The following is a 72,089-nucleotide window of genomic DNA, read 5'->3' as shown; positions in this document are numbered from 1 at the left end:
CAAGGCCCCTGTTCAGCATAGCAGGTGAGGCCGCCTGGGCGAGGTACTAAGGTTATAAGTCCGAGGGAAAAATCGAACCTGGAGGGTAAACAGATGATGATGATGATGATGATGAAGATGAGTGTCTAAAATTTACAAGACGTGATGAATGAAGTAGGTAATATATACAAAATATTGAAAGATAAAGCGAGTTAAATTTAACTTCACAATGTCTGTCAAAATGTCTATAATCTTCAAAGTAATTTTAACGAACGAAGCATATTTTCCCTTTAGCTGTTCTTAGTTCTTTGGATCTCTTATATTCAGGCAGAAGTTTCCCCATGAGAAGGATATCAGTGAAGAACCATGTTAATCAGTGTTTCTTGTTCTTCTGAAATGTATAAGCCAGGCTGAGTGGCTCAGACGGTTGAGGCGCTGGCCTTCTGACCCCAATTTGAAAGGTTCGATCCTGTCTCAGTCCGGTGGTATTTTAAGGTGCTCGAATACGTCAGCCTCGTGTCGGTAGATTTACTGGCACGTAGAAGAACTCCTGCAGGACTAAATTCCGGCACGTCGGAGTCTCCGAAAACCGTAAAAAAGTAGTTAGTGGGAAGTAAAGCAAATACAATTATTGAAATGTATGAAATCTAGATGTATACCAACACACGCTAGTGCTTCCTTTGCTCTGAATTTAATATCAACAGTTGCTCCATGAGGTGCCACCTTACAACCCAGTTAGCCTATTACTCCTTATTAGACCTGGTTGTATCTAAAGTTATACCAGATACACACATTTCCTGTCGTCTTGAAGGTCATCCGGCCATAAAACAGGGCCAAACTCACATGTGCGACGCAGTTCGCACCCGCGACCCCACAGGTGCGGGAAAGAGTGGTAGCAAAAGAAGAATGAGAAGACACTCATTTCAAGTTATACTTTCTTTTTCTGGTATTGGCTTTACGTCGCACCGACACGGATAGGTCTTATGGCAACGATGAGAGAGGAAAGGGCTAGGAGTAGGAAGGAAGCGGTCGTGGCCTTAATTAAGGTACGGCCCCAGCATTTGCCTGGTATGAACATGGGAAGCCACGGAAAACCGTCTTCAGGACTGCCGACAGTGGGGTTCGAACCCACTTTCTCCCAGATGCAAGCTCACAGCCGCGATCCTCTAACCGCATGGCCAACTCGCCCCGTCCCAGTTATACTGAATATGGTGCCACTGAAATAGACTACAAAGCTTTGTAAGACAGACAGTAGTTACGATGAAAGCAAGTTGATTGTATTTTAGTAAAGTAAGATTTTAGTATCTGCTTCCAGAAATAGTCATAAGACGACACTGGTCTTCTGTTAGTACTTCTTCAACCAGTTGAAAGACTTGTGCCTGGCAGCTAAAACAAGATCATCAGCGCACCTGAACTTGTTTCTGGAACACCTGATGTGCAGCAGGTTTGCAGAAACTAGCCCTATGGGAATCCATTGTTAAGATTTCTCGGCCGTGCGGTTAGGGGCGCTCAGCTGTGAGCTTGCATCCGGGAGAAAGTGGGTTCGAACCCCACTGTCGGCAGTCCTGAAGACGGTTTTCCGTGGCTTCCCATTTTCACACCAGGCAAATGCTTGGGCTGTACATTAATTAAGGCCACGTCCGCTTCCTTCCCACTCCTAGCCTTTTCCTATCCCATCGTCGCTATATGACCTATCTATGTCGGTGCGACGTAAAGCAACTAGCAAAAAAAAAAAAAGATTTCTCGACTTGTTAATGTTGTTACGGCCACTCATCATATTGGTTAAAAGTTAGACAGTTGTTTAGCACAATTATATAAAGTTCGTGGATTATACCTTGTCTCCAGGTTTCATATGGGGGTTAAGGTACGTCGAGCTTTCTAGGCCTTTTTTTTTGTAAACCTGTTTCAATATAATCAAAGCAAGTTGATTTGTTGATGGCATTATTTCAGCAGCTAAGAAGGCATGTCGTGGGGCAACCAGTGCACTCAGTCGAAAATTTCTTGAATTAAGTTTTACAGAAACAGGTGATGAAATAATCCAGGGACTAGATGAGTACAGAAGGAAGAAATGATGACAATAGATAGTGGAGATTTCAAGCACTCTAGTTGAAAAGTCACGGAGCACTTTACAGAAACTTGGGTTGAGTACTTCAGTACTTTGTGAGCAACCGATCACATTGGCTCAGACTCAAATTATCATTAGCTGTCACACTTTACAGCGTAAAGGAATAGTCAAAAATAACTTATAGCACTGAAAGGCACCATCTCACTACTAATTCAATCAAGATTTCAATATTATATTCATTTCATTCATCAACTTGAAACTGGACATACGTGGATGTTGGAAGAAATCAGTACTCATTCTAAAGTTAGGGAGACGTTAATTTTCTTCGAAAGATCTTAATTTACACGTAAAAAGTCCTACTGCGTGAATTTATGATACTAGTCTACATGTAGCTGATATTATATCCCAGTGGACATATGCCTCTCTTTAGCCTCCGATTACATACCATGTTATTTCCAATAGGATGGGCAACTTTTTACAAACAAATGAACGGAGGCAGAGTACGACTGCTCTCCAGTGTACCCGTCGTTGCTAATTTGTATGTGGAGGTCGTCATGTGACTCACACTGGTGGTAACACAACACTAAACTGGCAGATTACTTATCTGAGTAAATATAATTCAGCCATCTTCTGTCTTTCTTTCTTAATATGTTTACCCTCCGGTGTTGATTTTTCTCCCGGACTCGGCCAGCAGCGAGGGATCCCACCTCTACTGCCTCAAGGACAGTGTCCTGCAGCGTGAGATTTTAGGTCGGGGATACAACTGGGGAGAATGACCGGTACCTCGCCCAGGCGGCCTCACCTGCTGGGCTGAACAGGGGCCTTGTGGGGGGGATGGGAAGATTGGAATGGATAGACAAGGAAGAGGGAATGAAGCGGCCGTGGCATTAAGTTAGGTACCATCCCAGTATTTGCCTGGAGGAGAAGTGGAAAACCGCGTTAAACCACCTGCAGGATGGCTGAGGTGGGAATCGAACCCACTTCTACTCGGTTGATCTCCCGAGGCTGAGAGGACACCGTTCCAGCCCCCATACCACTTTTCAAATTTTGTGGCAGAGCCGGGAATCGAACCGGGGCCTCCGGGGGTGGCAGCTAACTACGCTAACCACTATACCACAGTCAGCCATCTCCTTTGAAAATGATTCAACAATGTTTGAACGGTTGTTGTGGCAGTACAACTGGGGGTAAAATGCAGAGGGTTTCGAAAATAACTTGTTGATGCTTGTTTAAAGAGGCCTAACATCGAAGGTCATCGGCCCCGAAAATAACTTTGGTGTATTTTTGTACGCTACTGTCTGTTCAATTATATATTCTGATATGTAAGGAATCATAAACCGTGACGCACTGTGTCATCGTCTAATAGATTATTTCGTTAGCGGTTTAACACATACAGGTTTTCGTCGACAGTAGGGCATGTGAAGGTGCTGGCATTGGCCTAAATTAGGCAAATAATACAAAGCTATATTTCAATCATCAGCCGGTGGGTTTTAAAGTCACAATCCCCCAGATCCAAACTTATAGCTGCATGGTCAGTATCACGTAGCCAGCTCCCTCGGTGTATTTTCAAAATAAATTTGGGGGCCATTCATGAGACCTTGTCGTTGCTCTCAAAGCAACCCGTTTAATTAAAATAAGTTAGGATTTATTTTGTTACATGACACGATATAATGTACGGTTCTATAAATAGACTAACAGTTGGGATTTAACATTTTTTAATAACTTCATATTTTCCTTCACGATTCATTTCTCTCAGTTGCCGTGTAATGAAACACTTCATGCAAAGTAAAGTCTTCAACAACACGGTACCTCATATGATCACTCAACCACAGGAGATCAAGCATTAATTTAAAATGATTATTAGCGTTAGGTTATTTGATTATTAGAGTTTTACCTTATATGATTATTCAACCAAAAAGAATAAATTTTCTAATGTAACATGACAATCTTCAGTTGCAACATTTGATAGGGGATTTAATATGCTTTACTCCAGCGCGCGCGCTGTGTTTATCAAATGGGCAAGATCCCCACTCCTTCTCTGGAAGGGGATCGCGCGGTATTCCACCATATGTTTTGTTCCCTGATACCAACACGTGCAATCCAGCTAGCTGACCTTCGATACGAGCCGATGATTCACGATTATTCACATCTTTAATTTACATCATATCAGATTCGCCTGAATCAGCCTGTGATCTCTCATATTTGTGATCCTGTCAACCCTCTGTTCGTCCAAATTTTCAGTCCAGCAGTTGGCTATGGGAGTTCCCCTCTGGCCACTTGTCTTCTTCTCTTTCTAATCCACGCTGAAAACGAGAATGTCTCCGCTGAAGTTTGACGGTTTACACACTGGGACGGCTCTTTAATACACCAAATGCGTGACAAATATAGTCCTGGGATCGCTCCTTGGTACGGTTCAGTACGATACTACTAATCTTCACTCTCGATAGTCACTTACTATTGCCATCATTAATTATTAAATTTATCGTAAACCGAGTACAAGTATTTCCTCAGATCAAGATGAGTACTTGCAGTCTTTGCTTAAAGCCTGTGTCATGACGAAAAATTAATTCAAAAATTCAGGACACTGGATTCTGTAATATATTTAATGGTGAATGTGCAAATTTGAAACAGGACGATGAGAAGAATCAGTTCTGTCGATAAATCGTGTGGCTTTAAAAACTGTACGAAAACTTGTATAGAATGGGGCCCGGGAATGAATCTATGAACATACCATCATTAATCGACGTGTACAGGGTGCTGCAGACTATTATCTAAGAAATGGGACAAGTATATATAGAAGAATCTGATTTAGTCACTTGATCTACTACACAAAAAACTGTATAATACATCAAAAGTTCTTAAAAGTCAAACGGCACGTAGAGCCTATCTGAAGACAAGCGAGGGACTAAAGAACAAAAACTCTACTTTGAACGAACTAATTCGTGGCTTAAGAAGATTTAGACCAAGATGGTAGGTATAACAATTTTGAAGACTTTTGTATTCTCGGAAAAGAAACTGAAGACTTTTTCTGTTATTATGAACGTCGGTCGCCCACTTGGGATTCACATAACTGATGACGTGATTGAAGCCTGCATAGTTTCAAGAAGCCAGCTAACCAAGATAATGGCTTAATTGTAAAATTTTCGAGAGAAACGTAAGGTTAAGAAAAATCTTAATTGTAATGATATTGGCACTGGGGAATCTATTATCAACCCTAGCCTTTCTTTGAAGAAAAGAATTGTATTCAGTGAGGCTAGGAAAATTAAACAAGATCTTAGTATTTTTTTCGATAGATACAGCAGGGGTCTGCCTCTGTGTTGTAGTGGTTAATGTGATTAACTGCCACACACGGAGGCCCTGGTTCGATTCCTGACTCTGCCACGAAATTTAAAAAGTGGTACGATGACTGAAACGGGGTCCAGTCACCCTCGCGGGGTCAACTGAGTAGACGGGGTTTCGATCTCCACCTCATCCATCCTCGGAGTAGTTTTTCTTGGTTTCACACTTCTCCTCCGGTCAAATGCCGGGATGGTACCTAACTTAAGACCACGGACGCTTCGTTCCCTCTTCCTTGTCTATCCCTTCCCATCTTCCATCCCCCCCATAAGGCCTCTCTTCATCAAAGCAGGTGAAGCAGCTTTGGCGAGGTACTTGTCCTCCTCCCCAGTTCCATCCCCAACCCAAAATTTCACGCTCCAGGACACTGCCCATGAGGCGGTAGAGGTGGAATCCCTCGCTGAGTCCATGTGGAAAACCAAACCTGCAGGATAAACGGATTAAGAATTAGGAGAATAAGAATAAGAAGGAGAAAAAGAAGAACATACAGCAGGTAATACCAAATTAAGAATACTGGCAAATTATACTAATCTAATTCGTCACTTCGCCTACGGAAACCGAGTTTTGATAATGTGAGATAAATACTCACCAGCAGCACATTTATCATCAACTGCGATTATTCTTTGTAATTACGGGAACGATATTGAGTGACACAACCTTACCGATGATATAGATGTTGATTCTCATATGGGCCTGAACTATTTGTTCCGAGTGAGTAAATTTGTAATACCAATGTAGTTGGTCCGTTATTGGACATTATACATTTTCCAGCTAACTCATTCCTGGCTGCCAGCGTTTCGCTCCCGTGTGCTAATTTGGGCTCATCAGTTGGTAAAAAGCACACCTACCAAGATGCATGGCTAGTGCATACCGTGGAGGCACCGGCAGTGCCAATGCACTTCGCACACAGGGGTGAAACGCTGGCAGCTAGGAATGCGTTTAGTTGGAAAATGTATAATGTCCAATAGCGGGTCAACTATGTTGGTATTAGAAATTTACCGGACAAAGTTCTAAGCTGATATTTTTCAAATAGAGGTTTACGCAGGCCATATACCTTGACATGGGTCGAGGTTGTTAGACCTTTGGTTTAAGTTGATAGATAATGAAGAAAATACGTTTTTTTATTATAAAAATGTGAGCGGGCTGAATAAAAAGGCAAATGATATACTAAGTGATTCAAGAGCCCCCGTATAATTAATGAAGATACGAAACCTAACACTGATATTATTTAAGGTCAATAGCTCTGCTTGCTAGCACTATATTCAAAACCCCCCCAAACCCCACAGCACTACAGCCCTTGAAGGGCCTTGGCCTACCAAGCGACCGCTGCTCATCCCGAAGGCCTGCAGATTACGAGGTGTCGTGTGGTCAGCACGACGAATCCTCTCTGCCGTTATTCTTGGCTTTCTAGACCGGGGCCGCTATCTCACCGTCAGATAGCTCCTCAATTCTAATCACGTAGGCTGAGTGGACCTCGAACCAGCCCTCAGGTCCGGGTAGAAATCCCTGACCTCGCCGGGAATGGAACCCGGGGCCTCCAGGTAAGGGGCAGGCACGCTACCCCTACACCCCCACGCTGGCCCTAGCACTATATTAGTAACCTAAAATAAGGCAGTGGTGCACAGTAGTGGTTAGTGTGATTAACTGCCACTCACAGAGGCTCGGGTTCGGTTCTCGGCTCTGCCACGAAATTTGAAACGTGGTACGAGAACCGGAACGAGGTCCACTCAGCCACGGGAAGTCAGCCGAATAGAGGAGGGATCGATTCCCACCTTAGCCATCCTCCGAGTAGTTTTCCGTGGTTTCCCCGCTTCTTCTCCAGGCAAATGCTGGAATAGTACCACGACCGCTTCCTTCCCTCTTCCTAGTCTAACCCTTCCAATCTTTGCATCCCTCCCAAGGCCCCTGTTCAGCATAGTAGGTGAGGCTGCCTGGGCCTTCCTAGTTGTATCCCCGACCAAATGTCCATGCTCCAGGACACTGCCTTGGAGGCGGTACAGGTAGGACCCCTCGCTGAGTCCGGGATAAAAACTAACCCTGGAGGGTGGACGGATTAATAAGTAATAATAAATAACAAGGTAGACAGCAGGGAAGTAACTGTATGCTATCCTCGCACCAAGATAAAAGGACTGTCCCACAAGAATACTGTTTATTGCGTGCCTGTACGGCACATATACTGCTAATACGAACTAGCCTATACGTCTTTTCACGAGAGTTAAATCCTGATGTAAATATGGCATGTCCACACCTCCGCCAAAGAAAGAGTGTAGTACCGACCTCCACCCCGTCAACGCCTCGTGTTCTGACGTACAGGGCTGCGCATCGCATACGACAACAGTGCGAAGATCTGAACTTACGAATAAATGACTAAACCTGGATTCTGTTCACTTAGTATCTTGGACACATTCACAATGCACTGCCTATGGTCACTTCTGAGCGGTTTTCCTCTTTTTGTGCCTCACTACACGCGATGGTCTTACCTCTTGCTCCATTTCTCTCACTACGAATACTGTCCGGCTCCATGGCTAAATGGTTAGCGTGGTGGCCTTTGGCCACAGGGGTCCCGGGTTCGATTCCCGGCAGGGTCGGGAATATTAACCTTAATTGGTTAATTTCGCTGGCACAGGGGCTGGGTGTATGTGTAGTCTTCATCATCATTTCATCCTCATCACGACGCGCAGGTCGCCTACGGGAGTCAAATCAAAAGATCTGCATCTAGCGAGCCGAACTTGTCCTCGGACACTCCCGGCACTAAAAGCCATGCGCCATTTCATTTTTACTACGAATACTGACACTGACTGCTGCTGCAAGGTGCAACACCTTATCTCCACGCTGTACAGCTTGGGACTTTACCCACTACGAGAAGACTTCCTGTATTACACCACGCCTTGTGCCTTCATTTCTCGTTATTTAATCACTATTTTACATTTTTTAAACATATATATGTATATACCGGCATATATGACAACCATGTTTGAATTTGATTACGTATTCTTCTAAACTCTCTAAATGTAATAGACTAAAATAAAATAAAAGTAATGTCACCTACTACTTTTCTTCGTGCTCGCATACAGTCGAGTGAATGCGACGGTTGCTTCTCCAATCAACTACGTCTATGCCCACTTGCAAAGGCAACGTGCTCCGCCTATTTGTTTACATCAGGATTAAACTCTCGTGAAAAGACATATAGTTATCAGGTTGTGCGAAGTGATGTATTGTGGCAGAATGCAAAATAAACGCTGTGAAACATAAATCAGAAAAATGAAGAGGGTATGACATTGTAAGCATGGATGGTTGGCCACAAAGTATGTCTTTATTTTTCTGACAAATTTACTTTACGTCGCAGCGATATAGATGTCTTATGGCGACGGTGGGATAGGAAAGGCATAGGAATGGTAAGGAAGCGGTCGTGGCCTTAATTAAGGTACAGACCCAGAATTTTCATGGTCTTAAAATAAGAAAACACAGAAAACCATCTTCAGGGCTGCCAACAGTGGGGTTCGAACCCACTATGCTCCGGATGCAAGCTCATAGCTGCGCACAAGTATGTCTTCTAAGTACCAATCGCTGTATGGCAAACTCGGCTGAAGTGGCAAGGATCTAGTCCCCTTCAGGGCTAATAGTGGATGGACGGTTCGAAACCAGGCGAATGCAAAGATTTTCGTAAGTGTTCACAGCTTCCTTGTACAAATTCAAATTAACTCTTAAAACGATTACAGATGCGAATAACAATTGAATTACAATGAATAATAATATAACATTATTTTATTATTATTAAATATATATGCAGTTCTTCCAAGCATATTAATTGACTGAAAAGTGATCTTGAGTAAAAATGTAGAGAGAAGGAAATATTTAGTATCTGTGCCGTTTAACTTCAGACTTCATAATATCTTTATGTTCTGAAGTCACTCATGGGTTGTGTTGGTAGGACTGCTTTTACACGCAATAAGTTTACTGTAATAGACTTTACATATCATATTAACGAATGATGCAGCACTAGTTGCGAGTTGTTTGTGACAAAGTGTATTTTGGCATATAGCTCGGCCATCCCACTGATCTCCCTTCCTCCCCCGAGCCACGAGTATACTGTACTGTACTCCCGCACTAGGCAGCGAGCTCCCCACTCCGTCCCAAACATTGATCCCCCTTCATACACTAGAATGTTTAACCTTTGACATATACAGTAAATTGTAGCGTCTGCTTACATTAAGGAGAAGTGAGACTGCAAATGATTCCTGCATCTCGTCTGCACAGCATCCGGAGTGCTCTGCAGGGAAGAGTCACTGATAAATTTAACATAGCCCAATTCACCCTATAAGACTAACTGGGTTAGCAGCCAAACGAGAATGTGCATAGTAAGGTGCCATACATTCCTGAACTGTGGTGTACCAACCTGGACAGGAGTGATCAGAAGACGGGTTTCACAAGCTTTGCAAGGACCTTCTTATAGGCATTAGAGAAAGAAGCCGTGTCGAATAAAAACAGGTACAAATCAAAAGCTATTTAAAATAATAATTTGCATTTAATAGTTAAGAAAACTGTCCTGACCTAACATACTGTTAGCAGAAAATTAACCTTTTCTGGTCAAAATACCGTAGGAAGTTTATTCTGGTGATGGAAACTTATTGCTCACATGGATGCTTTACCTATGAAAGGGATGAAATATTAGAGGTAAAATTAATTTGTGATGATATGAAGGATGTGGGAATTATAGGAACATATAGGTCTGGAAGAGAGAAAAGAGACATGGGAATATTTGAGAAAATAATAGATTATACTCATAATAATGATATGGTAATAACTGGGGGAGATCTAAACTTGCCTGAAATTGAATGGAATAGAGCTGCAAGTGAGTCCCATGAACAGAAACTGGCAAATAAGTTAATTTGGGAGGGAGGATTTACACAAGTAGTACAAACACCAACTCGTCTCAATAACTTACTAGATGCATTCTTGGTTAAACCATGGGAAACTGTTGATAAAACTGAGGTAATTGAAGGAATAGGTGATCATAAGGCTGTAATAATGGATGTAGGACTGGTACAAAAAAGGCTTAACAAGAGGGTCAAACAAGACAAGAAATTGTACAGAAAATCTAAAGTTGATGAATTAGGGACTTACCTTAAATCACAATTCAGTTGTTGGATAAGTGAAGGGAGTAATGTAGATACACTTTGGGCAAACATTAAAGGAATCATTTTGAAGGAGAGAAGAGATTTGTACCTGTTAAGAAGGGTAAAATCACCTCAGACCCTACTTATTATACAAGGGAAATAAGAAAATTAAAAAGAATAGAATAGTAAACAGGAAATCAAAGAGGGTAGGAAGAGTAGAGAAACTAGAAAACAGCTAATGAGGGAACTTAATAGACTGTAAAAGGAAGCAAAAGAGAATTACATGAATGGCATACTTCAAGAGCGTAATGACCACAAAGGGAAATTGAAACAGCTGTATTCATATATTAGGAATAAAAAGACAAAATGAATCCACGGGGTAAACACGTTTTAACAGATACTGAGAAAGTAAATCTATTTAGCAAATAATTCAGAGGCTCGGTAAAAGATTGTCAGGAATTTGAAACCTAAACAGAAGATAGAGAGGGCGAGACACATAAGGAAACAAGAAGCTTCTCTTTCACAAATGAAGATACACTGACTGACAGAGCAAATGCAACACCAAGAAGGAGTGGTTCGAAAGGGATGAAAGTTGGGAAAAAAAACAGAGACGGCACGGACGAATAATTGATGTTTATTTCAAACCGATATGCAGGTTACACAATGCGCACGGCATCGACTCAGTAGGATGTAGGACCACCGCGAGCGGCGATGCACTCAGAAACACGTCGAGGTACAGAGTCAATAAGAGTGCGGATGGTGTCCTGAGGGATGGTCTCCATTCTCTGTCAACCATTTGCCACAGTTGGTCGTCCGTACGAGGCTGGGGCAGAGTTTGCAAACGGCGTCCAATGAGATCCCACACGTGTTCGATTGGTGAGAGATCCGGAGAGTACGCTGGCCACGGAAGCATCTGTACACCTCGTAGAGCCTGTTGGGAGATGCGAGCAGTGTGTGGGCGGGCATTATCCTGCTGAAACAGAGCATTGGGCAGCCCCTGAAGGTACGGGAGTGCCACCGGCCGCAGCACATGCTGCACGTAGCGGTGGGCATTTAACGTGCCTTGAGTACGCACTAGAGGTGACGTGGAATCATACGCAATAGCGCCCCAAACCATGATGCCGCGTTGTCTAGCGGTAGGGCGCTCCACAGTTACTGCCGGATTTGACCTTTCTCCACGCCGACGCCACACTCGTCTGCGGTGACTATCACTGACAGAACAGAAGCGTGACTCATCGGAGAACACGACGTTCCGCCATTCCTTCATCCAAGTCGCTCTAGCCCGGCACCATGCCAGGCGTGCACGTTTATGCTGTGGAGTCAATGGTAGTCTTCAGAGCGGACGCCGGGAGTGCAGGCCTCCTTCAACCAATCGACGGGAAATTGTTCTGGTCGATATTGGAACAGCCAGTCTGTCTTGCACATGCTGAAGAATGGCGGTTGACGTGGCGTGCGGGGCTGCCACCGCTTGGCGGTGGATGCGCCGATCCTCGCGTGCTGACGTCACTCGGGCTGCGCCGGGACCCCTCGCACGTGCCACATGTCCCTGCGCCAACCATCTTCGCCACAGGCGCTGCACCGTGGACACATCCCTATGGGTATCGGCTGCGATTTGACGAAGCGACCAACCTGCCCTTCTCAGCCCGATCACCATACCCCTCGTAAAGTCGTCTGTCTGCTGGAAATGCCTCCGTTGACGGCGGCCTGGCATTCTTAGCTATACACGTGTCCTGTGGCACACGACAACACGTTCTACAATGACTGTCGGCTGAGAAATCACGGTACGAAGTGGGCCATTCGCCAACGCCATGTCCCATTTATCGTTCGCTATGTGCGCAGCACAGCGGCGCATTTCACATCATGAGCATACCTCAGTGACGTCAGTCTACCCTGCAATTGGCATAAAGTTCTGACCACTTCTTCTTGGTGTTGCATTTGCTCTGTCAGTCAGTGTATTTTCAGAGAAATCCAACTACTTGAGCAAGGAAAAGCAGCAATAAGTGATCAAATTACTGGGGAGGTATTAAAGACAATGGGGTTATTTAAAATTTCTCTTTGACTATGTCACATATAATAGTGTAATACCGAAGGAATCTATAATAATACCAATTTATAAAGGAAAGGATGATAAAAGGAAACCTGAGAACTACAGACCACTCAGCCTGACCAGTGTAGTTTGTAAAATAATGAAGAATTTAATACCAAAGTACATCAGAGGGGTATGTTATGATAAAAAGTGGTTCAGTAGGAGCCAGTATGGATTTAGAAAGAAATTTTCTTGTGAGGCACAACTGGTTTTGCGTTGTTTCCCATTTTCAGGCCAGGTAATTGCCGGGGCTGTATCTTAACTAAGGTCACTGTCACTTCCTGTGACTGGCCAACCAGACACCAGTGGGATCCGAACCCACAACCTCCCGATTTCGCGTCGGTTGCTCTACCAATTGACTGTGATGGTAGTAGTGCCAGACCTGTAGGTTACATCCTTTCCAACTGAACAAAGATGGTCTAGGCCACCGTAGCTCAATTGGTAGAACAATCGACGCGAAATCGGGAGGTTGTGGGTTCGGATACCACTGGTGTCCGGTTCTGTACTTAACATCTCTTCAATACGTACTAAATGTACGTAACACGACCTAATAGGTTGAAAGTCGGTTTCGATTACAATGCGGTCGTGAAAATTCAATATTCATTCATTAAGATAAATGTATAAATTGTTTTCTTACAATATTACAAGAAACGTTCTAATTAAATCTAAGAATGTTACAGATTTTTAGTTACTTTTAAGCCCTGGATTCTGAACGGTGTTGTATATTTTAGGACGAAAATGCATCTCCTCTTTATTATTTATATTCGTGTTTACCTCATGCTTTTCTCTTTTTCTTTACCACATATTCTTATAATAAAAAAATAGTTTTCTATCTTATCCGGTGAGACTCACTCTTTGTTCACTGGTTTGACATCCGTATGGAATTATTTATTCCCCGCTATTTTTACCTTATATTAACTACCAATATATTCTTCTTAGTGATACTGAGCTCGATAGCTGCAGTCGCTTAAGTGCGGCCAGTATCCAGTAATCGGTAGATAGTGGGTTCGAGCCCCACTGTCGGCAGCCCTGAAGATGGTTTTCCGTGGTTTCCCATTTTCAGACCAGGCAAATGCCCGGGCTGTACCTTAATTAAGGCCACGGCCGCTTCCTTCCACTTCCTAGGCCTTTCCTCTCCCATGGTCGCCGTAAGACCTATCTGTGTCCGTGCGACGTAAAACAAAATAGCAAAAAAAATTTCTTAGTGATCCGCTGTCCATACAGACTTTTAACCGATGTGCCTCTTCCACAGTTTCACCACACACCAAATAATATGGGCGATTATCTTTCTCTATTTGGCCTTTATTCTTCTATATACCCTATAATCAACGCACCATACCTACTATTTCTTACTTTATTTATTGTCATATTCTAATTTCAAAATTCTACTTCTTTTTTCTTTATTTTTACATCCTCGCATGATCATCGATTTCCTAATATCCCTTACTCCTGCTATCACCTGCTTATTCAACATACTTCTTCATTCTGAAATTTGTCCGACTCGTTGGCTGAATGGTCAGCGTACTGGCCTTCGGTTCAGAGGGTCCCGGGTTCGATTCCTGGCCCGCTCGGTGATTTTAACCTTCATTGGTTAATTCCAATCGCCCGGGGGCTGGGTGTTTGTGCTGCCCCCAACATCCCTGCAACATACACACCACACATAACACTATCATCCACCACAGTTACACGCAGTTACGTACACATGGCGGATGCCGCCCACCCTCATCGGAGGGTCTGCCTTACAAGGGCTGCACTTAGCTAGGAATAGCTACACGAAATTACTTGTTCTGAAATTCTTAGTAATAGTAGTCTCCCACTTCTATTCTATCTAGCACACGTTTATACGTGTCATATTTTCCAGAAGCAAATTAAGCACATTTAATCCGTTTGCCGTACTTCGATGGCCTCAGTGCCGCAATCAGGTAAGCACTGCCCTTATGTGCCCAAGACAGCGTATTTGTTCCGGTCCCGGATGAAGTCGGTAATATTTGAGGGTCTTTAAATGCTACAACTCCGTGTAATAAGCTTCCAGTCCATCAAGGAATAACTGCTATGGGCTTTACGTCGCACCGACACAGATAGGTCTTATGGCGACGATGGGATAGGAAAGGCCTAGGAGTTGTAAGGAAGCGGCCGTGGCCTTAATTAACGTACAGCCCCAGAATTTGCCTGGTGTAAAAATGGGAAACCACGGAAAACCATTTTCAGGGCTGCCGATAGTGGGATTCGAACCTACTATCTCCCGGATGCAAGCTCACAGTCGCGCGCCTCTACGCGCACGAGGAATAACTGAGGACGAAATTCTGACAGTCTTAAAATCTGTAGCATTTGGAGGAACATTAAACAAATCATTTCCCCTGTTCTTGCCGTAGTTTCAAAATTTCATTGATACATAGGATAAGTTCATATTCAACAGCTAACTCGCAATTAAACTGATGGTGTTTTTCTCTTTTTTTCTAGGTGAGTATTGGTGCTTCATGGCTAAAGAAGACCCTCTGCTGACAGTGAGTTGTTAACATCCAGCTAGAATATTTTATTTTATTGTGATTTATTTGTTTCTCACATAATGTTTTCTAACCCACATTGTATGGAAATAAATCTTTATGATACCGCGTTCTGCGGCGAATAACTGGGAATTAGTGCAGGTGTTTTCACAACTTTTATAAACGAGCTAAATGCATATTTCTCCTGTTGCCACTACCTAGATATATAAAAATAAAGCAAAGCAATCTCTGTGTGGACTGAAAGATCACTGAAAGAGTGAAAGACGAAGGCTTCCACCATTCATAATCTCGGCACCAAATCAGATAGGCTGGTCAGTCCTATGATCAGACATCTGTACCCCAGGAATTAACCTTGCATTTATTTCTGGTATAGCCAGAGTAAGTCCCATGACCATGCGACAACATTTTTCGACCCCTTGACGAACGTTCTTCCAGGTGAGTCGAACACATCCTACACAACCTTAATAATAATTGAATTCGAGCATTCAAACGGTGCCTGTCATGACACATCCTGCATATTATTGGAGGCGCGAATATGCTTGATTCGATTAGTTCAAAGTAGCAAGGATGGAATGCCTTTGTAAACGACTACTGAACCAGGCACTACAATGTGGCTGTGATTAAGTTTAATCTATAGCTCTGCGCGCTTGAATGACTCAGATGCCACTACGACAGTCAATAGTCTTCCTTTCATTCTCTTCACTTTATCTAGATCCTTGAGGTACGATGTGTGTCGCACATGCTGACTTGACCCAGTCTTATGAACGGATGCTCTTCCTAACGCAAACCTGATGTGGAGGAATGTATTCAACTGCTTTTGTAGTAGCTAGCAATGTAGTGTGTTGTGTGCACCTTATACAGAGAGATTTGGAAGTCGCGACTAAATTCCCCAGCCTGGACGTGAAACGATGCAAATGAACTTATAGTACCTATACAGTAGAGTATATGAATGGAGTTACTCTTTCATTAATAGAGCAGCGGTGGAAAATAACTGAAACATTGATCCGGTCCTGCCTTACCTCTGAGGAACTGGAGGGATTCTCGAAACTTCACGATTAAGATAACTACTGTAATTTGGAGGAAATTAGTCATTGCAAAATTCCACTTATACTCTCCGAAGGCTACACCACCCCAGATCAATGTAGATGTTCCCCTAGAAAATCATGTACCAAATTTCAAAGCGGCCCTGTTAAATTTCGCCATTTCAGACTCATAAACAGGATTACTGAGATTAATTTCCTCTTCACATTAGGATCGCTGTGTGAAGTAGATCATTTCGTTCCAAGAATTAAGTTTAACTGAGGATATCTGACGTTCGATAAGTAATGTTATCAACAAAATAATGAAGGTTCACAATCTCGAGAAATGAAAAATATTTAAGGAAAGATATCGGAACTTACATGTTGGCAGTTGATGGCATTGTTAACAAGATTTTCATGTTATCAAATTTATCGGAAATGTGATTTGTTCAGAGACCTCATGCCGTACGATGAATTACGTCCCACTAATGATGTAAAATCTAATTTCGTCAGATGCTGATGAGAAACGCCAATCCCTGGCGCATTCCAATCCATTGTCTTCTCTCGCGCAGATAATCAACATTCCGTCTCGCTAACTAGCCCGTCTTTCAGGAAGCAAAACCTGCTTCACATTCCCTGAGATCAATCTGACCAATTTTATACATAACTGCTTTTGAATTTGAAGATCCTGTGCTAAATTTTAGTAAGTAACAAGCAGTTTTGTTACTTCATATATAAAAGAAAATGACTGTAGTTTGCTTTCATTTTAACAGTTTCTTGGTAGTGGGTGCCAATTTGAGTGGAAATTTGAATAGGTCCTTTTTGAACGGAATAAACACGATATTTACAATGTCAGGATGCACTCAATGCAAACCTTAACGCTAGATATTTTTCCTGATTTATGAAGAGAAAATTCCACCTCGCAGTCCACAGGATTCGAACTTTAGTCACCAGGATTTATAGCCAGCAGTGACGCCGCCTTGTTTATCAATCCTCATAATTTCTACAACATCATTTAGCCTATTCTTATTTTAACCTCTTCCACTTTCGCCACACTCTGAGAGTCGCGAGCGTGAGCTGTGATTCATATTTGGATTTGGCCCCGTTTTAACACCAGATACTCCTCTTTATGTGCATGGTCCGACTAATTGGCTGAATGGTCAGCGTTGAGACCTTCGGTGCAGAGAGTCTCGGGTTCGATTCCCGGCTGGGCCAAGGATTTTAATCGCCTCTGATTAATTCTTCTGGCTAGGGGACTGGGGGGTATTTGTGTTTGTCCCAACACTTTTCTCTTCATATAACGACAACGCACTACACTACCAACCACCAAAGAAACACGCAGTAGTGTCTGGAAGGGCATCCGGCCGTAAAACAGAGTCAACTCCACATGTGTGACACAGTTCGCACCCGCAACTCCATACATGTGGGAAAAACGGTGTATAAAGAAGAAGATGACCCTTCTTGTGCATGGTTATATTCACTATTGTGTGTTTCTATAGTGGTTGATAGTGTGGCGTGCTGTGTGAATAAGAAGAGGAATGTGTTGCGACGAACACAAAAACCCAGTTCCCGACTTGAAGGATTAACCGAACGCGATTAAAATCCTCCATCTAACCTTGAATTAAATCTGAAGCCCTCTGAACCGAAGACCTCAACGCTGAACATTCATCTGATAATCAGGGCAATTTCTAGAATATCATTGAAGTTGCGAATTTACTTTGATTTGATATCGATTGTACGTTGGAGAATATGTGTTATATAGTAATTCCGTTTTTATGACGGTTATTCTTAATTATTATAATGCCATAGATTTTACGTACCAGGAACTACTTTTACGCTTTCTTCAGAGACACCGAAGTGCAGGAAGTTTTGTCTTTTAGGTGGCCGGCGTATTTGAGCACTTTCAAACACCGCCTAAAGAAGCCGGGATCAAACAAGCCATCTTGGACTCTGCCCTCGAAGGCAGGAAGAAATCATAATACAGCTATCCATACAAGTCATTCACAGTCTAGAAATACAATTTCCGTCACAATAATAATAATAATAATAATAATAATAATAATAATAATAATAATAATAATAATAATAATAATAATAATAATAATAATAATAATAATTGTTACCGTGGTTTGGTGGACCAGCAGAGGTGAAAGAAGGTGCCGGGATGAATGGGTCTAACTACAAAGTCAAAGTTAATTAAAAATTTTAACAAAGGTTATATTTTCAGAGGACACAACAAAATTATAACGACTTTCCACTTGGTGAAATAACAATTTGGAAACAAGACTTAGAAAGATCCACGATTTCAGATTTTTAACTCTCTTGGGCTACAAGCCCTAGTATTATAATTTTGAGCTCCTAGCTCAACTTTTACAGGCGAGCACAAATTGTTCAAAGGGCAGAAAGCCCCTAATCCCTGGAGTACTTGCTCCCAACTTCAAATATTAAGCTTCCCAGAGGCACAGTTACCACACTAGAAAAGAGCTGACACGCTCTCAGTTTTTCAAGCCTATTTAAGGCAATACCAGACACTTACAATTATTTACCATCCAGGCACAACTTACAAAAAGGAAACAGGGGTATCTTGTACCCAATCTATTGGGCCTTAGCAGAAATGGACAGGTAAAGTAAATGGCCCGAAATACCAAATTGAATGGAGGCGTGTACTTGCACTCCTAAAAATGCATTCTTAAAACCAAAAGCACTAGGCCGATGAAACAGGGGCTATTCCCAAACTGTGGGGGTGACTCGTATAAGAATAATTTAATACATTACGGAAAGGAAGAAAACCAGTTACAAAACGTAGTCACCTCAAACCAATATGAAGGGGAGCTCGAGAAGGTAAATTACTCTCTATCCCCGAATTACAGTTACAGATTTTATGAAATTTTCACATTAGCCGGCAGAATTTACATTTTAGAGAAGTTGGTTACATATAAAAGTTTCGGACCTATCCCTCGGGTTAAACTGCGGAGCTAGCAAGAAATAAAGATGTTAAACGGCCATTACCTTGTTGAAGAACCGTTGCCTGCTGAAAGAGGCACCTCCTGCTTCACATACACACACTTAGATGTTGATCAAATGGCCAAGAGACGTGAAAATCCGCAGTTTATAAACTCTTGGGGAAGGTTCTTGACTTTTCATGAATAATCAAGCAACATCTTCTCAATTTTATTGGACCATACCAAATGTACCCTCAAAGTCGAAGAAGAAATCCAGGATTGGTCGGAAATTAATTACAAAAATTAGCGATTGGCTGGATTCAAAACTGGCGGAAAGAAAAGGTAAATATTGCCAATCTGCAAATGAATGAACGAAATTTAGTAAAGAAAAAACTTACAAATACAAAATTTCTTCAAAAAAAGTTCTTTCACTTCGCACCAGGGTGCATGATCATAGTTTTTGTCGTGACATCTGTTGTAGAAAATACAAACTTCTTGATAAATGGTAACCAAAACACGTTGAAATTCACACAGTCCAGGAGACTTCACAATCACAAAATTAAGGTAGTGACATCTTCTAAGTAAAAAAGTTTAAGGAGGTCTAGGTCCAAGTTCACTGTTCCTCTAGTAGAGGAGGTTTTATTGGCGCAAGATTTAAATGTGCGGCGTAGAGGTGTACCTACCGGTACATTATTATTATTATTATTATTATTATTATTATTATTATTATTATTATTATTATTATTATTACTATCATTATTATTATTATTATTATTATTATTATTATTATTATTATTATTATTAATTACAATTTGCTTTACGTCAAACCGACGTCTCATGGCGACGCTGGGGTAGAAATGAATAGGAGTGGGAAGGAAGAATCCGTGGCCTTAATTAAGGTACAACCACAGCATTTGGCTGGTGTGAAAATGGGAAACCACGGAAAACCATCTTCAGGCCTGCCGACAGTTAGTTCGAACCCACTATCTCCCGGATGAAAGCTCACACCTGAGCGCCCTTAACCGCACGGCCAACACGTCCGGTCGTTTACTTACACATCACTCTATCGTCTGGGTTACTCAGACAGGCAGGTAATAACCTGAAATACAACGAGAAAATAATTCCCTCTTTACAATACTTGTCAGAAATAAAAAAAATATGTTCCTTCGAAAAATGTAGATGTCGGCAAAAGAAAGGGAAGAGCCATAAAATGCGTCAATATGAAAGTTTTCCTAGGACTTTCAAACCTGATACCAAGTGTCGGCAGAGATCAAGAGTTTGTCAAGAATGGTTGGATAAGAATGATTAAAGCAAGTCTGTCCTATTCTTCTGGTCTGGTATTACCTAACAAATTTTGAGAGACAGCCCAGCTACTTCAGGGCAGACACTAACCTAATGTTTATCAGAGCCGGGCTGAGTGGCTCAGACGGTTGAGGCGCTGGCTTTCTGACCCTAACTTGGCAGGTTTGTTCCTGGCTCCGTCCGGTGGCATTTGAATGTGCTCAAATACGTCAGCCTCGTGTCGGTAGATAAACAGGCACGTAAAAGAACTCCTGCGGGATTAAATTCCGACACTTCATGGTCTCCGAAACCGTACAAGTAGTTAGTGGGCCGTAAAACAAATAACATTATTATTATTATTATTATTATTATTATTATTATTATTATTATTATTATTATTATTTATGTTTATCAGGGTAACACACCTTCAGTACGGTACTGAACAGACAGTTACTCAGTGAACGGGATGCAAGGCCTAACTTCACAGAAAGGAAGGAAATTATAGGGGATACCAACTGATAAAAGCTCGAAAAAATTTAATTACTGACAACTGTCGAGAAGCAGAGTCCTCTATATGTTACTAGAGAAAACATACATTTGTTAACTCTGTCCTAGAAAGCAGAAGGAAATCATAATACATAATACATAATAAATAATATGTCACTCACGGTCTACAAATGAAATTTCCGCCACAATCATTATTATAATCATTATCATTATTGATTGTTATACCATTCAGTGTCCTGTCTGAAAGCCTCTGTGAGTTAACCACGTGCTCCCACAATCCTCTATTTGCAACTACTGTGGAGTCTCGTTTAGTTACACATCTTCTATCATTAAATTATTAAAAATTGAATCAGTCCGTTGTAGCCGTGGTCTCCCTCTACATTTCTTGTTCTCCATGGAAGAGTCCATTATTACTCTAGGTAACCTATCCTCCTCCATTCGTCTCTCATGACCCCACCACCGAAACTTCATAACGTACATAAAGTGCATTCCTAACCTAGCCTTCCTCCCTTTATCCCTAGTTACCTCCTGTTATTTTTCCCCATCATTTTGTACAAACAGTCATGACTGCTACTTTCATGTCCGTTACTTCCACCTTGTGAATAGTATAGTACGAATGTTTGCTCACTACGCAAGCAGTCAGCAACCTGTTCGCCCGCTCTCACGGTTGACTTGGTGGCAGCAACTCACAACTCTCTAGTGGACTCTGCCGACACTTCTTGTGCTGTTTTCCGCGTGTCTAATCCTCTAGTAAGTAGGCTATGTGTTTAGTCTAGAGATAGAAGTGTTTGTGGTAACTGTGCTGTCAGTAATATGGTTTACTTTCTCAGATGTGATAAACATACTCTGTCTAGGAAGCCAAGAACATCAGCCGAGAGGATCCATCGTGCCGACCACACGACACCTCGTAATCTGTAGGCCTTCGGGATGAGCAGCGATCGCTTGGTAGGCCAAGACTCTTCGGACAGTTGCAGCATAGAATGGGGGTTATAATCTGGATCACTTACATTTTTGTAATGTTTGGCGAACTGCAATAGAGTTTAAGAGATTTACTTTGGAACAGCATACTACCTGCATGCTGGCTTTGCAATACGAAGCTTTGCAGAGTACACAAGAAACATATTAGCGTATAAATTCCTAGGCGTTCGAGTTTCATAATTTATAATCTGATAAAGAAAGTAAAGTGAAACTAGGATGCTATTCTATAAGAAACCAGCTCGTCTGATGGCCATGAAGGCGTCAAGTCTACATGGCGGGATTAGCCGGTTCGAGTCTTCTTGGTGGAATATATTTTTACCATCAGAATGTTGACCGGCAGGGCACTAGATTGAGTTCCAAAAGACTGGATTCAATTTATAAACCTCTCCGAAGTTTTCATACGGAGTGAGGGCATATGGCACTGTTGTTGGTGATTCGTCCGTCGGATATGGGTCGTTGAGTCTTGAGCAGATTCCTTGGTGTTATTCAACAGGAGTAAGCTATGTGCCGACACCTAGTTCTACCCTCTCCCTGCCTCATTATCCAGACGTGCAGGCTGCCCGTGGGCGTCATATAGAAAGTCGTCACCAGATGAGCCAAATATATCACCGGACACTCCCGACATTAAAAACCATACGATAATGAATAAACACAACAAACTGATACTTAAACTTTCAACACTTCCACAGACAGGATTGAATGGTTAAAAGAATGGACAAGAAATTTGCTTTACGTCCCACCTACACAGATAGGTCTTATGGCAGCGATGGGATAGGAAAGCGGCTGTGGTCTTAATTAAGGCACAAACCCAGCATTTACCTAGTATAAAGATGGGAAACCACGGAAAACTATCTCCAGGGCTGCCAACAGTGGGGTTCGAACCCACTACCTCCCGAATGCAAGCTCATAATCACGTACCCCTAACTGCACGGCCAACTACAACGTTCAATTTGAAAATCTATCCAGCTTAGCAGACAGGAGTAAGCACATCGTTTATTCGAACACCCTGGCATTGTTAAACTGAAACCCGAGGTATGGAGTTTGAACATTAACGAAAGAAGTCACATCCAACATAAATATGTAGCGTACACTTATAAAAATTTGCTGTCTTTCATTACTTCTTTCTCTCTTTTCACCTTTCTTTCCCGTCTATCGGCTATCAGTCAAGTTGCGACAAGTAACTGAGTAAATAGGACTTAGACGGTCGATAACTCTCGCACATCATGCTAACATTCACCCGTTATTATAGATTCTCCTAGTGTGTTCCCCAAATTCTGATGTTGTGTATATTTCTAGGTGATTGTATTTAAAAGTACAAAATTAAACCGTGTGAACATAGCCAGAGGTGGAATGAACAGAGGATTGCACACCTTGGAGACAAGCTATGGCCATGAGAAGCAGGTAGCACAAACCCAGAATAGAGGATCATCCTCAAGGTCTCTTAAAGATATATGAAATACAGTAGACCCAGCTCAGGAATAATGGGTAAGCACTTTCGGATTCTGTTCCGATGAACAGTTTCTTCAGTATAAAATTCCTATAGTTCATGAGTCTTCCGTTGTGCGTAAGCTGTATGGTTCGGTTCTTTGACTCGAGAATTCTCAGGCCCCTTCCAGGACAATTATATCTTTGGTTTATCCTTTGCTTACTACCGACAATTGCTGAAGCTTCTATGAATATTCATGACTTCTTCCTGCATTATTAATCAAATGCATACCTACATACAGAGAAATACTGGCCGGCTGTTAAGTGTGGTTGATTAAGCGCTGTCTTCTTTTGCTTGAGAGTGGAGAATAAAATTAAGACACAGTGCGTCAGCTGAATGCGCATTATTATTTAGCACACTATTTCACATAAATATTTGTCATTGGAGCTATTTTAATGATTCTGAGGGAATTTAGGGAACAGAAAAGGCAAAGAGTAGACACAACTATCGTCACTTTGTCAATTAATAGAAGATGTCTGACAGAGTTCCTAAACACTCACGCGTAGTCGTAGATGTTCAATTTAACGAGCACTGGCGCAGCAAACAACTTATACTCCAGTTGTTCTGTGCCGAGGCAGTGTGTCGATTACATGCTCAAGATCAATGTATTGACGAGTTGGTCGGGACAGACTGGAGCGAAACTCAATTTACCTCCCCGACGCAAACTTCGTTCTCGTGGGCAGGCTGCAGGTTATGATTGGTGTTTATATTCACTTTAACGTCTGCCTACATTAGTGCATTGGTTCCAGTTCAATTTAGATAGTTAATTTCTTTGTTGGTATTCCTGCTGAAGGAGATTAATTGATCACAGTTGCTCTCTTCATTTTCAGAGACTGCAGTGTACGATACCAGTTGATAAACCCGAACGTTTAGATAATTTATGTACTTGTCATCATTTTTCTCAAATGCATAACATGTTTACGTGAATTATTAATGGTTTGTGGTATTTAGAAAATGTTAAATACCTAACTTTGCATAGGAATTAAAATACAACTTCTTAACAAATTAATCTCAGTTTCCCACATTATGTACAACACAAGTGAAAAATGAAAATCCACAGCCTGTTTCCAGTCATTCAATCGGGTCAAGGGTAATGCAATGAATGAAGCCACCATCTAGCGGCGAGGATAGGAACTGTGCCGGCTGCCGAAGCCTGTCGCACTCTTCTGCGGCAATGCTTAATGACTGATAGATGAAATGAACTACCACAGGGAATACCGGAGTACACGGAGAAAAACCTGTCCGGCCTCCGCTTTGTCCAGCAAAAACCTCACATGGAGTGACCAGGATTTGACCCACGGAACCCAGCGGTGAGAGGCCGGCGCGCTGCCGCCTGAGCCATGGAGGCGCTGTATGTACAACACAAGTATCCCTAAATATTTACACATTCCGCGTCACAGAAAGGAAGATTTTAATATTAGCGGATATACTGTACGTACTTTGAAACAACATATTGGGACGATTTTTATAAACAAGTATAATTATTCATCCATAACTCTCTAAGGAATCGGACCCGATACCTCCTGCAACTGTATGAAAGACTTTTATTAGCCAAGCTGTGTTTAGTATATAATCGATTATAGCATTACGTAAAAGTATGTCTTCGTATTTCCGATGACGGTACAGCTTTCTTCTTCATGTGCTTCCGGGCTTAGTGACTTAGGCGGTTGAACGCTTGCTTCCCAAGCCCAAATAGGCGAGTTTAATTTCGGCTTATGTTTTTAGTATCTGAAAGTTTTCAATTACGCCAGTCTCGTATCAGTAGACTTTGTAGCACGTAAGGAAACACCTTTGGAACATTATTCAGGCACCTTACCGCCTCCAAGTAAAGTAGTTAGTGGGAAATAAAACCAATGTTATTGTAATGAAGAGTGCAGAGCAAAATAATAATTGGAGAGTGGATCACTTCCAAGCGAATTATATACCTTCATGTACCCCTTCATCCATATACCAGCCCCTCAGTCAATCTAAAATATTCGGAGGGCTGGAAATCGAACCCTGGGCTTCGAGGATGGCAGACTGTTGCATAAAGGAAGTGAAAATTTCTTTCTTCCTTAATCTGCTTATCTCCAGGGTTGGTTTTTCCCTCGGACTTAGCGAGGGATCCCACATCTACCGCCTCAAGGGCAGTGTCCTGGAGCGTGAGACATTGGGTCGGGGATACAACGGGGGAGAATGACCAGTACCTCGCCCAGGCGGCCTCACCTGCTATGCTGAACAGGGGCCTTGCGGGGGTTTGGGATGATTGGAAGGGATAAGCAAGGAAGGGGGAAGGAAGCAGCCGTGGCCTTAAGTTAGGTGCCATCCCGGCATTTGCCTGGAGGAGAAGTTGGAAAGCACGGAAAACCACTTCCAGGATGGCTGAGGTGGGAATGGAACCCAACTCTACTCAGTTGACCTTCCGAGGCTGAGTGGACCCCGTTTCAGCCTTCGTACCAATTTTCAAATTTTGTGGCAGAGCCGGGAAACAAACCCGGCCTCCGGGGGTGCCAGCTAATCACACTATAACCACTACACCACAGAGGCGGACAAGTGAAAATTTAATAATTATTATAATTGATAATTACATTTTGGGTTACTGCCACGTCCGAGATTTTCTTCTGTGGACGTAAAGTTGTCTTCCCAAAATACAAAGAATTCTTTCAGTTTATTTATATGACACGCAAAAGCTGAAAATATTAACATGTTTCTTAACACGGAGCTTGAATGAATGAATGAATGAATGAATGAATGAATGAATGAATGTAAATAATGGCAATTTATTTATTTTGTCAGCGTATGGCTTTTAGTCCCGGGAGTGTCCAAGGACATGTTCGGGTCGCGTGGTGCAAGTCTTTCTATTTGACATCCATGGGCAACCTGCGCGTCTGGTTGTGAGATGATAATGAAAATGATATAGGGGGATGTTGAAACCTGGTGTGGGTAAATAGTCAACTCTTTTCGAATTACACAAAGGGATCTGTTCGAGGTTAACATCTCCATCCGACAGACGAATCACCATCAACAGCTTCATAATCCTCATTTCATATTAATACTGTGGAGGGGTTTGGAATTGAATCCATGCCCGTGACACGCAATCTAGTTATGGGAAATTGTATACTTCCACCTCTCCTGCCGTGCCGGCCAATATTCTGATGGTGAAAATTTTTCCACAAACGGGACTCGAACCTACTAACTATCGTGTCAGACCACAGAGGCTCGTTGCCTTAATGATCACTGCCACCATACGGACTATAATGACACTTTGTAAATTTTTCCTAGGAGACACCGTCCATGACTATTCTTGTTGTGCATGCTTTCTTGCCTCATGCAAATAAATGATGTATTCTACATTAGCTGCATTACCACTCAACACAGAATAACCTAGGAATATTTTAACACCATATATCTGTACCGGGATCCAATATTTCTGCTAGGATCTTTGGACCGATCTTGAACACACAAGTATTCCAATTTCTTTATTGTAACAGGGCAACACTGAAATGTGCCTTGAGTCTGATTACATTTGGTGGTGCATTTGTTTAGATAAACTAGCTGCAGTACTCGTCCTTGACGGGAAAATCATATAGAATGTGCAAAGTTTTCTAACTCCTCAGCTACTTTCCAATATTCAGGCAGGCTGTTTTACTCGGGACGCAGTAGTAATCCATCTATCGGAGGCGAGTGTCAGCAGAAGAGACAAATCACATCACAACAATGGTCAATGTAATGTTATTGCTGATCGGTTTTATGAGCTTTTGTCCGCCTCTCTGGTGTAGTGGTTAGTGTGATCAGCAGCCACCCCCGGAGGCCCGGGTTCGATTCCCGGCTCTGCCGCGAAATTTGGAAAGTGGTATGAGGGTTGGAACGGGGTCCGCTCAGCCTTGGGAGGTCAACTGAGTAGAGGTGGATTCGATTCCCACCTCAGCCGTCCCACTTCTCCTCCAAGCAAACTTAAGACCACGGCCGCTTCCTTCCCTCTTCCTTGTCTATCCCTTCCAATCTTCCCATCCCCCACAAGGACCCTGTTCAGCATAGCAGATGAGGCCACCTGGGCGAGGTACTGGTCATTATCCACAGTTGTATCCCGACCCAGATTCTGAAGCTCCAGGACACTGCCCTTGAAGCGGTGGAGGTGGGATCCATAGCTGAGTCCGAGGGAAAAACCGACCCTGGATGGTAAACAGATCAAGAAGATGTTTTATGAGCTTTCACTTTTGAAGTCCTTCACATTCAGTTATCGACTCTGGTATATCAGAGCATCTAATGTAAAGGCAGTCCTTCCTTCTTTCACGACTTCCTCTTATCTTATTGTTCAAACGATCGTTCCGTTAATATTTTTCTCATTTTGTATAATCATCTTCACATTTTTCCTTGTCGATGTGGACCGATAGCCACGCGGTTTTAGGTTTTAAGACAATCGTGACAAAAACCATCGCGAGTTAACACTATAAAACAATATTTCCATATTAACAATATGATGTTGATAAGGACTGTAACAGAAGTCTAAATTCATTATTCTAATAGCATAGTCAGTACGGTAAAACTATAGCCTATAAGAGGATAGGAAAAGATAGGTGGAACAGGGTCATGGGAGGGAGAATAGGGAGGAGGAAGTAGCTTCTGCAACTATCAGGAACGTGGTGGAGGTGGGTAGGGTTCAGGCTCTCGGCATAGGGAATTCCATTGTTAGACACGTGGGGAAAGTGTGTGGAGGAAAGGGAACCGGGGTTGAGTGTTATCCAGGAATTAGGTTGAGACAGATGCTGAGAGTAGTAGAAGATGAGGAGGAGGGGAAGGAGAAGGTGGTAGTGTTTCACGTTAGTACCAACAACGTAAGGCAAGCAGGTATAAGTGCCAACATAGTTGGGGATGTGTGGGATCTGGTAAATGCAGCACGGGTGAAGTTTAAGAAAGCGGAGATTGTTATCAGTGGAATACTGTGTAGGAGAGATACTGACTGGAGGGTGATTGGGGATTTAAATGAGACTATGGAGTGGGTATGTGGGAAACTGGGAGTGAAATTTCTAGACCCTAATGGGTGGGTAGGAGATAGGGATCTGCGCGCAGATGGCTTTCACTTAAACCGCAGTGCGAGCTCGATGGCTGCAGTCGCTTAAGTACGGCCAGTATCCAGTAGTCGGGAGATAGTGAGTTCGAGCCCCACTGTCGGCACCCTTAAAGATGGTTTTCCGTGGTTTCCTATTTTCACACCAGGCAAATGCCGGGGCTGTACCTTAATTAAGGCCACGGCTGCTTCCTTACACTTCCTCGTCATTTCCTATCCTCTCGTAGCCATAAGACATATGTGTCGGTGCGACGTAAAGCAAATAGCAAAATAAATAAATAAATAAATAAATAAATAAATAAATAAATAAATAAATAAATAAATAAACCGCAGTGGTTACGTATAAGTTAGGAAATTTGTTTAGAAGGGTAATAGGGAGGTACATTCAGGGAAACGGGATTGTCTAGGGACCGGTGATGAGGGTACAGAGATCTGGAAATCAAGTAGGGATGACATAAAAATGTTACTGTTGAACTGTAGAAGTATTGTAAAGAAAAGAATAAATTTATATATATATTCTTACCAGATATTGTAATAGGAGTTGAATCATGGCTGAGAAATTATATAATGGATGCAGAAATTTTCTCACGGAACTGGAGTGTGTATCGTAGATATAGGATAGGAATGGTGGGAGGGGGAGTATTCATTCTGGTGAAAGAAGAATTTGTAAGCTACGAAAAAGTTAAAGATGAGAATTATGAAATTCTAGGTGTAAGGCTCATTTCTAAAGTTTATAGGCAACTTGATGTCTTTGGAGTGTACAGACCGGGAAAGGGTAGTGCTGACACGGAATCAGAATTATTTAATAAGATAATCAGCTATGTAGGAAACGACAAGGAAAGAAATGTGATTGTAGCGGGAGATCTCAATTTACCAGATGTCAATTGGGAAGGAAATACGAACGACAGGAAGCATGATCAACAAATGGCAAATAAGCTAATATGGGAAGGACGGCTGATTCAAAAAGTGACGGAACCAACTAGAGGGAAAAATATCCTGGACGTGGTGCTAATAAAACCAGATGAGCTCTATAGAGAAACCGAAGTAATAGATGGTATTAGAGAACTCGAAGCTGTTTTTGTCGTAGTTAAAAATAAATGTGATAGAAGGGAAGTTTTTAAAAGTAGGACTATTAGGCAGTACTATATGGCTGACAAAGCAGGCATGAGGCAGTTAATAAAAAGTAATTATGATCGGTGGAAAACGGAAAATAAGAATGTAAACAGACTCTGGGATGGGTTTAAAAAAATTGTTGAGGAATGTGAAAACACAGGTTTGTACCTTTAAAGGCGGTAAGGAATGATAAAGACCTACCTTATTATAATAGAGAAATAAAGAGACTAAGAAGGAGGTACAGATTGGAAAGAAATAGAGTGAGAAATGGCTGTGGAAGTAAGGAGAAATTGAAGGAACTTACTAGGAAATTGAATCTAGCAAAGAATGCAGCTAAGGATAACATGATGACAAGCATAATTGACAGTCGTACAAATTTTAGTGAAAAATGGAAGGGTATGTGTAGGTACTTTAAGGCAGAAACAGATTCCAAAAAGGACATTCGAGTGTGTATGTGAGGATCTTCAAAAGGCAGAAGTATTCAGTCAGCTGTATGTAAAGATTGTTGGTTACAAGGAAAATGTCCAGATAGAGAAGGTGACTGATGCTGAAGAAGTAGTAAAATTTACATATGATAACGATGATATTTACAATAAGATACAAATGTTGAAAACTAGAAAAGCGGCTGGAATTGATAAGATAAGATATACTAAAGACAATGGTTTGGGATATAGTACCATATATGAATTACTTATTTGGTTATTGTTTGGTTGAAGGAGCGATACCAAATGAATGGAGAGTTGATATAGTAGCCCCTGTGTATAAAGGAAATGGTGATAGACATGAAGCTGAAAATTACAGGCCAGTAAGTTTGACATGCGTTGCATGTAAGCTTTGGGAAGGCATTTTTTCTGATTATATTAGACATGTTTGCGAAATTAAAAACTGGTTCGATAGAAGGCAATTCGGTTTTAGGAAAGGTTATTCCACTGAAGCTCAACTTGTAGGATTCCAGCAATATATATCAGATATTTTGGATTCTGGAGGTCAAATGGACTGTATTGCTATTAACCTGTCTATAGCATTCGATAGGGTGGATCATGGGAGACTACTGGCAAAAATGAGTGCAATTGGACTAAACAAAATAGTGACTGAATGGGTGGCTTTATTTCTTGAAAATAGATCTCAGAGAATTACATAGTAGAGTAGGCGAAGCCTTATCTGACCATTTATTTATTTATTTATTATGGCTTCTTTCATGTGGCGAAGTTAGGGCACACGGCCCTCTCTTACACTTAACCACAATACAATAAATAATATTAAGGTTGCCTATTACTGATTATACTAATTACACCACTTATACTATTTCCTGAATTAAGCTTAAGTTACACATCTACACAATATGCAGCTTATTAGCTTATTAGCTCGTTACTTCAGTCCTCTTTTGTATCTCACACAGACACTTGCACATACACTTACAATGTACACACTTAACTACCCTTACGTTTATATTATATAAAACTAACAGAAACAATTTTTAATTTTACCATTACCAATCACACGCACACAATACACACCAATACACACTTCAATCGGTATCTCTCAACAGGAAGTCTCGGCAAGATATTTTAAATTTGAGGAAGGAGGCAATGCCCCTGACACTTACTGGCAGGGAATTCCAAAGCCTGGATCCGGTTACAATGAAAGATTTATTATACACAGAAGAGTGGTGAAGAGGAATAGCTAAAGTGGAGCCCGAGCGAGTGTTACGATTATGGAAGGAAGAGAGGAAGTGAAGTTTAGATGAAATATACCGGGGGGAGTTACTATGCAGGAGTTTGTGTATTAAGACAAGTATATGATATTCACGTCTCTTATCAGGTTTTAACCAGTGCAGTGCCTGATAATAAGGAGTAATATGCACATCATACCTTAGGTTAAAAATGAATCTAAGGCAACAATTCATAATACGCTGCAGTTTCCTAGTTTGTTGTTTAGTAGCGTCTACCAAGATAACATCACAGTAGTCAAGGATAGGAAGAATTAGGGTCTGTGTTAATCTTTGCCGCATGTTTAGTGGTATAATATCTTTGTTTAATTTCAGTGGGTGAAGAGTAGCAAACACCTTATGACTTATGTTTTTGATATGTTCTGTCCAATTTAGAGTTTCCGTCATAGTCACCCCAAGATTTCTCACTGTTTTACTGTACGGAATTGTGCTATTATTTATTGGTAAAGGAGGAATGATCGAATCATTGATCTTGTGTAGGAGCTTCTGGGAACCGACAATGATAGCTTGCGATTTTGATGGATTTATGAGAAGTCTGTTTGCGAGAGCATATTCACTGAGTTTTTTCATGTCATCATTTATGCATTTTACTGCGTTTGGTAATTCGCTTAAGCTGCAATGGTAGTAAATTTGGAGATCATCAGCATATAGGTGATAATTACACGTTTTTAGAGAAGATGAAATGTCATTGATATACAATGTAAAAAGCAACGGTCCTAAAATACTACCTTGTGGCGTGCCAACTTTCCTTGTACGCCATTCTGAATTTCTTTCGCGAGTTATCACCCGCTGCCTCCGATCTTTCAAATATGACGTAAAAAACTTCAGTACTAAAGGGTCAAACAAGTAAGATTCCATTTTCTTAATTAGTAGCTGTACGTCTATTGTATCAAATGCACCACTGAAATCCAGTAGCGTTAGTACTGTAAGTTGTCGTTGTTCCATAGCTAGTCTGATGTCTTCTGTCACTTTAAGGAGAGCCGTGGCAGTGCTGTACCCTTTCTTAAAGCCCGATTGTAATGGGTCAAGGAGAGAATAGAAAGCGCTGGAAGAATAGAAACTGGGCGATAGTCAGAGGTCAGTTTAGGATCGTTTATCTTGGGCACTGGGATGACATTAGCTTGTTTCCAGAGTGCAGGGAAAGTTCCATTTCTGAGACAGTAATTGAATATATGTGTGATAATCGGGAGGATAGCGCCTATTATATTATGTATGAAATGTATAGGGATGTCATCTACTCCTACTGCTTTAGATTTAATAGAGTACAGTACTTTTTTTAATTTGGTTGCTAGTGACCTCTTGGAATGAAAATTGAGGACGGTTAAGTGGAGGGACGGCTGGTTGATTCGTATTTAATTCTGCCTGATTGATTAGTTTAAACGCGATTCGTTCTTCAGAGAAATATGTAATAAGCTCATCTAGGGGAACAGTTGGTTCACGTTGCTGTTGTTGGCCTTTTACAATACCAAGAGAGCGTAGTTCTTTCCAGGAATTCCTGGCATTCAGTTTACCTGAAAGACAGTTTAAGTACTTAAATTTCTGATTTCTGATTTCTTGCTTAGTTCTGTTCCTAAGTACCCGATAGCTTTCAAAATCGGATTCGTTACGGGTACGTTTGTACCGTCGGAACCATGAATCACGGCGAGCCATCAAATTCTTAGCGAGCCATCAAATTCTTAATTAAAAGGGGAATTCCTCAAGGCAGCATTATTGGATCTTTATGTTTTCTTATATAATAAATGATATGAGTAAAGGAGTGGAATCAGAGGTAAGGCTTTTTGCGGATGATGTTATTCTCTATACAGTAATAAATAAGTTACAAAATTGTGAGTAACTGCAAAATGACCTCAATAATGTTGTAAAATGGACAGCAAGCAATGGTATGTTGATAAATGGGGTTGAAAGTCAGGTTGTGAGTTTCACAAATAGGAAAAGTCCTCTCGGTTTTAATTAGTGCATTGATGGGTTGAAAGTTCCTTTTGGGGATCATTGTAAGTATCTGGGTGTTAATATAAGGAAAGATCATCATTGGGGTAATCACATAAATGGTATTGTAAATAAAGGATACATATCTCTGCACATGGTTATGAGGGTGTTTAGGGGTTGTAGTAAGGATGTAAAAGAGAGGACTTATAAGTCTCTGGTAAGACCCCAAACTAGAGTATGGTTCCAGTGTATGGGACCCTCACCAGGATTACTTGATTCGAGAACTGGGAAAAATCCAAAGAAAAGCAGCTCGATTTGTTCTGGGTGATTTCCGACAAAAGAGTAGCGTTACAAACATTTTGCAAAGTTTGGGCTGGGAAGAATTGGAAGAAAGAAGAAGAGCTGCTCGACTAAGTGGTATGTTCCGAGCTGTCAGCGGAGAAATGGCGTCGAATGACATTAGTAGACGAATAAGTTTGAATGGCGTCTTTAAAAGTAGGAAAGATCACAATATGTAGATAAAGTTAGAACACAAGGGGACAAATTGGGGAAAATATTTATTTATAGGAAGGGGAGTTAGAGATTGGAATAACTTACCAAGGGAGATGTTCAATTAATTTCCAATGTCATTGAAATCATTTAAGAAAAGGCTAGGAAAACAACAGATAGGGATTCTGCCACCTGGGCGACTGCCCTAAATGCATATCAGTATTGATTGATTGATTGATTGATTGATTGACATAAATTATTGGAACTTTTATTCTGTATAACTTTTTACGGTATGCAATAATTTTCAATAGGATAAATAATATAGGTATTTAAAAAATTAATTTTAGGCACCCTCGTCTAAACTACATTTTCATCCAGTGAATAAAAAATAGTCCGCCTCTGTGGTGTAGTGGTTAGCGTGATTAGCTGCCACCCCCGGAGGTCCGGGTTCGATTCCCGGCTCTGCCACGAAATTTGAAAAGTGGTACGAGGGCTGGAACGGGGTCCACTCAGCCTCGGGAGGTCAACTGAGTAGAGGTGGGTTCGATTCCCACCTCAGCCATCCTAGAAGTGGTTTTCCGTGGTTTCCCACTTCTCCTCCAGGCGAATGCCGGGATGGTACCTAACTTAAGGCCACGGCCGCTTCCTTCCCTCTTCCTTGCCTATCCCATCCGATCTTCCCATCCCTCCACAAGGCCCCTGTTTACCATAGCAGGTGAGGCCGCCTGGGCGAGGTACTGGTCATTCTCCCCAGTTGTATCCCACGACCAAGTGTCTGAAGCTCCAGGACACTGCCCTTGAGGCGGTAGAGGTGGGATCCCTCGCTGAGTCCGAGGGAAAAACCGAACCTGGAGGGTAAACAGATGATGATGATGATGATGATGATGATGATGAATAAAAAATATTTATATCCTAGACCGTAGCAACTTATTCCCAGACTTTACATACGGTTATTAATTTTATTCTGTTCGCCCATTTTCTCGTAGTTCGTCACTGATATGAACTTAGCAACAAGAACTGAAATTCACGAATGTCTGTGTTATCATAACGAGTACTGTAACAATGTATAAGATATAAATGATCGGAAGTTTAATTCCATATAATTTTATTTATGTAGTATTTATCAGTAGGACCATTAATAATAATGAATATTTGAGAATTATATTTGAGCTCATTTCCCTCAGAGTGAATAACATTTTTATAGCCTAGATATTAGTGCATGATTCCCCGACTTTACATTTCGATTTTCATTAAAATATCTTCGTCCATTTTCTCGTTATGCCCGTACATACATACATACATACATACATACATACATACATACATACATACATACAGAAATGACTTAAAATTAAAAAGCATTTCCTTTTTACTATGGACACGACCAATACCGAAAGCCCACTTTTCTTAAATTCTGAGCAATGTAGGGACAAAACTCGTATTATATATAGATCACTAGATAGGTATGGGTAGCGTACCTGCCTCGTACTCGCAGGCCCCGGGTTCTATTCCCGGCCAGGTCAGAAATTTTTACCTGGATCTGAAGGCTAGTTCGAGGTCCACTCAGCCCACGTGATTAGAATCGAGGAGCTATCTGACGGTGATGCAGCGAGAACGGTCTAGAAAGCCAAAAATTACGGCCGAGAGGATTCGTCGTGCTGACCACACGACACCTCGTTATCTGTAGGCCTTCCGACTGAGAAGTAATCGCTTGGTAGGCCATGGCCCTTCAGTGTTTTGGTGCCATGAAGTTAGGTTAGATAGAAGACTGAATGTGCCTTAGCCCTATCCGAGAAACAAAACGGGGGGTACCCGAAACGTTGCTTCCGATGTAAGGAGCACGTTGGGGAAATGTTTATGATAATGACATGAACTACTTCCACTCACAATAGAGTCCTGGAGTTTCTACAATAACGGAAGACTCACTTGCCAACTGCCATTCACAATAAAGATGGATAGTTTGCATCATAATGACAGGCCCCCTTTCCTAAAGCCAGTCACAATCGAGTTGGAGAAATTTGATTATAATCAAGAAATGCTGCGCTGTCTAAAGTATCGCGAATCGAAATACGACAATAAGGCATACGACCAAAGTTGAAGGTCTCTCTAAATTGAGCAGCGATTGTGTAAGCTGCTTTGTGAAATGAATTATCGTTTACAAAGCAGTTACCAAGGAACGAATGTCTGCACCGTCATTGAAATTGCCTCCATATCTGGATATTATCCCTGGTCTAAAAGTAATATATTTGAACGGCCTGGAATTTTCAATCAAAGGAAAGAGTGTACACTGACCAAGCTAAATTATGTACATAACAACGGTTGTTTAATATGAAGCAACGTTTCACTTATAGTCCACTTTTTTACGAAAAATCAATAGTATCCGCGGAAATGGAAGAAAACTTGTGGTTTCCCCATAAATCCCATCCTATTCGGTGATTATTAAATCATATGCATATCTAAACCTTCCTCTATGGTATACTCCATATATATGAAGTTTGGTCGAGATCTATCCAGCCGTTTCGTCGTGATGATGGAACAGACGGACAAACAGACACGAACACGGAAAAGTACTTGAGTTGACCTATATCGGATAAGTATCTAAAAAATTGGCAAAACAAACGAAATTACAGACAGCGGACGACCTACACATTTATTGATAAAGATAAGCATGGGCACGTTATAATTGCGGGCATTCGTGTCGAGATTTACTGCTCTTAAACGTTACGTCATATCAACAAACGGATTCCGCCATCAGACGCCCCTTTTGGTGTTCTACTTGGTTGATCCTATGACATTTTCTCATCTCCTATATATGTGGGTAGATTGAATTACAAACATTAAACAGGGTGAAACTTTAGTATAGCTTTCACACATTACTTTTCTTTTCGGATACTTATGTGGCAGCTTGAAATCATAAAATTTGGCTAACATATGACCACTGGCCGTGTCAATGAGCGTACCGAATTTGATGATTCTATCTTCCTATAAACGTGTCAAACGATAAGATATACACCTAAAAAGTACAACATTAACTTATAATTGAGAAATGCAGCTCTCTCTGACGTATAAGAGATCGAGATACGACAATATGTCAAAGCACCTAAGTTGTAGAACTCTAAAAATTGATTTTGCTATCTGTTTTCTGATACGACTTACCGTTTAATCACCATTTACCTCAGAAAAGAAGGTCTGCATCGTGATTGAAATTGCCTCTATACTTCTATATATTCCGGGGTCAAAAATTTATACTTTTGAACAGCTTGGAAATTTTCCTCAAAGGAAAGAGTGCTCAGGTTTCTGGATTAGCACTCAAATTTACATGGAGTAATTAAGGAAGAAAGTATTACAGTTAAGTAAGTTGAATTTAATAGAAAATAGGATTATAACTGAGGATAGCCGGATAGGACAAAATAATATGTAAATACCAAGTGAATGTACTGTAAAATGAAATGTCCCTCACTAAATTGTGATGATATGAGTTACAGATATAAGAAGGCAGTGACAGAGGAGAAATTTGGGCGCAGGGATTCTTAGGTAAACAGGTAAGAAGATGACTTATGGTGTTATTACTAAAGTGGCAAGGCAGAGGTGAGAAATTAAAGGGAAAAACGGAAGTAGAAGAGAAATGCAGTACAATTTATAGCAAATGTCAGACAACACCTTACGGATTGAATTCATAGGCTCAAGCAGCCAGAGAGGTTGACATGGTAACTGGTAGGTTCGTCGTCGGTCTGTCGGCCACTCAATGCAGAGCATGAAACCAGCATAAAGTAGTAATTTTCTCCGCCATTTTAAGAGTAAGCAAAATTTTTCTCATAATAAAAGTTGTTTCACATGTAGTCCAGAAATTTAAAAGAAAACGATAGTATACGAGAAGTGCAAGAAAACTGTTGTGGTTTCCCTATAAACCCCCATTCTGTTCAGTGTTTTTAAAATAATATGCAAGGCTAAACCTTCCTCTGGATGATTACACTCTATATCTGAAGTTTTATTCGAGATTGATCCTGTAGTTTTGCCGTGATGGTGGAACAGACGGAAAAAGAGACACGAAAGTTTAAAAAGTTGACTCAAATCGGATAAATATCTGAAAAATTGGCAATACAAAGAAATTACAGACAGAGGAGCCCCTGCAACTTTATTTCACGAAACTACTTTCTGGAATACCATTACTTACATTATGGCCATATATGGTACTGGTTTAAAATTTCTACAGAAGTCATTTTCCCGTGATTTTTCGTTCTCACCAGACAAATGCTGGGGCTGGAGCTTAATCAAGGTCTCGGCCGATCCTTCCCACTTTTAGCCCTTTCCCATCCCAACGTCGGCGTAAGATCTATCCCTATCGATGCGACGTAAAGCAAATTGTAAAAACAAGCATCTCCACAAGCAAAATTCACAGTTGTAATCTGTCCATAAATTTGGGTATTAACTACGTGCAATTTCTAAACCTAAAGTCGACGTATGTGGACAAATTAATTATTTTATACATATGAGTTTCAACATTTACCCATATGAAAGCAACGTATAGATCCTTCAGCAACAATATACGAAAGACTCAGGAAAGGAACTGTCTAAAGAGCTAGAAGTGCTATGATCTGCACTAGCTGACTTTTGAAAATCAGTCCTAATGAAAAGAAAGTGTTAGTTGTCAGCAAACATACTGCAAACCCAGTAATATCAAGCTTGCGAACATGAACAGGTCACGACATTCCCCTGTCTTGGAGGTATTATTACACAAGCCAACAGATGTAGCATGGAGTGCAAGAGGACGATAGCATCGGCCAAACAATCATTCATCAACAAAATACATTTGCTGGCATGTAAACATCTGGAAATCCAAGTCAGAAAAAGCTTTGGAAAATCGCTTGTCTGGAGCGTGCTGTTATACGGTTGTGAATCCCGAACTAAACAAGGCAGGAAACGTCTAGAAAAGTTTGAAATGTAGATCTGGGCACGAATCCTGAGGATTGGCTGGACGGAATGAAAGCGTTCTGAGTGAAATCGTAAGCAATAGATAACTACTCACCATAATGAGGAAAAGGACGACCGAATTCTTTGGGCACACCCTGAGACATAACAGCTTCATGCCCAACATTCATTGAACGGGTGAGTTGGCCGTGCGGTTAGGGACGCGCAGCTATGGGCTGAATCCGGGAGATAGTGGGTTCGAACCCTAGTGTCGGCAGCCGTGAAGATGGTTTTCCGCGGTTTCCCATTTTCACACCAGGCAAATGCTGGGGCTGTGCCTAAATTAAGGCCACGGCCGCTTCCTTCCCACTCCTAGGCCTTTCATATTCCACCGTCGCCGTAAGACGTATCTGTGTCGCTGCGACGTAAAGCAAATTCTAAAAATAAAAATAAAAACATTATTTAGGCAGAAGTTCTGGGAAAGAAAGGGCGAAGAAGACAAAGGACCAAGTATCTTCACGATATAATGCTAAATCTTAGATATACCATCTAACATAACATGAAAGATGAAACTGAAGGCAGGGATTATGGTTGTATTGAGAAGGCATCACCTTTAGTAACTAATAATAAATATTATTTAGCAATAAAGTCCAAGGCTGATTCTATATTGAACTTGTAAATCAGCTGCTTAGTAAAGTACAACTTAAAATAATTCCTCAAAATGTATGAACAGTCCCTAGCGCTGGAGACATCATTTAACACAATTTATTTCTAAGAAATATTTGAAATATCGCCACACTCCCGAGTTGTTCGAAAGGCAGACTAGCAGTTTTCCCTGGGAAGGGCTGTTCAACCATAGTGCGACCATGTCTGATTGTCATTATTTCCGTTCTTTATGTACAGGAAGTACTCTATACCATGAATGGTAGAGGGCATTATAATTGACATCTTCTCAGTGCTTTTCGTTTTTTTTTGCTAGTGGCTTTACGTCGCACCGACACAGATAGGTCTTATGGAGACGATGGGACAGGAAAGGCCTAGGAGTGGGAAGGAAGCGGCCGTGGCCTTAATTAATGTACAGCCCCAGCATTTGCCTGGTGTGAAAATGGGAAACCACGGAAAACCATTTTCAGGGCTGCCGATAGTGGGATTCGAACCTACTATCTCCCGGATGCAAGCTCACAGCCGCGCGCCTCTACGCGCACGGCCAACTCGCCCGGTCAGTGCTTTTCAAAGGCTAGCAAAGAGGTTAAATTATTATGATGGTCAGTGAGATCAAGGAGATAAGCTTAGAGGACACATCATAATCATGGTTGTTTGGAAATAGATAGGGAATAAAGATTGTCTTTACACCTAGATGTTGGGTCTGAAGACTATATCATAAATCAGAATAGTTATATTCTCTTCCATGTAATTGATGTTAATGAGGACGCACCCATCCACTCAGCAGCCGTTATGAGCCTTTAGTCAGCTTGAACTAAGATGGCTTAATTATTATGGACACATTTATTTCTACAGCTTTCAATACGTTCAAGAGTTACAAGGCCCTCTTTCTTTACGTTATCAGGTGTAGTGGAGTGTTCCTTTCTGGTTAACGAACAAAAGTGGCAATTCTACACGATAATGCAATAAAACAGTACCAGGTGTTCACAATGAACATGCTTGCTTATGTATCTGTAACGTACATAGACTTCTGGAGTTGTGTTGGTGTTAAAATCTGTCCGACGTTTGATGACTTCTACAGCAGGGAAAGCAATTATCTGTGGAGATACCAGAGCAATATGTTTGCTGAGGTTAAATCTCCCAGCCGAAATGTGAGATCATCTGCTAGATGGCTTGTTCCATGTTCAACTGAGCATTACCCAAAAGCTAGGGAAGTCCTAATCTACTCGCAGGGCATATCTACGATGGCTGTAAATAAAATATTGGCAAAATTTATAGAACGCGATATTTTACAAACTGACAAGTACAATTGCATTACATTCGTTCAATATAGTCGCCCGCAAGACGGTTGGCAAGGTTGGAAAGATCTTCATTGGGGTAATCACATAAATGGGATTGTAAATAAAGGGTACCGATCTCTGCACATGGTTATGAGGGTGTTTAGGGGTTGTAGTAAGGATGTAAAGGAGAGGACATATAAGTCTCTGGTAAGACCCCAACTAGAGTATGGTTCCAGTGTATGGGACCCTCACCAGGATTACCTGATTCAAGAACTGGAAAAAATCCAAAGAAAAGCAGCTCGATTTGTTCTGAGTGATTTCCGACAAAAGAGTAGCGTTACAAAAATGTTGCAATGTTTGGGTTGGGAAGAATTGAGAGAAAGAAGAAGAGCTGCTCGACTAAGTGGTATGTTCCGAGCTGTCAGCGGAGAGATGGCGTGGAATGACATTAGTAGTAGTTTCAATGACGTTTATAAAAGTAGGAAAGATCACAATATGAAGATAAAGTTGGAATTCGAGAGGACAAACTGGGGCAAATATTCATTTATAGGAAGGGGAGTTAGGGATTGGAATAACTTACCAAGGGAGATGTTCAATAAATTTCCAATTTCTTTGAAATCATTTCGGAAAAGGCTAGGAAAGCAACAGATAGGGAATCTGCCACCTGGGCGACTGCCCTAAATGCAGATCAGTATTGATTGATTGATTGATTGATTGATTGATTGATTGATTGATTGATTGATTGATTGATTGATTGATTGATTGATTGATTGATTGATTGATTGATTGATTGATTGATTGATTGATTGATTGATTGATTGATTGATTGATTGATTGATTGATTGATTGATTGAAGGTATTTCTTGTTGATGACAGCGACGGAGCGCCCTACGGCGGGGAGTACAGGTGCCACATAAGGAAATCGTCGGCCTTGAAAGGGTTCCTTCAATTTTGGAAACAGATCGGAGTCACAAGGACTCATACGTGGTGGGTACGGAGGGAGTTCCAAGATCTCGTAATGCCACCGTTACAATAAGAGCGTGGCATTGTGCGCTGTCACGCAACAAGATAGGGCGATCGTCTCGTAATAAACGTGGATATTTGCACCGCACAGACGGACGCAGATATCACTCCAGAAATCTACAAAAGTATTCACTGTTGACGGTTTGTTCCTCATGCACAACATGCGTAGGAATAACACCCTCGCAGTCGTATGCCATAATCAACATGAGCTTCACCCGACTGCGTTCCTGTCGAAATTTCTGTAGGCGAGGCGAACCCGGGTGACGCCCTTCATTCGATTGACGCTTTAATTCAGGCTTGTAGGCTCGTGCCCACGTCTCATCAATGGCGACAAATCGCAGCAGAAATGTCTCTCCTTCGTTGGGGTATCTGTCCAGGTGGATGCTAGCCATTGCATAGCGGTACCATTTCTCTACATCAGTGAGCTGATGTGGAACACAACGGAACGCAGTTTTCCTCATTTTAAGGTCACTATGTGCCGCATCGCTTGACGACTGAGGCCAACCTCCCGTATAGTCCTTCGATGGTCTACAGAAACGAGACCACTCACGATGTCAATCTGATCTTGGGGAATGGAAGGCCGACCTGTGCAGTGAAAATCCGCAGTGTCATCCCGATCCGCATGACACGCCTTGACGCATCGCTCAATCATACTATGCAGTAGACCCTAACGTATTTTCGCTACAGGCTTCAAGTAATCCTAGATAACATTCTGATGTATTTTTGCCACGGACATCCTCGATTTTAATCCACGAACGCTAATTACCTTTTCAAAACATGCATTAAAGCAGTGAAATCGACACTCCTCACTTCAATGCCACACAGCAACAACACTCCCAACCGGATGCCCATCAAATGCACGCTACACGTGGGCAAGAGTCCCATCTGACCGCTCACATTTATTTACTTATATATGCATGCCAGACCTACGCGTGTATCTGGACTGTGTTGCCACTACTTTATTGACTTTTCAATTAACCTTTCAATACGTCTGTAGAACTGAACTTTGTGAAATGTACTCGCAACTCATGCCACTGAACAAATTTAATTAATATTTGACTTGACATCCACTACAATATGAGACGCTACCTACGCGCTGGAAACACTCATGAGTTTCTATACGACTTGTGTTCTCATTCACAAGGCTCTAAAAGGAATACCGTACATCGCTGTTCTCTTTGTGGACCCCAATATGTGATTAACCTACTGTTTATTAGTATCCTCGTCTGTCATCATATTACACTTGTAAGTGGGTATACCTGTTATTTTGCTTTGTTGGCTACGTAGTTAAATAAACAAAATAAATAGGAGATGTGAAAATCTATTTATCCTCCCCATGAAACTATCTGGCACATTTTGTCTGAGAAAATTAGTACTCTTCCGGACCTAATGTGGAATGAAAAAATATAATGTACTGAGACCAAATAGTGTGCAAGTATTAATTACTAGTGAGTCACCGGCTGCCTTTTAACCTCGCGACTGTTGGGTGGAATATTTTCCTAAAATATACATAGTGTCATGAGGCGATTATCGTACCACATTAATACACTCTATAGGTTATTTTTACAACTTCCTTAGTATTTTGTGATAGTATTTTCAAATGCCTTTGCTGGCGAGATGTGTTTACAGTGCACTATGTCTTCTGGTATGGGCTATATCAAATTTGTTACTTTCATTGACCTGTCTCAGTCTCAACCTTGGCTTTGACAATATAAAAGTGACTGAGGTATGAGTGATGCTAGTAATACCATTGCTTATGCAACCAGTCCCTGTTATGAATGGTGTGAAAATATCGCTCATAGGGTCGGTTGCTGCATGCATTTCAGTGGGCTTGGCGGAATGATATGTAATAGCAACGGCTGGCTCGGTGAGGAAAGCAACGGGAAACTACCTCACTCCTCATTTCCCTAGTACGCCTCTTCAGTGACGTCTAGGCTATTTATGACAGCTGTTGGCGGAGCTGCAGAGGATCAAACCAGCCTTCGGGCTGAATACCCAACATACATACAGTATTTTCAATATAACTTGGATTGATACATCATGCTCGTCATTCTCGTGAGTTTATTATATGTGAATTCTGTCAGGCATTGACAATTTGTGTTGTAGAGTAATGAGTATTGGTATGTGAAGTTGTATTGGATGGACATTATAGCGAAATTAAGTGTTCGGTATTCATAACATACTATGTTTATATTTTCCCCGAATCCAACTCACAAAATCCCTGGAAGAAAGATGGTTCTACGAGTAAGTTAATTTTTCCATATATCATTCCAATTTCAACTCCACCAGAGCAGGAATACTATCGTTTCCTCACCCGGACTGTGTTATTCTGTCCGTACGGTGTTATGTATCAACCGGCTAAGCGACAATCAAAAAAACGGAATAGTGGTACCATCTATTGCCTAAAGAGTCGACGTGATCAAATACTCACGGAGATCTGTTTGAATTTAAACAGCTGTAAAAGAAGAAAATTGTAAGTGCCACTATCATACCGAGCTCGATAGCTGCAGTCGCTTAAGTGCACCCAGTATCCAGTATTCGGGAGATAGTAGGTTCGAACCCCACTGTCGGCAGTCCTGAAAATGGTTTTCCGTGGTTTCCAATTTTCACACCAGGCAAATGTACCTTAATTAAGGCCACGGCCGCTTCCTTCCCACTCCTAGCCCTTCCCTGGCCCATCGTCGCCATAAGACCTATCTGTGTCGGTGCGACGTAAAGCAACTGGCTGACTGGCCACTATCATAATGCACGGTTACATGTTATGCATCAACCGTCTATCCGCCTTATCAAAGACTTGATCCGCCAAGTGGCATTTGGCGTTCTGCAACATCCACCCATATATCACAGGTATGTAGTGCGAGTTATTGCTCTAGTGTCTAGAGTGCATTATCATTAGCGCATGCTTATTTTTTACTGTATCACACTGTAAGCGTTCAGTTGCCTGTTTGGATTTACGTGAATTAATTTCACCAAGCAGTTTAGTAATACGTCATAAGCTTTCATAAAGTTAATAACTAATTATAAATCATTCAGTAAGTCCTCGAAGTATGTGTGCTAGCACAGGTGGTAAAGGTGTACCTGAAAGGATGTTGGTCGATTCCTCGTCGGGTAGTCAGAATTTAGGAATGATACTACCACTTCTTCTTCTGCTATTTATTTTACGAGTTCGATAATTATTTGACTGCGTGCTTATGTGAAATTATTATATAATAACACAGTAATAGGTATTAAAGTCCGACTCGTTGGCTGAATGGGCAGCGTACTGGCTTTCCGTTCAGAGGGTCCCGGGTTCGATTCCTGGCCGGGTCAGGGATTTTAACCTTCATTGGTTAATTCCAATGATCCGGGGGCTGGGTGTTTGTGTTGTCCCTGCAACTCACATACAACACATATAACACTATCCTCCACCACAATAGCACGCAGTTACCTACACATGGCAGATGCCGCCCACCCTCATTGGAGGGTCTGCCTTATAAGGGCTGCACTCGGCTAGAAATAGCCATTCGAAATTAATTATTTAGGTATTAAAAACCTAATATTCTGTCGCTGATTCTTGGTTATTAACAACATTCATCTAAGTTAAATTTGAGGAAAACAATGAAAATTTTACACTGATTTTTTCTTATGAATAATTTCATTTCGCACCAAATTACGTAACTGTACCAAATATTTATTTTGACTAAAATATATCTTTGCTCAAAACTAAGATTTGACGCATAACACCGTCCATTTGTGCGATGTTTTGGTTTGTAGAATAATGGTCAAGTATTGCAGTCCGTAGTTGTCGGTTCCTCAGCTGAATCGCCAGCGTAGCGTTCTTTAGCTCAGTGTGTCTCGAGTTCAATTCCGCCTTTCCTCACGTCATGTACACTTCTCTGGCTCAGGGACTGAATGTTTGTGTTCATCTTAATAAATATTTGCTCATTTGTACATTACGCTCCGCACCATAGAAACACACAATAGCGTGTTCATCCCTTCAAAAAGGGTTGGCGTCATAAGAAGCAATCGACTGTAAAACCGACACTCAGCCCAAGTTCTTGGGAAGAAGCAGGAGAAGAAGGCGTCTTGCTAGAGTTCAGCGTCACACTACTACAGGTAGATTCCGACCATGTAACATAGGAAAGGGCTAGGACTGGATAGGTAGCTATCGAGATCTTAATAAAGGTACAATTCCAGAATTTTCCTGGTGTGTACGACAGAGAACAATTTTTAGGGCTGCCTACGCGGCAACATGATTAAAACCCACTACCTGCCGAATGCAAATCGGACGTCGTATTCCTTCACAACAAAGAGAGGCTATCCTCATCCAGCAACTACGGTGCTGCCTTTGCGATGTAATGAACCATGCTCTCCTGACCTAGCACCGACTCACTTCTTTGGACCATTGAAGAGGTGTCAATCCTGAGGAGGATTACGGACTGACGGTGAACTCCAGCTATCAACGTAACACGTTGCTGATTACTTGTAAGTCGAGACACATACCTTGGTATAGTGTTAAGACAAATGTTTATGACAGCGGATTATTTTGTGAAAAAAACTGTATGTGTGTGTAGCTCTGAAAATTAGAGGTTCAGTTTAAGTGGTCTTGTTGAACACTCCCAGCTATTTAGGAATTTTCTCGTATTGAATCAGTTACCGTGTGCAGGCATTTTGATTTGACATCATTTTGGCTGACTGTGTGTCAGTTTTGATATTCAGTTATATAGTGTCTGATTGCAGAGTTATCGAAACTCCATCAGCAATTTGTTACTAAATTTTGAACACCACGTGTTCTTCCAGAAATCGTACGGCAGAGAGCTCCGAATCGACATTTTCCTACCTTTCAAGTATCGACTTCGTCAGTTGGATTCGAACCCGTCATCTCAGGATTCGAAGAGCGTCATTCTGCTATTGATACACAGATTAAGTATAGTGTACAAGGTAACTGGCGTCCGCCCGCCTTCCAAGTCTATGAAATGAATTCACTGACTAGTGTGTTAACCTCCTGTGTTACCTGGTTAAGTTTCCATTTCACGAAGTTAGTGAACTCTATCTGACAAAGGTTGTAAATCCCTGTGAAATAAAACAAATCATATGACCGGGTCACTGCAAAGCATTACTTCCGGAGCGGACACGAGGGAAGTGGAACGTCTGGAAAGGGGGTGAAGACACTACTTTAGCCTGAAGCTCGAGCTTGGAGAAGTGTTTCTTTCGCCTTTCCTTTGTCTTGTAACGCGACAGCCCAGAAAGTCTGAATTAAACTACCTCCTTGCTTATAACAGTCAAGCACTCGCAGCATTTTAATCCATGTATCACAGGCGTCATTCACGCTTCATTACATCTGCCAGCTTTAATTTAAGTACTGAAAAGGAATATTAATTCGTTTCATATTAAAATTTCAAGAATGTGAGATTCTTTAGCGATCGGCATTTCAGGTTTCAATCCTTTCATATATTATGTACTGCCTGCCCTAATTTTTTTTATTGCTGTCATTGAATAGCTCTCTTTATTTACTGTATATTTTACTTGACTTTTGTCTAATAACCTCTGATGCTGTGGAGTGTGTACGTCTCATAAATTAGAAATAACATAAGGAAAGGAAGCAAAATTCGCTTATTGAAATTTTGACCTATTACTTCTCAGGACTTGAATTGGTTGATGATAGGATTTGAAATACTGTCTCCATGGCATCTTCTGAGCAGCTCTGATTGGTTGGTATTGATTCCATCTTTCCATGCTATTCTATCTCTACTTAATTTAAATTTTACGTAATTTATTTTTATTAAGGGGCTGTCTGGCCGAGGCGGTAAAGGCGTGCTCGGTTCGCCCGGAAGGACGTGGGTTCGAATCCCCGTCAGTACGTCGTAAAATTTAAGAAACGAGATTTCCACTTCCGGAGGTGCATATGGCCCTGAGGTTCACTCAGCCTACACCAAAAATGAGTACCAGGTTAATTCCTGGGGGGCAAAGGCGGCTGGGCGTAGAGCTAACCACTCTACCCCATCACGTGCCGAGGTTAAAAATGGTGGAAGCCTTTACCTTTCACTCATCCAAGGGCCTCCATGGCCTGTACGGAGGTGACTTTGCTTATTTTCATTAGCTTATATTGTACGCAATCTTATAACGCAAAAACAAGACAGCAAAGTCTTCGTTGTAAAAACCTTTACCTCCATAACCTTGGCAAAGTGAGATAGAATGGTTAAAGTTATGCCGGCCCACCTATATTCGGTGAGGATCAATCTGGTGTTCATTCCATTGTTGGTAGATTCAATCGTATGGCCAGGTGCCTCTCCTATGAAGAATGAAAATGAAATGTTTCCAGTCATTCTACCGGATCAGGAATGGAATGAATGAAGCCCCCATCTAGCGGCGAGGATAGGAATTGTGCTGGCTGTCGAAGCCTGTCGCACTCCTCTGGGGCAATGATTATTGAATGAAGGATTAAATGAAATGATATTAGAGAGTGTTCCTGAAATGAAATATGAAAGGGAAAACCGGAGTACCCGGAGAAAATCCTTCCCCGCCTCCACCTTGTCCAGCACAAATCTCACATGGAGTGACCGGGATTTGAACCACGGAACCCAGCGGTGAGAGGCAGGCGCGCTGCCGTCTGAGCCACGGAGGCTCCATGTGAAGAATATTTTCTGTTTTTTCTTTTTCTTTTTCGATTTCATGACGTTGAATTGAAACCGCAAACATTTGCCACCTCTGATAGGTAGCCCCAATCTTAGAATGCACCTTAATATATTTAAAAATGAAGTTACGAATAATTTACCATTACAATGTAGTTTTCGCTTGTCAGTAAGGTATAACATCTTCATATAGGCTATAACCAGTTCGACATTGCTTCATTTATTTAAATGTTATAGACTACCTATAAAAGCTATTTGGTTATACTTCAAGAAAATAGTAAAATATTTAGCGTGTAACTTCACTGGTATACTCTGACGTGTGAAGTGATACAACATTTGATATTCATACCATAGTCTTCAAATATTATTATTGGCGAGTTACCTAACCGTGGTTGGTTCAACCGAAAGTTCACAGAGAAATGTATAAGTCGGACAATTATTTTCCCAGTGGTTTAATCCTCTATTACTATCATCGGGCCCACATTTAGCCGATCAGCTTTCATGGAGTTATATTTGTGTGCAATTTACTTCTACATTGATGTGGCTGCAGCTATTCCTCTCTTTGATTATTTTCTTAACCAGTTACTACCAGAATTCAGTCTCAGCAAGGTGTGATTTCAGCTGAAGAAGTACATCGGGTCACGAAAGGCCCGAGGATGGCGTTGACGTACTTGCTAATTCATTTTCTATTTGGATGTTAAAGAGAAAATTTGGAATACATGTGCAATGAGTGTAAAGCAGGTTAATGAGTTGTGTGGAAGACATATGATTTTCACTATTGAATGAGGTTCACAAACTGTAGTTTTACACTACAGTAGTGTTTGTTGTCATTAGAAGATGAACATATGTAACAGCTCTTGCGTTTCTTCGGAATCTCTTTTACATCCTCTTTTCAGCTTCTATTTTCTCACCAACAATATACCATATTATGGTTTTCATTTGCCGTGGGAGTCTATTTTGGAACATCATACGTATCTTTAAACAGTTTCAGAGTGAGAACATTATTGATTGAAGTGTTTGGTTTTCACTGAATTGGATGACTGCACTTTTCTTCAATACTTTCATGCCTTTGAGAGATAGAGTAAGTGAATTATTTCACGGCTGAATATGAGGATAACATTCAAAAAGTGCTGCTACTCTACAATAAAAAAAGATATAAATAATATCCCACCAATTTACTTTAAGGATAAGTGGTAAGTCTTCAAAAGCATTTAAGAAATATTACGTCCAGTCTTCAGATAGTCATATGAAAATAAGTCTGCAATACATATGCTATTATTTTGTGATTTAGACAGTGAGGTGTCATACTAGATCCAAGGAATTGTGTTCATGTCAAATACTTGATGCTTGTAGCTAAGGGATTTAATATCACACTAACAGTTAGGTAATCGACGATGATGGGATAGAAACTGGGTAGGACTGGGAAGGAAAGGGTCTTGGCCTTAATTAAGATACACCACTAGCCAGTATTTGCTCGGTGTGAAAGTGGGAGGCCAGAGAAAAATCTTCAGAGCTTCCAATGGCGGAGAAAGAACCCACAGTCTCCTGAATATCAGCTACAGTAACAACGGATTATTGTTATTATTATTATTAGTAGTAGTAGTAATAGTAGTAACTTAGTATTAGTATTAGTAGCAGTAGTGGTAATAGTAGTGGTAGTACCTAACCATGTTTCGTTCAACTGAAAGTTCATCGAGAAATTTGAAAATCCGACTATTCTCCATAAATATATGGATATGTGGATGACTCAGCCAACAACAAAAATGAGTACCGGATTAATAATTTCTGTGAGCAGAGGTGGTTAGGGATCGAGTCAATTACTCTGTCCTACTTATGACCGAGGTTTGCAAAAAAAAATGGAAGACTTCTCATCTCATTCCTCTGGAGGTTTTCACGGTCTTTTCGGGTATGATATTATTATTATGATTATTATTATTATTATTATTATTATTATTATTATTATTATTATTATTATTATTACTCCACAGAATGCTCAGTTTTACATTGAGAATGCAAAAGCCACATAGGATGGAGAATGACCTGGAAAAGCGAGAGCATCAACAGGCTAGGAGTCGGGTTGATGACAATAGGGAGAAGTAATTCTTTATCCATTGTTCTTGAAGAAAGTATTACTAACCCACAATACACTTAGCTAATGCAGACGTTTTTCCGCTAGCCTCAGTAATGGAACTCCGGAGCAGCAAGAAGTCGGAATATAAATGACAGTTCCACAATCATTGCTTGTTATAAATGGTCGGGTAGGAACATCTAATTCTCTGCATTAATTCTAGCAGTAAAGTAGCAGACGCTGCCTCTACTGAAGTGGGTGGAATGTCGTCTAAACTACACTTTCGCATCTTACCAAACTGTACTACCAAACTCTTCTTTTAGATTAGACCGTAATAAAAAGACCTGGAAGTTACTGGGACAGTCACAACATGATAGAGAAGTCTGCTTCCCTGTAGAGCCGGTTTAAAGCTATACTGAACTGAGCGCCGGAAAGTAAAAAAAAAAAAAAAGAAGAAAAAAAGGAAGTTGAAATTTAGCCTTGAATACTCAAGTGTACAGTACATTAGTCTGCAAGTGTTAGAAAATATATCGACGTAAAAGTTTAAAAGACAGTAATGAGCAGTACTGGGTTTACTAACGCGTTGAAAATCCTTGGTTTGGCTGGATGAGATATCAGTGACGTGAATGTTCAGTATATAATGACCCAATCATCTTTGATAAAAATGTATGGTTCTTCTAGGATACAGTATGATAAATGTCCATTGCTTTAAATGTTATTCCGACTTTTATTATAATGCGTTTAATATATTGGTACAGATTTACATATAGTAAGTGTTATGGAGTCATATTAGAGGAGACTAGGTTACCTAGGGGAATAATAGTGTCTTCCATGGAGGATAACAGAAGTAGGGGCTCATGTCAATGACCGGACGAGTTGGCTTGGCGGTTTGGGGTGCACAGCCATGAGCTTGCATCCGGGAGGTAGTGGGTTTGGACCCCAGTGTCAGCAGCCCTGAATATTGTTTTTCGTGGTTTCCCATTTTCACACCAGGCAAATGCTGGGGCTGTGCGTTAATAAAGGCCACGGCTGATTCCTTCCCGTTCCTAAGCCTTTCCTCTCCCACCGTCGCCATAAGACCTATCTGTGTCGGTGCGACGTAAAGTCAATTCAAAAAATTAAATAAAAATATGTCGACGATGTTTAGAATCAGTATTTAATGATCTACTGATAAGTGGTGTGGTACTTGTTGCAAGTAGAGGATTGTGAAAGGCATGTCAGTGTATAATGGGCATGTATTGAACCCATGACCTTTGGGTCATAAGGAACCATAGTCCTAAATTCATTACATGAGGTCTCATATAAATTACAAGTCATCAGCTCTAGTTGCATAATTTAATCTCTGACCAGAGACGGCATATAGAGAACAGGTGGTGATTCTCATTCTCACGCTAGAGAAATTACGTCACCCGCACGTGTAGAATGTGCAGGGATACGAAGTAACTGGGCGGAACTATTTTTCTAGTAAAAGTACATTTTAAGAAGAATTGGCGACGAAACTGCCGTAGTAAACGTCAGGAAATCGTAAGTGAAATAATTTCGTTGTTAATGGTAAAGACTTTAGACCGCTAAATAGCTCAAGAAGGAAAAGTGTCGAAAGACGTGCCTGTTAGTTTAAACTCTGTTACATCGACCAAAGTATAGTGCTTAGGTTATTGGTTAATTTAACGATTCATTTGGTTAAGAGAAACCCTTAAATGCTTATCATCAGCACCAGTACTAAACTAAGCAACTATGTGTTATGTCGTGATCAGCCATAATTATTGTGTGGGATGGAAAAAGTGTCCGTACATTTTCGGCGGTAAATGCAGATGGCATGGGAGTGGGAGTAAATCTTATAAAAGAACGCCGCGCCATTTGGAATCCCGCATTGTTTTCAGTGAATTTGAAGCGACCACACATTATTCAGACTAACATTAAAAATCGGTAGTGCAGACTAAGTCCGCAGAAGGGAAGGCTGTTTGGTTAAAGGAGGCTATCTAATGTCATCTCCAAGTGGAGAGAAGTTGCCAGTCAAATTAACGGTATTCCCGTGTGGAACTGTCATGTAAATTCACGTCCAGACAACGTACGATCATTATAATGACTAAGTCCTGCAGTTAAATTAGCTACTATCATTTATTTAACCTTATTCCGTGTGCAGATCCATGATTTGACGAACGTGTACGGTTCGCAAAGAAGGGAACGTGTGAAGGGCATTTTTGTTAATGTCATTATTTTCAGGTGAATGGTGTTAAAAATGAACGAAATGAAGAATATGTTTGTAAGGCCACTATCTGTCGAGATGGCTAGATGGAGAATGAGAGAGGCTTGTGGTCCTGTTAAGATGTGAAACCACGTACGGTTTCAAGGTCTGTGAAGTACATTTGTAATAATGTGCATGTATTTATTTCATGATGTCACCATTTTGTTTGTGTATCTATAACGCATTTTGGTCACCATTTTATTTCATAAAAATGTCAGAAGAATACGACGAAAGGCCATTTTTAAAAGATTTTTGGGTAATTCGAATGTCATGAAACTAGCGTGTGAAATTTTGTACCTACAGTAGTAGATTTGATGGTTGTAAAACGAATATAATGTCTAGAGCAAAGTGTCATTTCGGCGCGTTTATTTTCTATATTTGTTGTTTGCCAAAGTTAGGACATTAATTTATCATAAAATTCTGTTCAGTGTAAAGATTAAATTCATGCAAGTGTAATCCGTTGTTGACCATTTAGAGAGAGTGCGCGATAATGGGTGAATGTCTGCTGGTGCGGAAGGCACACCGTCGTGTGTTAAGCGCTGTAAATTTTGTCAAGGGAAGTTACGAGGCGAGACCCGTGTGATTTGTTAAACGGGAGTGCTATTCCAAACGTCTGTTAAAATATGTGTAGAATTGATGAGCGAGAAATAATGGTGAAAATTTTGTAAATCAAGTTGTGAGTTTCGTTTTGGAAGTATTGTGTTGCCGATCTCAAATATGTGACGAGAGATGGTTAGTTTGTCACAGATTGTTTTATGTAACAACATAGTGGGGCCCCCAAGCGAGATATTCCGTATTACTGTCGTGTAGAGAATTTGTGATAGCAAATGTTTGAAGTCTTGCAAAGATGGGAAGGAATGTGGATCAGTTTGTTGAAATCCTGTAAATTTGAAGATACTCTATGCCCAGATTTTCAATGTAGGGAACCCGAGGATTTATTTTGTGTAATTTAAAAATATGGGAATAGGTTCGTTCCATAGTTAGGATTCCAAGTGAAACCGTATAACCTTGATGGATAAGATTACTTCAAGTGACGTTTTAAATTAAATCTCTTTGCATATTCTGTGTTGGTCTAGAATTGAATTTCATGCGAATTGCCAGCGAGGCGAGGTTTATTCAGGTTAGTATAACATGTGTTTTTTAAAGTGGTAGCGAAGGAGGATCGTGTTCACGTTATCAAGCCAGCTGTTGGGCGGTTGAACCAGTTTACTTTTGGAAATAAACTTTAACTGGGATTTGACATTTGTAGTAAACGTTTGGAATTAGATTTCATTATTTTGGAAGAGAGTCATTTCTGTAGAGACTTGAATTCATCATCGAAGCGACGGAAATGACACGATAGTATGTTATGTTGGAAATAACTACTCTCAAGGATGTAAAAATTGAGAATCGGTTGTGATGATGTTTAGTGCTGTTAAGAGTTGTCCAAATTTCTGCAATTATTTTATTTGAAGGTCACGATAGCTGTAAATACACATAGTTCGTGATGGAAGATTGTGTTACGTTGTTGTTGGTTTCCAAGACACAAATGTAGGTTCATGTGATATGAGGTCATGCTTGTGGAGCACATGGGTTTGCAGCTGTCCATCCACCCTGGAGTTGGGTGAGGTGCATTACGACACCTGAGCCTTATCGACCTGAAATCATATCGAAGGAGTTGCTGGAATTCATCTAAGGGTAACCGTAGGTGTTATATGCGATTTGACATGGGTTGTTTTATTTTGAGTTGTGTGTAAATTATATGCAGATTATAGGATGTAAGATTAGGATTATCCAAGCTACTTTCTTAATGATTATTAGTGTTATAATGTAAACTTGTTGACTGACGTCATGAAATAAATAAATTGGTACTGGCATTTAAGACATTGTATTCCGCTTTCCAGCGGCGATGTAGAAAAGTATGAGCTTAAACAATAGCAGATCTATATTTTTTTCAAAGGAATGTTTCTGGTAAACATGTCTTGTAACTAAACAGTTAGGTAGTTTAAAAGAAATCATTCGTCCGGGAAAAATGAAAGGTTGTTGTTAATTAGGATTATGAGATTATTTCATTTATTAATTTATTAAATTCAGTGGAACTGTATTTTAAGAATTAGCTTAAAATCAAGCGACTAACTTGAAAATGTATTCTGGAAATCTTATTTTTATTTGCTGGGAAATTTCAAGTGAATAACGTAACGATTGAGGGGACATGTCTGATTGCAAGGGACTTGACTGCAACAAGTGTTGTGAGTGTTTGTTTTTGTTGTTGTTATTTTGATTTGTTGAGCATCAGATGTGCTGCGGATTTATTAATGTGGAAACCTTGGTCATCATCTACTGTAACTTAATCGTGTTCAGCCTTCAGCTTAGAAGTTTGGATGGTTATGGGGGTCATCAACTTCAGTGACTTAGATTAGGACCATCTGCCATTATAGGACATTTTAATTGCGGTAATCATCCACAATGACTTTAACGTAAATCATTAAGGTAGATATCGTTCCATGACAGTTGCAGGCTACATCGATTCAATTAAGGGTCCAAGCCGTACAACCACTGTGTGGCACATACCGATTGGACTGCCTTAATTATACCAAGAGTCCAGAGTTCGTGTTACGGGGGCTGGATCATCACGAATCATTATGGTGTACATGCAGACTCACATGGAATCCGATTTTAGGGATCTCAAGAATTTATTTCATTTTGAAATTAAGACGTTGGGTTCTAGTAAAGATGCTCCTCAGGCAATTGAATTAAGGTCTCCAAAGCCAGCGTCTTTCATCATCGTTATTATTGTTATTATTTTTCCTTTAAACCGACAAGACTGAGTTCGTTTTTTGCAGGTGGTAATAATGTCACAAGTTTTTTGAATTCATCACCATTGATAAATAAAATATAAATTTCTTGTAACTTGTGTCCTCTCATTGTAGACAATAGTTTAAATTACTGAAACTCGTCTCTTACCTAAGCAAGTGACGAAGAACCTGTAGACGACCGAAGAGAAAGGTCTTATATGACGTTCTAACAGGTAAGGAAGGTAGGTATCCGACGAAGGACCTTAAAGGTTTCAGTATGTATGTGTTTGTGTGTGTGTATTACTCATTAGCAAAGCTTCCTTTGTTAAAAAGCTGCCACATCGACAAAGCTTAACTTAAACATCTGAAAAGATAACGTTTCAAAATTGCTGTGTAAGTAAAAATATTCACGAATTAATGAAATAACTCAGACTCAAATGCCAAGTGTAACGAGTGCATGCAAATAAGTATGAAGCATATGGATGATTCCGCAGTATACCTACTGACTACGTGAGTACTGTTCCAGCAATCTTGCTGACGAACTCTCTGAAGAAACGCACGCAGAATTACTACATTCATCTACTATTTTGATATGAATATGTTTAGCGAATTTTCGTCAACTCCAGAATCTATAGGCTCAATACGACAATCTATTTCTCTTTTTTCCATGCAATAACGGGTACTCGTAAAATTGATCATGGATCGGAGGAACACCCTACTTACTCTCAGACATTGAGATACACATCTGTCTCCGAAGATAACTAATCTGACGACTTACTATCATCTATTCTATCTTAAGTTTCTTCATGAGTAATGCAGACGGTGAACATTTTATTTCCCACTACATTCTTTCACACATTATTCCCTGTTTTTGATCACAATTTTGGGCAACTTATATCAAAGTAGAATTTCCTCATAAACCTTGCATCTATTGATCGCCATATTAGTTGGACTTCTTGTGCAAGGTACAACTAAGGCAGTGTGGTATTCTCATCTTATTATTTACTTAATTGGAGCTATGGATTTAAAATCACAATGAAATCTCTAATAGGAAATCTCATTCCTCGTCTTCCTTTTCCTGAACCTTAGCAGTTGGTTGAAGACAACTATGACGTATGTGCTGCGATCTTCTACTGAATAGAACATATTGTTGTACAATCATCGTCTATTCCAAAACTTTCGCCTTTTTTCCAACATTTATTAAGCGGGGAGAAAAGAAAATTATACGGCTGGAATTTGGTATTCTACATCTGTTTCAGCATAGCAGCTACAAAGGAAATTCAAGTGAGAATACTGGTCTTGTGCAACAACTTAAGTCCAGAATCTCGGGTCGACGAATACAATCAGGAAGCTGGCATTTTCACATGAAACATGAAATTTATTATGTGCAATCGATTCACACTACATTGATCCGTAGTCGTTTTCAATAACATGTGAAGCACCGTCTCTGACGACAATATTCTATGTCTATGTGTTTAGTTCAGTTTCATATGGAGCAGAGTCAAGTTCAAAATTAACATTATACCTGCCGAGAGTAAAGATTTTAGAAGTCCCGATTCCTAAAAATTTCTGGTGATATTCAATACCCAAAGCGTATACATCCTTATTCCTTGTCCATTCCAGTATAAGCAACCGCATTAACGCGAGGAAAGTATCACCCTTCGAAATTGATTGAACCATATTTTTAGGGGCTGCCCAACAGAGGTGATAAAGGCGTGCTAGTTTCTCCCAGAAGTACGTGGTTTCGACGTCCATCAGAAATTACAAATAAGATATCCTCTTCGTAAGAGGCACATGGCCCGATGGTCCCCTGTACTACACGAATAGCAGGTTAAAGACGACCTGGCATAGAGTGTATCACTTGTAATGGGGGTAAAAGTCGATGCGCAATGGTGGGTGTATTAGAGTAGAAAATATCATCTACATTTAAGATGTCAATTATTGCTATTTGGGTCACAAAGCTGTACAAAATGTTCGGTCGAAACACATGTCTAGACCCACAGTAGATCTCCGTGTTCGGCACACCAACATCAAGAACAGGTTCGCGGCAGAAAAATGTACATAGACAGGCATATAAAACAAGAGGGGTAAGGGAAATAAAACTGGACAGTAATCGAAACGTAGGTAAAATAAATGGGAGTTTTTACGTGATAAAACAGAAATGTATTGAGTAATAAAGGACTAGTAAAATTATATATATATTATTAATGGACCTTTTACAGATATTAGAAGTGCCGAGACCTAGCTATGCACATTTATTTTAATTTTATTTAGCAAAGATCAAGGAATCAAATCCCCCTGTAATAAAAACTTATTGAAGCTCAATCCAGATGAGTAAAGTTATCACATTTGGAGTTTTAGGCACATATAAGGCGCAGGACTAACATCATTAACCATACAAAAGGCCCTGAAAACAAGATTACAGTTCAAATTTAAACACATCAAAGCGCTTGAATTACTAACAGTCGAACAATAAACTATTATTAATGCTGAGTAAAAATTATTAACAAGAATCTGAAACTAGAACAGGGACTTGATTCTGATTGAGACCCAAGATAACATTAATCTGACCGACAAAGACAGACAGCTTTCTCCCTCGACTTTTGCAAAGGAAATAATTAATTTATTACGCAATATCAGGTAACGATAAAATAGAACCTACACAACTTGAGAAAATATAAAGGACTAGGATTTTCACAATTGAATCATACATAAATGTGTTTCTGAATAACACTAAACTCAACGGAATCTTCAGTCGCTGAATGAACCAAAGTTGCCAAGCGGAAGTAATAGAGCCGACTCCATAATACCCCACAACACGTTACAAGATAAACACAAAGTTCAAGTTCACTCTTAAGTACATTTTTAAAATGGGAAAATGTACACCCGCAGTGATTACTGTTTTATTAACATATATTATAGTCATAAGGACAAGTAGACTAAACGCTAATGCAAATCTACAATAATGAAGATAGAAAGGAAAATTCGTGAAAAGTTTCACTGCCATACATATTAATTAGCAAGTACCTTACATTCTTTAAGTCCCTAAAGGAAAAATCGGTATTGTTGTGACCCCAATCACTGTTCAAGCGACACATCACTACTTCTGACTAACGTTAGTGCCCTCCCACTTCTCTCTCTCTCTCTCTGCAGAGCTGTCGGACCACGGACCAGCCGTTGCCGCTCGCGGGCCGAGGTCCACTCTACATCCACCGACCGACGATAGCTTGCACAGACTTGTATTTTTATGCAAACGGCGAGGCGAGAGAGCACGCTGGGAAGTTCGAGAATGAAATTGAATCAACACTGAGTCTAACATGCGGTGATGTCAGATACACACACGCGCTGAGTAGCGAGAACAGTCAGTATGATACGACAGAACGAAGTTACTTCTAGCGAGACGTAGTTTGATCCGCATGCCAGTTCGGAGTTGATAGGAGGGTGAGGGTAAGCAAATGTCACACACTCTAGCCCACGAAGAGTCGAGTTACGAAGAGGAAACTTTCAACACACCTTCATTACCTGTACGGGAATGATTTCAATTTCGATTCCCAATGAAATTCTGATGAAAAACTGAAAATACGTGTGACTAATCGCATCTATCGTCCTATAATATCGCTCTGTGTTCCTCAATCACTGGATTATGAGGTGGCTTCTACAGAGTATCTTTAATTGTAAAGAAATTGGTCAGTATTTCGTATTACTAAGGAAAGTACTAAATAAATTATGTTATTTAAATTCGTCACGAAATAATTTACAACAGTTTTACTACAACCGACAGCTCTACACACTTCACTCCTCCACAATTATTTACATTCTACGCTTCCCTACTCACACATCCTCTAGCCATGCTTCTTTGTACACCATCCTTCCACAGTTCCCTAGGTTTTCCCCTTTTCCTGTTTCTCTCACCTTTCCAGTTGAGCATCACCTGGGAGTTCTGTCTTGTGTCACCCTTTCCATGCGTCCGGAATATTTAAATATTTTCTTCTGTCACGTCCTACATATCCGTCCCTATCTCCATAACTTTTATGATTTTAGTGTTCCTTACTTTATCCAGCCTTGACTTTATAGCCTCACTCCTCCAAAAATCGCCCGTAGGTCTACACTAGAAGCTACACAATTAGCATTAAACCTTCCAACTTATGAGCAGTTACTGTACAAGCTTATACCAAAATGAGGAAGGAGTACAAAGGTATCATAAAATAAATTAAGGAAGCGTACCAGGAACAGGAAGAACAGGCAACGTTCCCTAATCATTGGAGGAGGTCTACTGTTAGAATGCTGTATGGGAAATGGAAATACGGAAGATCCAAATGCCAGTAGAGGTATTACTCTCGACTGCACCATGCTCAAGACTTAAACAAAGCTACTGTGTAAACGTCTGACTAGAGAAGTTGCTGCCAGACTCCCGTAGGCACAGTTTGGATTTCGGAGGGGAAGACCAACAAAAAAGGTTATTCATTGTCTTCAGAATGATATCGAGGCAGCTCGAGGCAGCTCTGGCACCCCCAAAAGGGAAATTAAATGGCATTTTCATAGATTTTACCAAAGCGTTCGACACAGTTAACAGGAAGATCCTGTTAGAAAAATCAGGACAATTGATAGGGAATAACAGTCACATAACACGCCTCATTAAGAAGATACTGACTTCAAATTACATAGTGATAAATGACGGAATAACGACATCTGGCCATATAGAACAAACCATTGGCGTTGTACAGGGTGATCCTCTGAGCCCGTTATTGCTTACCAGTGCGACTGCGGATGTTACAGAAATATTTCCTGAATATGTAATTTTGTATATGTATGCAGATGATATGGTGTTTGGCTTCGAGTTCAGAACAAGAGCTGCAAGCAGCTTTCAATTTGTTGATGGAATGGGCGGGAAAGAATGAGGTTCGCCTGAACGAAGAAAATACAGTCTTGATGACGTTTAGGAAAGGTGGAAGGTCAACCATTTTCAGGGCAAGGGATGGACCTCTAAGAAGAGTAAACAGCTTGAAGTACCTGGCCATTACATTACAAATTTCTAGCAAGGATTTTACACTGCGCATTAGAAACCAAGTAAATGCAGCAATCAAGGCAATGACATCCTACACCCAGACAGACTCTCTTTAAAGCGGCTCTGATATTCATTCAGCTGAAGGTAACAACCTTTGTGGCATCCGGTCTGGAAATCGTCCGGCCATATCTAAAGTAGAAACACTTAGCATTATTAGAAAACGTTAAAGCGACTTTCTTGAAGAAAGTTTTGTGTGTTTTAAAGTACAGTCTTTCACGACTGGCTTATGAGCTGACAAGGGTACTATTCTACATTGAGGACCTTCGTCTCCAAATGCCTTTACAGTTAATTCCAGGATACGAACAACAATTGCAAGAACTAAAATTTAAAAAGAAGAACATATGGACAGACTTTTATGCCACTGATGCAATGGTTTATAAAGACTGGATAGTCACTAGGTTCGCCGTCCATGGGTTTCGTTATAAACTGTATGAAACAAAACGGTTTCATGGGCCAGAACCGGATTGCGTATGTGATTGCTGTGAACACCTTTATGAACGATACCACGTAATGTACTGCAAACTCCGGAATGAATTCTGGAAGAAAATCTGCTTTGACGACTGTTAGATTGTGTATTTTATACTGTGTTATTCCTCTGTGATATATTGGAATTATAATATTGTGTATAATTCATTATTCATAATGGGCACTGGCTGCAATAAATGTTTCATTCATTCATTCAGTCAAAAACCGTCTCTGTGGCTAATAGTGTGTTCGCTTGCTATCTGTTAATTATCCATGTTTGTTATCCACACAGAAAAATACTCTACACTGAAATATTACTAAATAAAACTCATTCTCGGTCATGACGATAATTTGTTTCAAAATATTTTGGAAATATTAGTATAAATAATATAAAATAAAATCAAAATGGAATGACACTACGCCGAGAAAATCTTCTGTACGAGACTGTAGAACTACAGTAATTTAATCAGAACTGATTTTTAGTAATTTTGAACAAATAGACTGTCCAGTATTTAAAAAAGAAAAGAAAGAATATTTCTGATACTACTTTTGTAATAACTTTGATTTTAAGGGCATATAATATTTGAGTAATAAACGAAACTGAATTCAAAAATATATATTTCAGGACAGAAAGTTTTATACCAGGACTGGGCCTTAGAATCTTCAAAATATAATTGAAGGACCACTACATATCGTCGCTCGACCGGTAAAAGGTTGTATTCCACAAAGCTCTTCCTATCAATTATTCTCCTTAAGACTGGTCACGCCTCCCAGCCACGTATGGATATGCAGTCCATCAGAACAAATTTTGTTGTGTTCATTTTCCTATGCCCAAGTGTAAAGGAAAATGAACCTTACAGTACCGTACTGTAGGAATGTACGTTTGCATTACGTATTTACGCACTCCTAGTGTACAATGCATGTAAGGTTCTTTTTCGTTTAATCGTCGACATAGGAAAACGAACACAACGGACATTGTTCTGATGGACTGCGTATCCATAAGTGGCTGGGAGGCGTGACCAGTCTTAAGGAGAATAATGGATAGGAAGAGTATTGTAGGATACAACGTTTTACCGGTGAAGCGACGATATTTAAGGGTAAGAAACATCGGTATCTGCAGTCTAATGAAGACCGGAAGTCATCTAAGGATTTTAACCGTTCTAAGTAGTAAACCCGGCTGTGAGCGACAGACGACAGTCAGTATGACCGAGTAAGCTAAACCACTAACCATATGGCATCCCAAAATATGTGCAAACAATCTGACAGAGTAACCGTCGTTTTGGAGGCCTCAAGGTCTGTGTACGAGACTCAGGTTATGAAGTAAAGCGTAGTGTGGCTTTTTTTAAAAGAGTAATAGCCTTTGTAAGTTTGGTCAGGCCTTCTACATAAAATAGTACCGGCGTGTGTTCCCCTGTTTCAACATTAATAATCGGAGACAGATGGGCGGAAACATGCAACTACTGTACAAAGGCAACCTGCTTCTATTGTAAAGAACACGAGAACTTGTTAGATAAGGTCACTACTTGAACAAGGAGGTTGCATGTGAACCAATCACAGACCGCATAATGATGCCAGCCATCTATACCAAGATGTAAACATGAGATATGATTCCTGCCACGCCAGCTCTGATTCCAACACGCGAGTCACTTTCAAGGTTGTGGGAGGATATTGCAATAATATGGAGATTCTAATCGTTTCAATGAGAAGCCTTGCTGCTCATACGGTCGTTGAGGGCACTAGCACATTACTAAATTTTTCAACAGATAATAATACGAGCAATATCCGAAAAACACACTTGTTACAATGATAAATGTGAAATTTACGTGGAGGACATTGGATGATAATAACCGAACACCTAGATAATAGGCATAAATAATTATTACTTTTCTTACATTTTAGAGAAATAATAACTGATATACTTTAACGTGGTTGATTCAAGGCAAAACGAGTAAATAATAATATAATTTAAATTATATACTTTATTGCATATAATATACAATTACCTCAGCTACTAAACCTTGAAAACTGCTTAACGTATTGTTTTATTTGAGAGGGCTACGTTGTCTCCGAATAGCACATGAAAGCCCGTGGAAGACTGCAAATTACAAGCTTTCACATTCCCTAATCTCGGAACAAGGGCAGAGTTCTCAGCTCTGCGTCCAGCTACATTTGTCCGAACAATTAGCCTGGTGATCCTAACAGCTATATTATTCTTCATCAAGTCTCGTTTCTAAATTTCTTGATTTCTTCAATGGGAATCGAACCCTCATCCTTTCAAGCGAACCTACCACGTCTTTACTGGCTCAGCTGGGTAGAATTTCTAGCAGGATCGTTTCTAGATCTTTTCACTTCCCGACGGAAAATCCGACCGCCCCGTGAAGCAGTGGGATGTATTCGAATACACAGGGTGACTGTTTCCCCTAAGAAAGAACTGTTGTTTTATATTTTGCACATTGCTGTTTGTATTTAATTCTTAATTTATCTGTGATTATTTGTGTTAACAAATGGTCCCGCGTGGATTTCAATTGATCGTACCTCATACCATCACCTTAGTACTGCAACTGAGTAACTTAATATTATTGGAGAGAAAAGGATTGAAATGTCCTTGAAACCTAATGTTCTGCTGCAGTAAAATGACTTACATGCTATATTTTATGCTATTATCAGAATATTGTTGTGCGAATGTTTTTTCGAAATTAAAAATGTGTTATCTAGTTGTTGCACTGATATGAAGTTTGCGAAATTTTGAGTTACCCACTTATGTTATTTTTAAATGCAGCATACGCTGTATTGAACGTATATTTATTCTCCACAAAATTACAAAATAACTTGACACCTTGTAGAAAAATGCAGGAATTTTTCATACATACTTGATTCCATTTAGTACATTTTATTGACATTGTTTAAAATTCATATCATAAGAAATTCACGGGAAAGTCATTTTATTTACTGATGTCAGATAAAGCTTGGTCTCTATCACCTCGTCGCATTGGTCCTTCCTCAGTGGAAGGTTTTCATGAAACGGCCGGTACTCTGGAGCTAGAACTGGATGAACTCAGTTGAACAGAGCGACCAGAGCATCATATTTTTCCTTTGATATAGGCTGGGCAGATATGTGTAATAGTGTGTTGTTTGGCAGTGAGGGATTTCCTATGTGTCTTGTTTTTAATTTTTTTTTGTTACAATCTAGGTTACGATAACCACTGCTGTCTGATGTAGAAAGTAACATCAGTCAGGCGTGCTTTCTCTCTTAGAACACGTAAAGAATCCGGGGAACCAGCACGAAATTAAAGCGTTCTGCCTACAATTTCGGAGCTGTTCATTAGTTTCATTAAAAGTATAACATAACAATATCATAAATTCCTTCAAAACACGTAGCGGTAAATGAAATAATTTGCGAAATACTGCTTCAGAACACTTGCGAAGGCTTGTGAGCAATTAATTTAATACTCACCAGTATCTGATGCTAAACTACGAAGAGCAGCTTGAACCATCTTCTTCCCTCTGGTACCAGGCGAGTTGGCCGCGCGGTTAGTGGCGCGCAGCTGTAAGCTTTTATCCGGGAGATAGTGGATTAGAACCCCACTGTCGGCAGCCCTGAAGATGGTTTTCCGTAGTTTCCCATTTTCACCCCAGGAAAATGCTGGGGTTGTACCTTAATTAGGGCCATGGTCGCTTCCTTCCCACTATCAGACATTTCCTATACCATCGTCGCCATAAGACCTATCTGTGTTGGTGCGACATAAAGCAAATTATAAAATTAAAATTAAAATCCCTATGGTACCCTTAATTACAATACAAAATTCACTTAAACATTTACATCTACCTTTTGTTCACTGCTTATAGCATGAACTGAACATAACCGGACACAAAAAATGTATGCCGATAGTTGAAAATCATGCCTATTATCGACAGTGAGAGGTAATATAGACATCTTACTGTTCTCAGCCCATGTTACTCGCACTACTGGCATGAAAATATGCACTAGAAAACATGGGCCTACATGCTGAAAGGTGGATTGGGTTGCAACGGTACATTCTGTGAGATATCCTGGTGTAGCAACAGAGAGAGTCCTTCAAGCAGCTAAGCGCAGGGTACATTACTCAAAACTTGAAAAAAATGGAATTTCCTACTATGTAAAGATGAGAAGAACGCAAGAATAAGGAATGTGGCCTGCAAGCACGAACTTCCTGTTCTGCCCAGACCGATCGGCTCTTATCTGCTCTTATCTGCTACACGAAAACATTGACTCACACTTTGCAGTTAGCTGGATTACAACAGGCAAGAGCAAAGAGCTGCCAGTAGAAGATAATACAAAGTCGCCTGGGTAGTAGCGGAGTTGCTATGGTAACCATTGTGTCACTGGCTCTGCTGGCGAAAATCCTTTCGCCCCATACCTCACCGGACATGTGCATTCTTCTGATCTCCCAACAATAGTAATAGTACTAAGATTACATTATTTTGTTATGAAAATCAAGTTACAAGAATAAACTAATTCCAAAACAAGTTTTAAATTCAACATTTTTATTGATTTTATTAATGAATATATGTGTGTTAACAACTCTGTTCCATTTCAAATCCTTTCACTAAAGTCACCCCATCGGTCATCTGGTCTCTCATGTGGTTAATGTGTATGTATGTACGTACGTTTGTTAGCTTCTTTTCTTGTTTCTTTGTTTGTTTGTTTGTTTGTTTGTTTGTTTGTTTGTTGAGTACTCAAACTTAAGGTTGACTGGATCCTCAACAGCTCCGCCATCAGCTGTCATAGATGGCCCAGGCGTTACTGGAGTGGCGTACTAGAGAAGAAAGGAAGTAGGCTAAGGTAGTTTTACGTACGGTTAAAACAAGTAACAAATGCAAGATGGTTAACATAACGTGTAAGGAAAGCTGAGATGGTGAATGTAACGAGTAGGAAAACCTTTGCCTTTTTTCCACCATTATTAAATCGCTTGCGCCATTCGCTCAGTGACACACCAATTAGAAACTGATGTATGCACACTGAAATGGATGCCCTGGGTTACAGTACCGACCTTTCCTCAGCCCTAGCCATTTTAATTTATTGTATGTCAATGAGACTGCGTTTAATTGTTAGTGTAGCATACAAAGAGCAAAATATGAATATTAAATTAGCTACACTAATGTAACTGGAAATGTCACAACAGCTTGAATGGGCGGGACTGCAACTACAACCAAGCATGCAGGACGTGGCTTGGACAGTGATGCGACAAGGAAACATTGCCGTTCCTCTATGCTCACGGTTGTACAAAAGACATTGATGATGATGTACAGCGTGCATTACACTGTCAAATTCTTCTAGTCATAGCTAGACCCTGTATCACTTCTTGTGGAATTTTGGGCTACCAGTGTCAATTATTCCACAGTTTAGAGTTCCAAGCATGTTCAATTAGGAATAGGACCGGAGATAGTACGGATCATTGTAAAGTTGGATGTCGTGGAAAGCTTCACAATAGATATGTGTAATGTCAAGAAACAGCTAATGTAGTCATATTTCCCTAAACAATTACCCATTAAGATTTCACTTCGAAACCAATAACTCTCAAATCCACAGTGCCTGTTGTTGGCTACGTGTTCCTCTTGAAAATAACACCGGCTAGATCCCACTTTCCGAGGTGACTTCGAAAATGACCTCGAAGATCATTATGTGTTTCATTACTAAAGTATGCTATTCGTGAGCCAACTGTGATCAGATCAGATGTAAGGCTTTTCTGGCGTTTGCTCTACTAACCAGCGTTTCGTCTTAGGTCTGACACTAGACTCATCAGAGTGGGATGTGTCAGACCCTACCCACTGAAGCTGGGGTGTCTGCAGATGAACTTATCAGAAGCCCTATATAAGAGGCACAGTCTGATAACTGCATACGGGAGACAAAACTCCACAATGAAATTATTGCCCGCCTAGCCATTCTGAACGGAAATCCTAAGTTACCAAGGAGGGAATTAGATATTTTTCCACCAATAGAGCATGTCAACTGTGATCTTTCACGACTCTTAGTAAGCCTTGTACGTCGATGTTGCGGGATGAAGTGAACACTTGCTTCAGAGATATGGAGTCGTAAGCTACACTACGCGAATAATTATAAATTTCTTGTGATGTAAAGTGAGTTTCATAACTAAAATTTACGCTGATATTGCTCATAGGTCCTTTCAGGGATTTTGAATGAAATAGCGATCGTCCTGAATTGCTGTCTATTAGGTTGGACCTGAACCCGTTCCATGAGCATAAATGTGCTTTCATTTGAGCAATGCTGCCGCACACATTGTACTATTGATGATGTCGGCCAACACGATCAACTATAGTTCTAAGTCCCAGCCCTCCCAAACGGCGGCAATTGTTGTTGATATCGGTGATAACTCTGTCATCAATCCATGTTTGACAAATAATCACTTCTCCTCATAGTTTACAAGTCTTCAGCACCAATCACGCGACGAATGTCGTATAAAATATGCAACTAGGATGGAATAAGTATAACTTACCTACCCACATCGTACTCTTTAACATATCGAAAATCAACACAAAAAGCCCATTTATTTAAGGTATTGCAATTTTCACTTTGAGAAGTTTATATGCTAACATGTAGAAAAAATGTCAAGGAAAACCTGACTCACTCGTGGTTGTAAATAGCACGAATAATTTTCAGCAGAAATTATCAGTAAGAGGTAGTTCAAAATTGCATGGTATGGGTGTTATCAATTTGAACGGAATGGGAAGAGTTCGTAGGTAATTTTTTTTATTTTTCTCTACTCAACGGAAGTCCTAGGTAGTTCCAAAATTTGGTAGAATATTTTTAAAACGGGATGCACAAAGACAGGTGGGGAAAGATTATCAGGTTTAGTTTACATAATATATTCAATTTCAATAAGAAGAATGACATATGCTAGTGACATAAAACCCGAACTGCAATATATCATCATGAATATACAGATAACGTTGACACATAGAGAAAATAGCAAGCATTGAAGTTTCCAAAGTGGAACACTACCTTACCTTAAAATCTCTCGGCAACTAGTAGATGAGCTATGTATGTTCTAAAACAATGGGTGCGGAGAGAGCATTTTCCCGCGAGGTCATTGACCCCTAGTTCAGTAGTAAGGCTATGTACATTCTAACGCGCGGTCATTGACCCCTAGTCTAGTAGTAAGACTATGTAGGTTCTAAACCACTGAAGGCGGGATAACGTCATAACCTAGCGAAAGAGAGCAAGCCTAACATCACAGACTCCGTTGGAGCGACCTAATTGGTCAGGTAATGATCTGGGGTGCATTTGACACGCCTAGGTGAGGTTATGACATCATACGCATACGTACGAGGGCAATGCTAACCTCACGGGCCACTTTGGAGGAACCGAATCGGACGGGCGCCCATGGAGGAGCCAAAAATCGGTTAGGTAAACAGCAGATGAGTTTAAGACGTCATTATGACGTTTTAACATAACCTTGCGCACGAACGTTAACCTAATATCACACACAGGCTCCCCTTGGAGGAGTTCAATCGGTTAGGTGACTGGTAGTTTAGGTTATGACGTCTTAACCTAACCTCGCTACGATGAACGCTAAACTAACCTCAGACGGATTCCCCTTGGAGGAGCCGAACTAGTGAGGTGACTTCTAGGTATGGTTAACACGTGCGTTAACCTAACCTTGGCCACGAACTGTAACCTAACCTCACACAAAGGCTCCGTTCCCCCCCCTTGGAGTAGTGATGGAGCTGTGACGTAATAAGCACGGGCGATTAAAATGCATGCTTTTCTTTACATAACCGAACGCGCATGCCTTCTCCTGACAGAGCTGTGACGTCACAGCGTGACAAATGACTATCAGATCCCGCTACAGACATATCAGTGCGCTCTTGCAGAGACTTTGTGAGTTACCGGGCGATTTAAAAACACATGCTTATATTTACACAACCGAACGCGTAGGCCTTATCCTGACAGAGCTGTGACGTCACAGCGTGGGTGATTTGAAATGCGGACTACTGACTAAGGGTGCATGACTTTATAACCTAACGTGTGTCCATTGCTTGTCCCGTTTCACGGAGGTTTTGGGTTTGTGGTGAGATGAATCTGTTAAGATGGATATTTTATAACCGTATGCCCTTCCTGACGTCAACCTCATCGGGGAAGTTAATAATATGAAATAAATGGCATGGTACTTGATAGTAGGAAGGGAGAGGGTAACACGCGGTAGTGGCACATTACCTTCCAGAACTAGAAGTTCTTCAGCCTACATTTTGATAAAATAAAATGCCGACGACTAGGAAAACATTTGAAAGGTGTGAGGAGGCAAAGGGAATGTAATAAGAACATTTTAATGTTTATGAAATATTTATTCTGTAGTTATTTACAAAATTAAACAAACCACTATCGTTTATACTACAGTCTTGGTTATGCTGCCTACAAGATTGCTGTACTCCTTAATATCTTACTGTGAAGAGGTAGCATGTTTCCAGAATTGCAATGCCCCCTGCAACATTCAAATTACACAAACTATTTATTGTTTATGAAGTTAAGTTTTCAAAATACATTATACTATGCATGTTATGCTTCACGAAGGAGTTGATGCGGTTCTTACCATAATGTCATCCATGGGTTTAGGTCCTTACTGAATCATTATCAGGTACTCTAAATAAGGGAAACAGTTCATTCATACACTGCATACAGTTTACAATCTTCGGATTAGGTCCATCGCAGTCACATCCGATGTGGTTTTCACTTCTGTGCTTGTAATGTCACCGACAGCGTCTGCATGAAGCTATGTCGATTAACATCTTATTGTGGAGAGGTAGGTTGTCCCAAAAAGCATCTACGAAAGGAGCAGCGTACGTAGATAAAAATCCTGGTGGTAAACACTGAATCACATGCTTTGGCATCTGATATAAGGTTCCATGTTTATAGAACATGTTAATATCCTCACTTACTTGAGTGAGGTAAATAAGATGTAGCGTGTTAGTTTCACTGGTAGGCGAACAGGATGCACATTCACAGTCTTGCTTGTTATCAAGACGATTGCTTGTAACCGTGTAGTCTTTTCTTATTTCCGTTGCATAGTGTACGGCAGAGAAGCTGGCACTAATGATCATGATGAAGTGCTATCCTTATTTATAGTCTTGTAACAATATTCGTTAGTGGATGGTAAGTGGCACCACTCATATGAATAAAAAAGACAATAGGTTGTTGTATTAGGAGGAATATTTTCGGATTTTTCACATTCTAAACTAATATCGACAGGAGATTCTTCTATAGATGATAAGAGCAGTCTATAACTACAATCGGTGCTTTATTTTTAAATTATTCAGGCAAAAATAGCGGACGATCTTCTTTCTGATAATACGATGATTGGAATTTGCAAAACTTGTCATACAGCAACCCAAATTTACTTTGTTCAAAATTAATGTCCATGTTTTCGTAGGGATACGTAATTCTGTTGAGGTATAGTCTAATAAATCTTAATTTACGGTGATAAAACTGTAAACTATCTTCTTCATGGTTGAATTTACGATGGGTTTGAAATCCACAAATGATATACAAAGGCTTTTCAGTAAAACGTGACGTTTTAACAGCCCAGCTATGCTTGTTTGTAGGTGGTAACACAGGACACTCATGCAGCTCCCAACTTCGAAAACATATAAGTAATCGTGTATCATTTTCTACAATCTTGAGCAATCGAAGTTTTTCTCGATGAGGTAATGTTACATGTAGAATCCTCCACAATATACGATAAAGAGTAATTGTCGAGTCTACTGGTGATTCTGCTGCTTTTAGAGAATTGTAATCGCTTCGATCACGGATCACAATTAGCTCTTGTTTTGCGTTGATTATAATGCGTCTAAAATCATCCGCCAAGCCGAGAATATGTTTTAATGGTAACATACCAGAAAGAGTACCGTCCTGATTAGTCATCCAGTTGTTATTAGGTTTCGGACACAATCCTGCCAACCGTAAAATATCACTTTCTTCATCACTATAAGAAGGGCAGAGTTTCATTGCACTTGTAATACCAATATTATTCGATCTATCTATTTACACCTTATTTACTTCATAATGTGCTTCAGAAAAGAGAAAAAGACCATGGTTGTTTAGTTGGGATGTGCATAACGTCTAGCATTTATTCCATTTTGTTGTACAGTAGTACCGTATAACCTAAATCTAGGAGAATCACTTATGGTCATCTGTTAACTTGTCGAGTCTTCGCAAACATATAGTATGTCTCCTGATTGTACACAGTTTTTTATAGATTTTTCATACTGGTTTAAGATGAAGTTTGTAAGCTACGTACGTGTGCCGATATAAATGAATGAGCTGATTATGTTTATCCACAAGCCTAAGACTGATGTTACTAATGTGTTTTACAGCCACAGGATGATAAATAACTACTGACGGTTTCTCACAAATAGTATAAACACTTTCCTCTGTAATAATAAAGTCGTGCAGTACGTGTGAAGGTTGTTGATTATTATACAAGTCTGTAATAATATTACAAGTGATAATTACATGATGATCATCGAAGGGTGTTATAGGTTGATCAGACTCATAACTTAACTCTTACAGTGCCAAGGTGCCGATGCATCGGCACTTACATTCTGTACGAAAAATGCCAGGATGCCGATTCGATCGGCACCCTCGTATAAGTGGTGTAGTTGTGTAGTAAGGCGCTATATTGCGCCACAAATCAAGTAGAAAGAAGGTAGAATGTTTGTAATTCCTTCTTATGTCATTAGATGGCACTGACATAGCTTCATTTTTGCTAGTTTACTCGTCGATTTTGAGTGTATGATCTGTGAGCGCTTGACGTTTATGATCCAATATGGCAGCCTCCTTGTTTGTTTAAGTACGCGTGTTGTAATTTGTTTTCAATAATTTTACGTTCTAATTGACGCATTTGAGTTACTTATCGTAATATATTAACTTTATTATTATTTCTACTGTATTTATAGTTACTTAGCAATTTATTTAGGTCGTAGTAAACTTGTAAATAGTACATTTATCACAACAAGGCATGTCGTCACGTAGGCCTAATTCGGGAGAAGAAATTGAGGAACTTTTGGGGTGCTTTGAAGATGTAAGCGACTCTAATTTTAGCGAAATTGATAATTATGATGTTTTTGGGGTCTTCAGATAGCGCACCAGGTATGATGAAGCCCTGCCATTGGCTAATGGGCTTACAACATTTCGCGCAACATCAAAGATTTATAGTAACAGTGCTAATGAAAATGTCAGTGACAGTGAATTAGATGGTTATTGGACTGAATGCATATTCCCTGAAAGTAATGTTGTCCATCCCCACCATTTTTATCAAATCCCAGGGCCAAAACATGTAGGCCTACCTCATCCTGATGCTCCACCCATAGAATATTTCAATCTGTTCTTTAC

The sequence above is a fragment of the Anabrus simplex genome, chromosome 1 (genome assembly GCF_040414725.1).
Source record: "Anabrus simplex isolate iqAnaSimp1 chromosome 1, ASM4041472v1, whole genome shotgun sequence".
In the NCBI taxonomy this organism is placed as follows: Eukaryota; Metazoa; Arthropoda; class Insecta; order Orthoptera; family Tettigoniidae; genus Anabrus; species Anabrus simplex.
The sequence above is the reverse complement of the archived record's forward strand: the minus strand, read 5'-3'. Positions refer to the sequence as shown.